We start from the raw sequence: 71,839 nt of genomic DNA, 5'->3' as shown, positions 1-71,839 counted from the left end.
GATGACTTATTAGTACTAGGATTTGAAGAGTTGCCCACTAAAGTGTGCGTGGACAGATTTTGGAGGGTAGTAATAGGTGGTGTAGGAGTAGAATTAGATGGCAAAGATGATGCAGATGAGCCTACAGGAAAAACTAAAGATGTATGAGGAAATTGGTTTGAAGATTTGGGTGCACTATCAGTAGAAAAAATTTCATGGTATGGGAACCTATGCTCATCAAATATAACGTGTCTGATGATGATAATCTTGCCAGTTTTCCTTAGACACTTAATAGCCCTTGTGGTGTGGGGCATAACCTAAAAAGATAGAGAGCTGAGACTTGTAATCAAGTTTATTTTGAGAATATGGTTTCAGGCCAGGGTAACATGCACAACCAAACACTCTCAAAAAAGAATAATCTGGTTGTCCACCATGCACGAGCTCAAAAGGAGTGGAAGAATGAGTTTTGGGGGAGGGAAGCCGATTAATGATATAAGTGGCTGAAAGAAAGGCATCATCCCAATGTACAAAGGGAAGATGTGCAGTATATATATATGAGTCCTCTGTTCACCACACACACTCAACGTACATAGCACTAAAGAATAAAGAAGAGAAATCTTGCTAACTGATTTAACTTCACGGGAACAACAAAAACCACCATCTCGCTTTTTCCTTTCTTCGGTGCTACCTTTTTATTTCCAAGGGATAGAGTTGGGATGTATAATCCCATTATTTTGGAGGATGCCCTGGAAAAACTCCTAGACAAATTAAGGATCAAATGTTGGAACCTCATGGGATTGATAGAGAAATTCATACTGATAGAGAAATTCATAGACCTAGGTAGGATAGGAGAATAGATAAAGGGAATAGAGATGATGATAGAGATCATACTGAGAAACAGAAGAATTCCGTACGGGTACAACTATTATTGGAACCAAGTTATAAAAAAGCGATCTTTGTTGTCTAATAGAACAAACCCTAATACCTTAATTGAGTCGGTCAAGATCAAATCTGTTTATCAAAGTGCTTCTTTGATTGCTCCAGACATCTCTTTTCAACTGAGAAAGAAAACAAGATCATTTCGTTCCATTTTTAGTAGAATAGTAAAGGATATTCTATTAGTAATGAGAAAAGGGGTAGAGGGGATAACATCTTGATTCTCTTGTATATGAACGACTTCTCTAACAATCTCATTGTCATTAGACCAAGTATATTGTATGAAACAAAATGTTGGCCAACAACGGGTGAATATGAAATTAAATTCAGCATGACCAAAATATGGATGATTTGATGAATGAGTGATCATATGCATGTGGACAAAATAAAAAATAAGGATATGAGAGATGAAATTGGAGTAGTAATGTAGCGCCCATTATTCAAAAATTGATGCAATCTTGTCTTAAGTGGTTTGGTTATACAGGGAGAATGCCAGTAAAGTATCTAGAAGAGTGAATGAAATGGAAAATGGACCAATAGTTAGAAGTAGAAAAAGACCTTAAAAGGACTTTATATGAAGTGACCAAACGAGATCTCTTTGTGAACGATAAAACGCAATAATTTTGTTGTTTTTGCTTGTTTCATAGTTGGCAAATATGATTAAATCATCTGAGTAGTTTCCTGATAGAGAAAAAAGAGTAAAGGAATAAAAGAGACACAGTAGAAACAATAAGATAAAGATAAGGGAATGGATAAATATTTTCTTACCGAGCCACTAAAAAACTTACTTTTAGCAACTTAGGTCATTGGAATAATTTTTCCTACTAAACTTTCAAAGAATTTGTCCTTCAAAAACCTAGATCGAAGGGGTAAATTGAAAGAACTAACATTTAAGAATTATCTTAAATTGAATCATTCAATTTTTTCATGCAACAAGCAAAGCACCGATCTCTGCTTCATAAAGAAACAAGAAAATTCATATATAAAAAAGCTGCATAAAATGTCTTACAAAATTGTTTAAATAGACCTCTTAATTAATTAGTCTTAATGTAAGCCAGATCTCCCTAGAATAAAGGATAAAAATTTGAAATTAAACTAAAGATATAGTTTTGGACTCGATTCTAACTATTTTAAATTAGATTTGATCTTATTAGACTAGATCATATTTGATTTAAATATTAAACTCCTAGAGATATGCTAATTAATTTAATTAGATTTGATCTTAATATATTAGATCAAATTTGCTTTAAATTTTAAAATCTAAAGATACACTAATTATTTTAAACCAAATTTGATCTTAGATGAGATCATATTTGATTTAAACTTTAAGGTAGTGTTTGTTTTCAGAGATTGAGACTGAGACTAAGACTAAGGGACTGTGACTTAATATTGTGTTTAATGGTGAGAGACTAGAACTAAAATTTCAGTCATGGGACACAAAATTTTAGTTTCTTCAATACTTTGAGAAAGTGGGGGAAACAGGCTGAAATTTTGGGGGGTAGAGACTGAAATTTTAATGATATTACTTTTCAAAAATACCCTCATTTAACTTTTCAAATTCCAAATCTACCTCTCAATCTTCATGATTATCTTAAACTAAATATAATATTGAAACATAACTCAATCCAATATATTTTATACCAAACACAATATAAAGATTTAATTTACTCTCAGTCTTTTAGTCTCAATTTCCTTTCCAAACGCAGCCTAAAATCCTAAAGATATGCTAAACAAAGGGAAAAAAAAAAACTAAATCAAATCTTTTGACAAAACCAACAAGTCAAATTTAAATCTAAACTATCCTACTTGAAATTTTTTTAGAAAGATAAGAAGTCCAATCAGAATCAACTTGAACTTTAAGTTATTCCTAAATCTGAACTAAATTGAATCAACTTGGTTAGATGAAGTTTAGATTTAGAAAATTCCTCATGATTTCTTGCCCTGCACTACAAGTAACTTGAGGAAAGACATATTCATTGCGCCCTAAGCCAATGCAATTGCGCTTGAAATGAATTCTTAGTCTCCTTGATTTTCAAAGCTGGTATAATGTGATTCTTCTAGTAATCTGATTCTTGACCTTGATATAATTACTATTCTGCCCCTTTGTGTTAGAACTACGAAAATAGCTTATTGAGCTCATATCATTTTCTCACATTATTGGCAAGTTATGCTTGTTTTGGGGTGAAAGGAAGGATGCCAAATTTTTGTGGTTGTGTCATATACACCATTGTTCGATACATTTTGTTGAACTATAATTCTCGCATTTTCAAACATTGTCTAATGAAACTAGTTTTGTGGGGGATTAGATGCTTAAGTTTCACTTAGTCTTGGAGCAACAATCGAGTTGTCCCCAAGTGTCTTTAAGGTCACGTATTGAAGTTGCGGAATCAGCCAGTGATACAATTATTTGGTAAGTCTGTCTACATTACTCCTTCTTGGCGTGGCCTTCCTCCAATCTTGTGTATGCCAAATGTTTGTGTATTGGGCTGCCTTTTAGGTGCTTAAACTTCGCTTGATACAAAACAGTGTATTCTTAAAGGAACTTTGCTCTTACCGTTGTTAAGATGTCGGAAAGCTTCCCCGACCAAAAAAAAAAGATGTCGGAAAGCTTTATTACATAGCTAGTCTTTCTGCTGTTTATTACAATACCAAGGTTAACATATAACTGTCCACATTAGTGTTACACTAACGAATATGAGACAAAAGTTTGTCAGATACTAATAGAAGTCACGTTTCTAAGGTGAAGGAATTAATTGGTCATTTTAAAAAAATCTCATCCAACCAATTTCAAAGAGCAAAATGCCATTATCTCTAAACTATTCTATTAAATATAACGAGATAATCAGAGTTCAGATTATAGTCCTACCATTATATACCATTTTTGTATTAAATAATGGATTTATCAACGTTAGCTCTTTACTCTTACTTGTTGTTTACAAGTAATTTAAACGGAAGCAAGCACTTATCAACTCCCGTGTCGATCATTGTTTGAATCTTCCATTCTGAACTGGAAATGGGTGCCCTTCTCCCTCGCTCTACCCCGCCCTGCCCCATGGCGCTTTCAGGGGGTTTCCTTTTTCTCAGATGATCTCGTCCCCTTATATATCCAGCGGCTTGTAGAGGTTAATTTTTGAGGAAGTTGGGTTTGGTTCCCATTTTTATAAGCAGCAGCCCATAACAATTGAATGTATTGTATATAACGAAACCAGCTATCAGATAGGATTATGTTTTCAGCTTCTCGATATCATTGTTCTTACGACTGTTTAAAGCAAGTTCCTATTTCTAGTATATATAGAGGCTGGGTATTGCTACTGCATTCTTGATATCCTTTATGTTTCCTGCTGTACCTTCAAAAACTACTTCATTGCAGAGGTTATGTTAATCCTCCAACTTGTGGCACTTCACTCCTTCATACAATAAAATTATTTTTTCTTATCAAAATGGTTCCAATGATACAGTCTTACGGGATCTACTGGTGTATGTTTTGGAGGTGAATGGTTTCAAACTCACATCCCTCTTACCATCTTCCGACAACTTTGTCAATCAACAAAAAGTTTCAACATTTAAGGCTTGAATTTGGCATCCAAACACTTCTTAATAGCTTCATTTAGAAAAAAATTTTGAGCTCAATCATGAAATATAACTATTATTCTTGTGATAAGCTGTTTAATAATTACATTTATTTACTGAAGTGTATTACTTGTAATTGTATAACAATTAGGTACAGTACAAAGTGATGCATTAATGTGAAAAGTTTTAACCATGATATTGATATGCATGATGCAAATTTCCAATCCACGGGGTTGATTTTATGAGAAAAAGCATACTCTATGTAAAGTATTCATTGGTGTAGGATGGATTTTGATCCACCCTAGTCTCAATAAATACCCTCCCATCTCTCTCTGTGCCACGAAACATCTCTATGTACTGTTGTGTCTGTGATTAAAGGAATGCTATCTTGATGCATAGAAGACACACAGTTTGTGATATTCTTCTCATGAATATGGCATGGTTGCTTTTCTCTTAATGTGTTTGTCATTCTGTTAGAATTTTGGGGATCCCAATGTTCTTTTAACTTTTTCAACTGAGACATTTTGCCCATTCGGTAGGAATACAGATTGGAATTAAATAAATTTGTGGTGTTGTTTATTGCATATTACAGTGGCTTCTATTACCGATGCTAATTGGCAATCGCTTGTCCTTGAATCTGAATCTCCTGTGTTGGTTGAATTCTGGGCACCATGGTGTGGTCCTTGCCGAATGATCCACCCTATAATTGATGAGCTGGCGAAAGAATTCGCTGGGAAGTTAAAGTGCTACAAACTGAACACTGACGAGAGCCCTTCAACCGCCACTCGGTATGGGATTCGGAGTATCCCCACGGTGATGATCTTCAAGAATGGCGAGAAGAAAGACACAGTTATTGGTGCTGTGCCCAAGTCAACATTAACCACGAGCATAGAAAAATTCTTATGAGGTGTAAGTAAAACAAGGCCTCTGAAGAATTCCTGCTATGGCCTTCTCTTTGAAATCCATGTCTCAAGTTTCGAAAGTTTGCTTCTTTAAATGCACTCACTTACCCTGCTGTATAGTTATCGGATGCAACTTATTTTCCTTGCCCTTTTATTCTCCTAGTTGTCAAAGCGCCTAAAATTTTCCGACAAAACTTTATTTTTTATTTGATAGAACCACGAATATCTTTTTAGAAAAATGCTAGAGCCATTAGAATTTATTGTTTCTAGCCATCAATAACCATTAATGTTTAAAAATATAGAATAAAGTATGTTGTTGAATTACTAGACTAAAAAAATTGAACTGATGGTTAAGTGATAGGCAAAAATAATAAATTCTAATAATCTCTTAGCATTTTTGATCTTGTTATTATATTATTGGGAGAAACAATTGTATTATATGGACACAATCATGAAGGGATATAGATTTAGATATAAAATCACCACATATTCACATTTGTAAAATTTTAAAAATAACAGGATCAAATTTGATTCACTTATAATTAAACTCTACAAATAATATAATCAAATAGATTTATATTTATAATTAAAATATAAATAAAAATATAGAAGTACAATAGTGATTAAATTTTGGTGTTTATTATTATATTATTATTATAAAATATTTGATTATTCTATTATAAAAAAATTATTTTATTGTGAAAAATTTGATTATTTTAGTGGTTGATTAGTTTGTTAAAAAAATATGTAAACAATATATATTATCAATCATATTAGTCATAAACAAAAAATTAATCACTATTCAATTACTTAAATAAAATATATGTTAAAATATAAAATATACATTAAAAATATGACTACATATAAATATACTAGCATTTGACCATTGCAAATGCATGGGACTACATTATTTACTTTCACTACAAAAAGTTTTGTTTTTGATAATACTTTTAACTTTTTGTTATATCAAAATTCCATAAATACATGCGTACAATTTTAAAATCTGAGTTTGTTTCATGTTAAAAATATAGAGAAATGTTAGGGAGTTATTATAATTTAGAATTTATTATTTTTTATTATTATTTAGTTATTAATTCAAATTTTTAGTATAATTTCTTTAGTTTAGTAATTAAATAATATATTTTATCTTATACTTTTAAACAATAATAGCTAATTGATGACTAAAAATAACAAATTCTGATAGTCCTCTAATAGTCTTCAATAATATATATTCTATTGTGCTAAAGATTCTCAACGTTGGTCTAAATATATATTAAGTACAAAATAAGAAATAGTTAAATGTGTTATAAACTTTTTATTCATAAAAAATAGAATTAAATTGCACTTAAAGTTTAAATCACCTTTTTATTCAAGTAAAGTACCAATCCGGTTCCTGTCCATTTCCCCGAAGGACAACACGACCCTTAACCAAAAACACGATCTATTTCGGTTCCTGACCCTGTGTTCCATCTACCAACGCGGTCTTTCTGTCACTTTCACGACGAAAATTTGGCGAAAATTGCTGACCTGTGTAAGCAAGTGGATGATATGGATGGCTTGGGTGGTTACGTGGAAGATGGAAGGCCACGTTGCTAGGTGAAATGGACAGGGCCTATCTTTCCTCGTCCACAACACACAAACGCCATCGTTTTTAGGTTTTCAGGCGTCGTTTGGTTTCGTGCCTTATATGTTCTCCCGTAAAGACCCTTGACCCTCTAACACAATTACCTTCTAAACCCTAGCAGAGAACCTTCTCCATCAAGGCAGTGGTGAGTGGTGACAAGCTTGCTGACAAGGTTGCTGACGAAGCTTTTGACGGTGACGTAGACGGTGGGTGGATGGTGCTGTTGACGGAACTTGGACGGTTCTGTACACAACACAGATTGCTGAGGTTGGTGTTGCTGTTGTCCCTTTCTTTATTTTTTTTTTTGTGTGTGCGTTATCCTCATTTAACAATTGTTGTTTGCATTCAGTCGTGGTGGGGTATAGAGAGGATAATATATTGTTTCTGTTGCCATATCCTAAGATTTTTATGTATATAAATAAGATGAAAGTGTAGAGATGTGTTAAAAAATTAATGAAAGTTGGAACAGATTATTAGGATTGGGTGTTTATATTGATGTAAGATTAAAGAAACTGTGTGACATATTTAAATTTTTAAATTAGGAGTTAACAAAATTTTTTTGTACTTTTTCAGGTGGCTGAATATCTGGTTACCCCTGTGTTTCACCATGGGGTGAATTTCAAGAAGGACAGTGAAGGAATTCTTAGCTATTTGCATGGAAAAGTTCATAGGAGGCCACCAATGAATGTTGACCTGATTAATTATTTTGATTTGATTACTTTGTTTAAAGAGTTAGGCTACTTGGTGATGGGGTTGGAGAGGAAGTTTTGATTTCCAGTTACTGCTCATCCCCTAAGTCATCATCCTCCTCCTCTGATCATGGATATGAAAGCGCTGAGGATGAGGCTTATAAGCCGCCTCCTCCTGGTTATGAGTCTGATGACAGTAGCAGTATGACAGTTTGAAGAAGAAGAAGAAGAACAAGCAGAAGACTTGGCTTAAGGAGAGGATGTCACCTAAAGGAAGCAATAAGACTGGTGTAGCTAAGAAGAAAGGGCTTAAGTCAGTAGGAGATGGGCCAAAGCTGTCACAGGTATGGCATCTTTAGGAATTGATTTGTCATATAATCTAAATGGTTAAGGGTTTAAGTGTGACATTATAGGTTGGCCAGGGTTTTAATTGTCATTAAAAAAATGATGAAGCATTTAATTGTCATCTCTGTATAAAGATCCACACAGAATCAGGTTGGTGAGGATCACAATCTGAATGCCAGTGTTGCAGGAACTCCTCTGAATCCTGTGGTAAGTAGTTTGTAGGGCTACTTAGTTGAAATGTGTTCATGAAATTGTTGTTGACTAGCCATAAGTTGTATACTGTTTATAATTGTAGATAAAGACAAAAAAACAAAAAAAAGAAGCTACCTAAATCAACACCAAAAAGAGGTATAGCAGTAGGACAAGGAGATGAAATTCCTCTTTCACAATTTGCTCTCCAACCAGAGGTTGTAATCTAAATCACAATTGTATTATAAATAGCAATGTCTTAATTTTACTTTTTGTTTCACATAATAAATTACTGTTTATTTATAGGGAGCATCTGAGACTCCCAACTTGAATAACCCACCTCCACCTCCACAAAGGATGAAGCAACCAATTGTTAGACCACCAACCACGTCCACCTTTATTCCAACTTCTATGGTGAATCAGAATCCGCCAATCATTGGACCATACTTCAGGCCTCCCACTCCAATCAACACACAGCTTCCATTCAACAATGAGATTAATGCTCCTACTGGATCAAAGGTGCCTAAACCAAGTCAACAAGATGGACTTAGTGCCGAGACAATGGCCGTAGCAACTTCCTGTGTGAATTAAGGACCTATAATACTCTATTTATCTTTGTGTTTCTAATGTTGGCCTAGGGCTATATGTTGCCCACTTTAGGAGTCACCTTGTGCACAAGCTTTTGATAATTTGGTAACTGTATGAAATTGTTAATGTTACATATTATTGTTAGTTACTATTGGATTGGTTTCCATGGATTGCAAGAATTGGAGTTTAACACATTTTATTGTTTGACACCGTCAATCTTTTTCAGACAACTAACACAACTATTTCATTCAATAAAATCATATTTACACTGTTAGGTAATAGAAATTTCAGCAACAGACACTTCAAAAATAAAAACAACATCATAGACTTACTATCTGCTATCTAATTTATCGGAGATAACTTGCAAATACAAGTTTAAAGACAAACATAAGAGCCATCAATGGATAACTAAAATCCCTAATACACTTAACATGCCTAGAATTTTTTATCTGCAACTCTAAGCCAGAAACTCTGTCCTCTAGCTTAGTCACTTTCTCCTCCATGGAAACAGTTGCCACCAACAAATGATTTTGTTTTGGATTCCGACCATAAAGACTGTAATCATTTATTTGCTCCTCTTCAAACAGTGAAACATATGCATCCAGCCATAGAAAATATTTGCAATGAGATTCTGCAGTCTGCACAGTAAAAAATGGAAAAATTAGAATTGCAATGAAGAGATGCTTACTACAGATATAAAAAAGAATAAGAACATAACTCCTTGAAATATGGGCATCCAAAGGATAGTCTATTAGGGTTCGACTGTGTTGATGACATGAATAGAATTACATGAATCCCACAATTGCATTTTGGGGTAACGAATCTTTTCTTCTTCCTCACTCCAACACTGCTAACGGAGCTTACAGAAATACTCCTACCCTGATCGATCGACGCATCTCTTCCACTCCCACGCTCTCTGCTATTGCTCATGGTGGTATGGGTTCCATACATGAAAGAAAAGAGAGAGACGACCAGACTCGTCTAATAAAGACATCTGAAAACCTAAAAACGACGGCATTCGTGTATTGTGGACGAGGACAGATAGACCCTGTCTGTTTCACCTAGCCACGTGGCCTTCCATCTTCCACGTAACCACCCAAGTCATCCATGTCATCCACTTGCCTACACACGTCAGCAATTTTTGTCAAGTTTTCACCGTAAAAGTGACAGAACTGCGTAGGCAGACGGAGCACAGAATCAGAAACCGAAATGGATCGTGTTTTTGGTTAAGGGTCATGTTGTCATTCGAAAAAATAGACAAAGACCGAGTTGATACTTTACTCTTTTTCTTCCTAGTTATAACCATTACAATGAATTGTTCTTCCATGAAAAAGATTTTTAAATTCAAATCTCCTTTCTTTATCCTACCCATTTTGTAATTTTTTTTTCCATCAGAACCAAATTTATATTCGTTTCTATTTATGATTTTCAAAACAATGAAATTAAATTCATTCACGTTATTTGATAATGGTATCACGATATTTTAATTAGAACTGCTAAAATAGGTTGCATTAGTTGGCTGACTCGTTTAACGAATTTTTTATTTTAAAAAAAATATCTTGAAAATGAGTTGTATATTTTAGGTTTAATTATTCTGTTGGTCCTTATAATTTTGTAAAATTTTCAATTAGGTCCCTATACTTTTTTTTCTTTTAATTGGATCATTGCACCAATTTTTTTTTCAATTAGGTCCCTTTTAGTAGTAATCGGCTTAATTTTATAAGGATCCAACTAAAAAAAAAATTGGTGCAGGAACCTAAATAAAAGGAAAAAAAAGTGTACGGACCCAACTAAAAAAAAAATTTGGTGCAAGGACTCAATTAAAAAGAAAAAAAAAATATAGGGACCTAATTGAAAATTTCGTGAAACTATAGGGACCAACAGAGTAATTAAACCTATGTTTTACATGTTTGACTCAATTATTGGTTCGTGAAATAAATAGGCTGACCTATATATCTCATTAAAATTTTTTCTTATTCTTGTTTCTTATTTTTATGAATCAAGTAGCTTTTGTTTTCAATATTTGGGATAAGTTTTAAAGTTGTCTCGCTCTAACGTTTAAGTCATCTTATTTAAGTTCTTAACGTTTCAAAATCGTCTCAATATTGTCCTGCTGTTAGTGATTTGTTAATAGAATCGACGGTAGGACAAAATCGAAACATTTTTAAAACGTTAGGGACAAAAACGATACATTACTCTTGGAAGAATTACCAAATCAAGTAAAATGATAGTGAATATTAACGGAATGAATTGTATTACGAATCCAAGAATTTTAATCGTATATACAATAAATTATTCAAGATTTTTACTCGTATATACAATAATAAAGAGCATGTACATATATAATAAAGTATAAATTATATCTTTTTATCTCTAATATACCGAATTTTTTTAATGTTTAATTTAATTAAATTTTATTTTTAATTTTAAAATAAATTTTAATTTTTTCTTCAATAATTTCAATTTGTTTTATGACAGATAATTGTTTAATTTATTTTTTAATTTTTCTCTTAGTGAACAATAAATTTACTTAGAATAAAAATAATGTGATTAAGAGTAATTTATTTAGATGCAATTAAAAAAATAATTGAATAATTATCTACCATAAAAAATTGATATTATTGAAGGATAAATTTAAATTTATTTTAAAATTAAAAATAAAGTTTAACTACATTAAACATTAAATGATTAAAGAATTTCGGTACATTAGAGAGAAAAGATATAATTTATACTTTATTATATATGTACCATGCTTTTTTTTTTCTTTTTCGCAAATTAATGTACTAGTCATTCTACAAATATTTCATGACGAGTAAAACTAAAAAAAAAATCAATTTACTTATAATAGAAGTAATGTGATTAAGAGTAATTTACTTAGATGTGATTAAAAAATAATTGAATAACTACGTACAGTAAAAAAATTGATATTATTGAAGGATAAAATTAAAATTTATTTCTAAGTTAAAAATAAAATTTATTTAAATTAAACATTAAAGAAGTTTGGTACTTTAGAAACAAAAATGTATAATTTATATTTTATATATATATATATATATATATATATATATATATATATATATATATATATATATATATATATATATATATATATATATATATATATCATCGTCATTAATACCACATCTTCCTCCGCTACCTCTTCCTCATTCTTTTTTGGGATAAGTATTGTTTTGGTCCCTAACGTTGAAGGTCAGAATCGAACCCATCTCCAATGTAATTCTTGATTTATAATCATTCTTAATATTTTTTTCATATTTAAATCGTCCTTTTTAATAAAATTTTTAACTTTATTTCTAAAATACCCTTACTCCCACTTTAATTAAAAAAATTATAAAACTAAAAAGAAAAAGAAAAGAAGGCGTTTTGGGGTGGGGGGGAAGGGAATTGGAAACCCGTTTTGGGGGGGGGGGGGAAAGGAAACACGAAGGGGGGAGGAGAGGGAGAGAGAGGGGGAAAGGGGAAAGGAAGAGGGGGAAGGGGAAGGGGGACGGCGCCGGCGAAGCTTGGAGCTGCCGTCGCCGTCGCCGAAAGAAAGAAGAAAGGAGAGGGGCTGCGCTGCGACAGGAGAGAAGAGAAGAGGAAGGATCTGCTTCTGCTCGAACTTCTGCTCTTCTGTGACAGAGGGTTGGCCGCCGCCGTCGCGTCGTCATCGGGAGGAGGGATCCCGCCGGCGCTGCTTGTTCTTCTGTGACTGCCTCTCTGATTCTTCTTCTGCCTCTTCTTCTTCTGCTTTTGCTTGAACTTCTGCTTTTGCCTGAGCTTCTGCTTCTTCTTCTGTGACTGAGGGTTCGCCGCCGCTGTCACATCGTCATCGGGAGGGGGACCCCGCTGGCGCTGCTCCTCGCCACCTCGCCGCTTCTGCTTCTTGCTTCAATCTCTGTTTTTGCTTTGTCTTCTGATTCTTCTGGGTCTGCTTGAGTACTTCTGCTTCTGCATCTTCTGCTTTGTCTTCTACCTTCTGCTTCTGCATGAGTGCTTCTGCTTTTACATCTTCTGGGTCTGCTTCTGTTTCTGCTTTTATTATGATTTTAATTTGTTATTTTCTGATTTTATCATTGTTGTGTGTTGATTTGTTGAATCTGGATTTGAATAATGGATTGGTTCATCATTGTTGTGCTGTTGCTTTTTTTTTATTATTTTGGATTTATTGTTGATTTGTTTTTGGATTTCTTGAATTTCTGATTTCGAGTTGTGTGTATTTTTTTTCGATTGAATCTGTATTTTTTAATTTGTTAATGGAAGAAGAATTTGTTCTTCTGGAAGAAGAAGAACAAGAAAATTTCTTCTCCTGGAAGAAAAAGAAGAAAAAAGGGTATTTTTGTCATTTAGAAAAAAATTATTAGAAAGGACGATTTTAAAATAAAATGCAACATTAAGGACGCTTTTAAATCAAAAATTACACCAGGGACGGTTTCGATTCTGACCCTCAACGTTAGAGACCAAAGCAATACTTATCCCTTCTTTTTTCATTTGAATTTCTTCTCCTCCTTTCCTTTTCTCTTTATCCTTCATCATCAATTATCTCGTTGTTGAAGATAATGAATAATTCAGGTTCAGATTGTCAATTAAACCAGAACGAAATTGATTATTGTTTTGAATCCAATCAAGTGGCTGAGGTGTGGTTCAATTCAGAAGAAAAAAATGTAGCATTAGAGAAAACATTTTTCTGTATTTGCAGCAAATTTGGGTGTATTTTTATTCTGATAAGTTCTGCATATTCAAAACTCTTCCTCCTCCTCCTTTCTCATCTTCTGCTACTTTTTTTCTTATTCATCTTTTCTTTTTTGTTTTACCTTCTCAAGTTTTTTCTTGTTTTACTCTCTTAACAAGAATAAAAACAAAAAAATCAAACAGAGAAGAAGATGAAACACATAATGCTACAAAATTACTTGAAAGATGATGAACTTACATTCATTTAACTAAAAGAAAGAAAGAAAAAAAAGAAAAAATGCAGCATTAGAAGAAACATTTTTCTATATTTGCAGCAAATTTGGGTGTAAAACGAAGATATTTGGGTGTATTTTTATTCTGATAAGTTCTGCATAATTCAAAACTCTTCCTCTTCCTCCTCCTCACCTTCTGCTGCTTCTTCTTTTTTTTCATCATCATCACAATCTTCTTCTTCTTTTTTTCTTATTCATCTTTTCTTTTTTGTTTTACCTTCTCAAGTTTCATCTTGTTTTACTCTCTTAATAAGACTAAAAATAAAAAAATCAAATAAAGAAGAAGAAGAAACGCATAATGCTGCAAAATTACTTGGAAGAGGATGAACTTACATTCATTTAACTAAAAGAAAGAAATAAGAAAAAAAAGAAGAAAAAAATGCAGCATTAGAGGAAATATTTTTCTGTATTTGCAGTAAATTTGAGTGTAACACGAAGATATTTGAGTGCAACACGAAGATATTTGGGTGTATTTTTATTCTGATAAGTTTTACATAATTCAAAACTCTTCCTCTTTCTCATCTTCTGCTGCTTCTTCTTCTTCTTCATCTTTTTATTTCATATTATGATAATTCTTCTTGAGAGGAAAAAATCAAACAAAAAAGAAAAAAATACATAATATTGCAAAATCAATAGAAAGAGAAGGAGGGAAAAAAATGCAACAACAACAACAATAGTAAAAAAACGACGATGAATATGAAACACGTGAAGAAAAAGGAGGAGAAACGCAAAGAAGAAGGAAAAGAAGAAGAAGAAGGAAGAGGAGGAGGAGTAACGCAAAGCGCGCTATGGAAACCATTGAGTAGCGCGCGTGTTGACACGCTCGTATGGGTGAGCATTCTTTTTGTTGGGTTTGGCCCAACTTGTATGACTTGTAAACCAAAATGACTTGTATGTGTAGCACTTATTATATATATATATATATATATATATATATATATATATATATATATATATATATATATTATCATACTCATTTTTTTTCTTTTTCCAGAAGTTTATCTACTTGTCATTTTAGAAGTGTTCTATGATGAATAAAAATGTTGAATTTGTAATGCAATTCATTCTGTTAAAATTTATTTTTATTTTGCTTGATTTGGTCATTCTTTTTTTTTTTTGGTAATAATATGGGGCACTAGCCCAAAAACAAAAAGACTGCACAAAAATAATACGAGAGATAGAGACTCCGGTTAAGTCATCAATAAGCAAGCTCTGAAGATCTGAAGGAGACAAATCTATAAAACTGTAACCTGGTAATTGACTCTGAATACTTCTAGCTAACCAGTCTGCACACCGATTTGCCTCCCTATAAACATGTCTAAATATAATCTCCCAAGGTCGCTTCATCCACTCTGCTATCTTTTGGATTATATGGCTATGGCCATGGCTGTCACTGGGGTTTCTCTTAATATACATGATTGCATTTAGAGAATCTAACTCTACTATAACTCTTCTCATCCCTAGACTCCATGCTGTCTGTAAACCATAATGAACTCCCCATAGCTCTGCTTGGGTGGCTTGGCAATAGTCTAGGTTCGCCCTGAAGCCTCCGACCCATTCTCCCTCACTAGTTCTGATTAGCCCACCACAACTTGCTTGCCTGCTAATTTCTCGAACTGAGCCATCAATATTTAGTTTCACCAATCCCGGGTGGGGGGGAACCCACGCTATAGTTGAGATGACTGGATCTCGCTTCACTTCTATAAGTTTGCTCTTTTTAAAGGCCTCCTCTATCCTCCTTGTACTCTCCATAATAATCAGAATGCATCTATCATTTGTAGGTCTACTGAAGGCAGGTTCATGTATTTCTTTGTTTCTCCATTTCCAAAGCCACCAGCAAGTCGTCATGAAAATATCAGTCCAAGCAGTCGAACTACCATGACCTATGGCATTTGTGAGATTCAAGTTTAGCCGGCTCTTAAAATCAGCTGTAAAGAAGGTAGCAAGAATACTCGATTGTACTAACTTATTTCATACAAGAGCTGCACACGGGCAGTCCCTCAGCACATGTAAGGTGGATTCTTCTTGATTAGGACATCTGTGACAGTATGGAGGAGTTCCCATCAGCCTAGCTCTTCTCTTGGCCGTGAATATTCTATCATGAGCAACCTGCCATAAGAAGACTTTAGTTCTTTCTGGACCCCTCCATTTCCATATTTCCTTCCAATTCTCCGTGGTTTCCCTACTTTCTCGAGTTAGGTGCTTATAAGCCAAGGCTACTGTAAATATACCATCAGCAGAGTGTTTCCAACTAAGCACACCCTCTTCATTGTTTGGTTGGGGGGAGGGGAGAGGGATATTCTGAATATTATTTAACATTGTATCTGCTAAGTATGGTTGCATAGCTTGAAGGTTCCACTCACCAGATTCAGTTACATACGCACTGACCGCTTTGTACTCTAATTCCTCAGGGATTGGTCTTGTTAGCACATCATGAAGGCTCTTTAAATCGTTGTGCCAGTTGTCATGCCAAAATCGAGCACTTTTACCATCACCTAAAATCCAAGAACAACAGTCCTTCATATTTGGCCAAAGCTTGGAGAGCTCCTTCCAAATAGGAGAGCTTTTTTGCTTGTAATCACACCTTCCCAAATTAAATTCATTGCCTTTGTTAATGCTAGTTAGGACTTGCACCCATAAAGCTTGTGGTTCTGTATAGATCCTCCATATCAGCTTCAGCAGGAAAGCATCGTTCATAGCAACTAGCTTTCAGAATCCAAGACCTCCTTGTCTTTTTGGGAGGCAGAAGGTGTTCCAGCTTACATGGTGGATTTTTTTCTGATTCTGCATGTCGCCCCAAATGAACTGTCTTTTCTTTTTTCTATTAAATTACAAATCCCTATCGGAATTCTGGAGTGTTGCATTTCATAATTGGCCATAGGTGTAATAACACTCTTGGCCAGGGTAATTCTACCAGCAAGAGTTAAGCATTTAGCCTTCCAGCCTTTTAATTTGTCATTGACTCTTTGTAGGACATGCTTAAATTTATCTTTTCCTGATCTGTGATTGGATATAAGAGCACCAAGATACTTACCTAGACAAGGTTGTTCTTGGAAATGACTCATCTCCACAAACCTTCTCCTATCTTGTTGTGGAACATTCTTTGAGCAAATCAGGGAAGTTTTGGCATTGCTTATTTTAAGTCCCGAAGCTAAACAGAAGGCATTCAAGATAGAGATAGCATTATTCAATTGATCAAAATCAGCCTCCATAAAGATGAGTAAGTCGTCTGCGAATAGAAGATGAGAGATTGTCGGCCCAAACCTTCCAACTCGCATTGGTTTCCAAACATTAGCCTCCACACTTTCCTCAATGATCTGTGAAAGCTTATCCATCGCTATTCCGAAGAGATACGAGGAGATTGGGTCACCTTGCCTGATTCCTCTCTCAGGATTGAACTCCTTTGTCTTTCCACTGTTCCAAAGCACATTGTAGGTAACAGAAGTCACCCTCATCATAATAATACTAACTAGTTTCTCAGGGACCCCAAACTCCACCAGGCAAGAACTGAGAAAAGACCAATTAAGTCTATCATACGCCTTCTCAAAATCCACTTTAATTTCCATATAACCCTTTCGCCCTTTCATCCTCCTCAACACATGAGATAATTCTTTAGCAATTAAAATGTTATCTTGTATCTTTCGTCCTGGAACAAAACTTGACTGATGGGGAGCGATTCTATCAATTAAGGCAGGTTTAAGTCTATTCACCAAAATCTTGGACAAGCCTTTATAGCTAACATTGCATAATGCAATTGGGCGAAATTGAGTGATGAATTCTGGCCTTGTAACCTTCGGAAAGGGTGATTAAGGTTTTATTGTGATTTTTAATATTACTTGGCTCTTCCCAGCAGCTCTTAACATGACTAATGATGCTCTCCCCTATTACATCCCAATTTTCTTTGTAGAAAATGGCTGGGAAGCCATCCAACCCGGGTGCTTTGAGGGACCCAATCCTGAAAAAAGCATCTTTAATCTCTTCCCCAATGGGTATCACATCCATATTCCATTTTACATCCTCTTAAATCTTTGGATAGGATTTGGATGATTGGAGTTGTATTGTATCACCTTGTTCTTGGTACAAGCGTGTGAAAAAATTAATGGCTAGGTTTGCCAACTCCTCTTGGTCTTCCACCCAAGTCCCTTCATTATTCCACAACTTAAGGATCTTGTTCTTCCTCCTACGAATAATGGTTCTTGTATGATAGTAGCGGGTATTACGGTCTCCATCAATAATCCACTTCTCCCGGGACTTTTGCAGCCACAAAATTTCTTCTCTATCAAGGATATCTGCCAGCTCTTTATGAAGTTGAAATTCTAACCTTTCAAGAAAAGGGTTCTTACCATTTGCCTGAGCCCTATGTATGCCTCCAATTCGATTAATAAGTCTTCTCTTCATCCTTCCAACATGGCCAAAAACTTCCTTGTTCCACCTAGAGAGATTGCTAGATAGGGCTATGAGACTATTGTCCAGACTCTCCTCGTAATTCCAGTTCTGTCTGACAGTTTCTTTGTACTCAGGGTGTGTAATCCACATCGCTTCATATCGGAAGGGTCTTTCATACCTACTGGCTAACTGAGGATTTAGAGTGACAAAGAGGGGATGGTGATCCGAGCGCATTCGGGTTAACACATCAACTTTTGCCTCCGCAAACTTAGTTCTCCAGTCAGCATTACACAGCGCCCTATCTAACCTTTTGAAAACACGTTCCATCCCTTCCCGTACAGAGCCCTTCAAAGTAAATTTGGACCCAATGTATCCTAAATCTATCAAACAGCAATCATCTATCCATTTTTTAAATTTTGCGCAAGCATGTAAGTCTGTTCGTCCCCCACCCTTCTTTTATGAGGCACACATAATTTCATTGAAATCCCCTACAAGGAGCCAAGCTTTGGATATACTTGTTGCTATAGTTCTCAACTCTGACCATAAACTCCTTCTAGTTCTTTCTTGTGGGCTCGCATAGATTTCCATTAGCATCCAGCTATGGTTGTTTTCATGAGTTACCTCCATATGTATGAATTGCACACAAGATCTAACCACTTTAACAGAGATATTTGGGTCATTCCAAAGAATTCAAATTCCTCCACTAAAACCGTTGGCATCCTGCACATGACTAAAAGCAAACCCACTTCTATCAATAGTGCGGCGTGCAGTTTCTCCGCTACACCTCGTTTCCTGTAGGATTACCAAATCAGGTTTATGCATTCTCAGATATTCCTTAAGGGTGCGAGTGAAGGACTGACTCGCTGCCCCTCTACAATTCCATGAGAGAATAATCATCAGATCAGATCTAAAGAAAAGAAAGGATGGCCTCATTGCTCCATAACTGCATCATCCTCCCCACGGGGCACTTCCACTTCCATGGTTCTCTCGCCCTCCTCTCCTTCCTTTATCGGGCCGCTTTCCTTCCCATTCTCTAACCAGTGGTTTTGGTTCTCCTCCACCATGCCAGCTCTCACACCCTTGGCTTCGTAAAGAAGAGCAGCCTCAACCATTATCTCTGTATCAATTGTGTTCATGTCTGGTGGCTCTGGCTCAGGACTCTCATCCATTGCTTCATCAATTTGTCCTGTTTCCGGAACAAATGACTCTTCCATTTGTGAATCTTGTGAATTAAAGGTGGGTTCTGAGTTTTGTGACTCCGGTGCATTATTGGGGTCAAGGTTTAGGTTATTATTTGCCGGATTTTTCATATATGGGACATTGGTGTGGCTGTGGGGTGTTTGGTCTATTTTTCTAATTTGGGTCAGGATTTTTCCTTTTTGTGGGTGCTTAGTTTGATCTGGTGGGTTGCTGGGGTTAAAAACTGGTTGGGTTGCTTGGCCTACCTTGCCATTGGACTTTGGTTGGGCTGAAATGGTTATTATTGGACTTTTTTTGTTATAGGCTTTCTCATTAATTTTGGATGCTTGGTTCTCTTTCCTTTTGCTCATTGTGGGTGCTAAAGCCAGGGTGCTTGTCGTATTGTTGGGGACATTCCCTGTGCCCTCATGATTGGCTTTGGGGTCATTATTGTTCTCATCATCGAGGACAACAAACCTCGTACTAGCAATTGCTACCTTTTCTTTCCTTACCTCTCCTCTATTCACCCCACTACTTGTACCTGTGTCTACCCCTTTTTTCGCATTTCTGCCACGCGTCCCTCTTTGTACAACTATCCATGGTCCAAAGAGCTCTTCTGGTCCGTCAATGACGCTTTTGCCCTTGTCAAGATTGGCATTTCCCGTAATATCCCTTCCATTTGTGTTTCCTCCACTTCCATTCACCTGAATTTCTCCTTCTCTCTGTGCCTCTTTTGTGACTTTCTGGCCACCGTTCTCCCCAGTTTTTCTCCCTGGACAGTTTTCTTTTTCATGGCCCACAATCCCACAAGAGAAGCATATATTGTGTATGCCCTCGTACTCCACCAAGTAGCGGACTCCATTAATGGAGCATTGGGAGATCAATGGTTGTGACAGGTCTAGCTCAACGCACAGCCTCGCAAACCTTCCTCGACACTTGTCTGCTGTGTTAGTGTCCACTTTCAGTGTTCTTCCTATTACATTGCCAATCTTCTTCAGCATTTCATCTTTATAATATTCGATAGCAAGGCCAGGCAACCTTATCCACACCGCCACCATGTCAATGGTAGCCTCCGTTGGGTTGAAGTCTGGCTTTCAAAATCTCAGAGTGAGATAGTGGTCAAATATCTTCCATGGCCCCCAGTGAGAGCGTAGTCAAGATCCTCTTGAGAGAAGAATTTGACGATGAAAAACTCATTCCCTATATCAATGACTTCAATACTTTCCTGTTTTCCCCATATTGCTTCAAGTCTCCTGGTAAGCACCGGCAAGGATATCTTCCTTCCCATAAGCTTAACAATGAGTGTTTCCCACCAAGGCTTTCTTAAGCTCTTCATTGCAGCTTCATTAACTACAAAATTAAAGATACCATTTACCTTCTCAACACGGATCTCAGGCTGCAAGCATTCCCCCTCCTCGTTATCAGACTCGTCTGATGATTCTGAACTCTCCTTTTTTTCTATGGCTACAGGCTTCTTGCCACCTTTCACCGCCTCACTGAAGGATCGTCTGGTTGGCTGCTCTTCATTAGGACAACCTTCTCTTTTTTCCACCATCCAATCTTCTTCTCTTGGAACTAGTGACATGTCTCCAGAAAAGTCAACACCTTCCCCCCCCCCCTTTTCTTATCTTCTTAGCTGAGCGTTGTTCTCGATTGCGTCTCGACGATTCTGGGGGCTCATGGGAACGGGAGTGTCCTCCCCTAACATAACCACCTCTCATTGGTGGCTCGCAATGGTAATTGAGGAAGCTTGTGATTGGGAGTGCTAACGAAAGAAGAGAAACAAATGATGGCAGCTCTGACTGAGACACGTTTTGTGAGAGTTGATTTGGTAATTCTTCTAAGGGTAATGCATCACTTTTATATCTAAGGTTTTCGTTCTATTTAAGTTCCTAATGTCTTAAAATTGTCTCAATTTTGTCCTGCCGTCAATTTTGTTAATAGATCCTAATAGCAGGACAACATTAAAACAATTTTGAAATGTTATGGATTTAAATAGAACGATTTAAACATTAGGGATAACTTTAAAACTTACCCAAAACATTGGAGATAAAATAATTATTTACTCTGTTTTTATTAATGTGTTTTAATAATCCAATCCAAATATTTTGAGTTCTAATAAAACTATCTCAAATTCCAACCTACTTGTTAAAAGGCAAAATAATTCACTAAAAGTTGATATTTTAGTCCAAAACATGATTTTTTAATAAAAAATTAATTTAGAAAAAAAATAAAAAAACTAAACACGTTGGCTAGTTTTGTTGGTTGGCTTTTTCTTAAATGATCCAAGCTCCCTGCTGGGGCGCATATATATTTGATACATAATTGTTCTATCTATGATCCTAAATCTGCAGGCCTAAATTACTAAGTCAACCAAAAAGACACTCTGCTTCAAAATATATTGCGCTGGAGGTGAAGGAAGTTATAACAAAATTCCAAAACTAGCTCTGCACACACACTAACAAACTATATATTTCAAAATTAAGCTAGGACTCAGACTTCTCAATTTTAGCTCTATTACCAATATCCATCCTTAAACTGAGATTTGGTCTGTGAACAACTCCCAGTTTGCACCTAAACCTTTCGAAAGCCACAACTGACAATGGCTTAGTCAAAACATTAGCAATTTACTCATTCTCAGCTTTATGCACCACTTGAAGTGCTTGCTTCCTGACTTTGTCCCTGATGAATTGAATATCAATTTGAAAATGCTTAGTTTTGGCATGCAAGACTGGATTTGCTATCAGTAGAACGGTGCTAAGATTGTCACAAAATATTGTAGGAGAAGTTGCCAAAGCCACTTTCAATAATTCTGCCAGCATGTTGTTAAACCAAACAATTTCACTTTCACAATCTGCTAAGCTCATGAATTCAGCTTCCGTTGAGGATCTGCTAATGGTGGTTTGCTTCCTACAAGACCAAGAAAGAAGATTAGTTCCAAGAAAAATGCAAAACCAAGACACAGACCTTCGATCCTCAAGATCCGAAGTCTAGTCTGAGTCTGAGAATCCATATAGCCGAAAATCTTGACACTTATGAAAGACTAATCCATATTCTTTTGTCCCTTGAAGATATCTCAAAATGCGTTTCACTGTCTTCTAATGAGACAGCCTGGGATCATGCATGTATTGGCTCACTTGAGACACTGAAAAAGCTAAATCAAGGCGAGTTATTGTTGCACAATGAAGAGAGCGGACAACAGATTGTATATAACTTGGAATCTTCAAAAGATTCTGAGCCACTACTAGTTAGTTAAAGTGATAAGAGCATAGGAGTTGGCATTGGTGCAGCATCTTGCATGCCTATTTCTGAGAGAAGATAATTAATGTATTTAGTTTGTGTTAAATGTAGCTCACCACTACTTGTTCTCAACACTTCAATAGCAAGAAAATATCTCAATTCACCTAAGTCTTTTAATGCAAATTTTTTATCAAGATTCTTTATCATCATATCAATCTCAATTGAATCATTTCCTATAATTATTATGTCATCAACATAGCATAAGACAAAAATAACAGAATTAACACCACACTTAATAAAGAGAGACATGTCATATTTGGAACTTTGAAATCCAAAAGATTGAAGAGTGATGCTCAGTTTGAGAAACTACTCTCTCGGTGTTTGTTTAAGTCCATAAAGAGATTTGTTCAACCTACAAACTTGAGTATCTGAGTTAGTTTCAAATCCGATAGGCTGTATCATAAAGATAGTCTCATGCAAGTCTCCATTGAGAAAAGCATTGTTAAAGCTGAATTGTCTTACCACCCAAACTCTAGAAAGAGCAATGCTAAGTATTAACCTCACAGTAGCTGGCCTAATCACAGGAGTAAATACCTTATCAAAATCAAAACCTGCACTTTGATAAAAGTCTTGTACCACCAATCTTGCTTTGAATTTCTGAATCTCACCATTTGGCAATTTCTTGACAGCAAACACCCACTTGCAACTTATGATTTTAGCATCTTTTGGTGGTTGCACCAATGTCCAAGTCTGATTCTTCATCAAAGCCCTATATTCTTCCTCCATTGCCTATTTCCAATTAAGGATAGTGAGAGCTATAACTGTTGTTTTAGGCAATTTTGGCTCAATTTTGTTGTTTGACTTAATTGTAACTAGAGCTTTTGGCTTAATTATGCCATCCTTTGCTCTACTAACCATAGGATGCTGATTTCTTGGTAAAGGATTAGTAAAAGTAGGGGGAGGGGGAGTTGTGTTTCAATTCCAGAAATTGGATAGGATTTGGAGAGACTGAGTTGGATATGGCCTCAGAAGATATGTTATTATTGTTAGTATTGGAATGAAGGTCTGAGGCGTGTGTGAGGCTTTGTCAGAATTAATTGTAGGGTGAGGGCTATTTGAAACTGAATCTCTATTAACAGAAGACATAGAGTTAGTAAAAGAGGGGTAAGTGACATATTCATGAACATTTTGTTAAGATATTTGAGAGTTAGCATTAGTGCAAAGTTTAGGAACGTAACAGCCTAGTTTTCGGTGAAATAAAATTTTTTAGAGATCTTGCAAAGTGGGAACTTCTACGGCATAGGCATTTCGCCATCAAGCACCTTGCCATGTTACTATCAGTTATTAAACTAGCGAAAAACTGCGTTTTCGACCTACTACAGCTAAAAATTTTAAAAATTCAAGTGACACAGTTAGATTTCGTTTAATGAACTAATTTTAAATAATATTTTATTATATTAATATTATATTATATTAATATTTTATTAATTAATTTTGATTAATCACACTTTATAACTTTCACGGCCTTTCTTTGAAAGCCACCTCCTACTTGCTTTCTTTTCTTCATACAAGATCTTGAAAGCCACCTCCTACTTCCTTCTTTCTCTTCATATGTGACTTCGAGAGAGGAGGACAAGAGAGAAAAAGTTGAAAACGCCATAACCTCCAAGTTTCAAAAGTTCGGTCTCTTGATTCTAAAACTCCAATGAAGATTCTAAATCGATTAAATTGTTCATGTATTCTTCCTTTTCACAACCATATTAGATTTGTCAAGGTGAAAAATTCCTTCCTGAATTTACAATGAGAATTTGGTTATCATATATGGATAGGTCTTTGGTGGCCAAAGTTATAGTGGCTAAAAGTGATTAAGTTTTGACTGACTAATAAACACGACCAAAATAATGTGTATATCATGTGGGTTTTTTTTGAAGAAAAAAATCTGTTAGTATTTTTTTGAGTAGATAATTCCAAAACCGTAATAGTTGGGTCTTAGTGTGAAAATCTATTATAATATTAGATTAATAAAAGATCATTAACTATTAATGATAAGAGTAATCTAAAAAAAATAAGAACTAAATCATGTAATATTTATGTGAGCTCTTACTATTAATATATTTGTGACATGAATTATATGAGAATATAAATTTATAAAATATTAAAATTTTATAATAAAATATTTTTATTTTGAATAAAAATAACTATTAAATAGTATTGTTGATTTTATCATAGTTATTATTATTTTTTATTATTATTATTATTATTATTATTATTAAAAGAGAAATAATAATTTTACTAATGCTATGGCCTAATATTTTTAGAATCACACTGTATAAATTTGGTTAGACTTTTATAAATTTTTTTTATTATAATTATTTGTTATTTTAAAATTTTTAAAATATAAAAAATTTATACTGAAATACCACATTAGAAGGTTATATATAGGTTACCTTTTTCGAAAACAAAATTTATGGTTTAAATTTATATGTTTGTAGATATGCAATTTTATTTGAGTTCCAGTCAAATACAAAATATGAATTTCAGTTTTTATTCATTTTTATTCTGTTTTTATCTTTTATTGTAATATGTAGGAAACAGTTGTAGCCTTGGCCATCCAAAAATTTGAAAGAACTATGTCTACATATGAGATATATGTCTAAGAAAATAAAAAATATTATGTAATTTAGTAACTTTATATGTATTAATTTTTTATTATATAATAGATTTATATCTTAATTATTTAGCTCTCTAATATTTTTTACTTAACCAATTTAATATTATACACTCAAGTTTTTATACTTATCAAATTAGTTTTTATATATTTCTCTCTATATCTATTTTTAAGAAAAATTGTTTGTTCTTTTAATAATAACATATTTAATATTTATATTATTATATAAAATATTAGTAATGACTTACAGAATTATGTTCTGATAAATTATATTGTGTATCTTAGATGTTATTTTTTGCAAAAAAGATACTCAATTTTTCGTTTAATTTTACATTCTTAAAAAAAAAATTACCAAACCTTTTTTATCATAACTTATTTAATTCTAGCTATCATTTTGTTTTGATATTCGTATCTTATATTTAATAACAGTATTATACCTTTAAGTAATTAATAATTTAAGATTTTTTCAAGTAATTTTAATTAATAATTTTTGTAACTAAATACACTATAAATGTTTGGTCCATTATAATTTTATAATATATTATCGATATGTTGTCTCTTTTATGTAATTGTCATATAAAAAATGATATTATAAAAAATAATTTATAAGATTTTTTCTTTATATTTGAATAAAATCAATTCAATAACTATATATTATTCCTAAATTACTTTTATGTAATGAAAAAATCTAAAAAAAAAGTTAAAAAATTTGTCTATACTTCGACCCGTCCATATTAAAAATCCTAGATCCGTCCTTGGTAATCTAATACAAAAATATTTTATACACTATTATGATTAAAATATTTTTTACCGTAATTTTATACGAATATCCTAAAAAAACACGAGTGACTCTTTTTGTTTTATATTTTTACGTTTTCTGCTTTTCAATGCCATTTCTTCCTTAGTTTTAAAACTTATATCATGGAATTAACAAATAACATGTATAATCATAGATATACAAATTAAAAAATAAAGAATTTGTAGTTAAATAAAAATTAATAAATTAATATCTTAAAAAAACATAAACGTTAATAAAAACTAACAAATTTACTTCACAAATCGTGGCGGTTTTGTAGATTTTATATTTGTTTCTTTAAAATTTTATACAAAGACCACGCTTTATATAAATATTAAGAGAAAAAATAAAATTAACAGTGAATTCAGTTTTAAGACAATCTGGTATAATTGATTTTTCACTAGTTTATTTAAGTAAATTATAGAAGGTATGACATTATGAATTCAAAATTTACGGATGTCAGTTTTAGTGGATTCACAAAGTAAAAAAGCAAATCTTATTAATAAAACTATTATGAAGATTTTTAATAAGAGCAGTGTTATATGACTAACAAGTATTATCATTTTTTGTCAGCACTTAGTCGTAGAGGCCGAACTAGATGAAATATTAGAGGGGGTCAAAAATATTTACACAATAAAATAAGACTAAAATAAAAATTTTAAGGGGGTCTAAACTGAAATTTACATATAATTTACATGTAAAAAAATTAAAATTAGGGGGGTCATTGCCCCTTTCCTCCTACCTGGCTCCGTCCCTGCTTAGTCGGTAATAATTTGTACTCATATTTATAGAGATTTTGTACACAATAAACATACATTTTACACATATGTTTATTAAAGTTTTGCACATACACATGAATCATTACCATTTGCACTCAAAAATTTTAGAGTTTGAACATATAAATTAATAAAATTTATCTATTAAAAATAATTTAGTATTTATATTCACCAAAATATAAACAAAACTACTAAAAATTACTAATTTTCAAAAATTTATCTTTTATTAATAATAATAATAATAATAATAATAATAATAATAATAATAATAATAACCATGAATATCAACAATACTGTTTAATAGTTATTTTTATTCAAAAAAAATATTTTCTTATAAAATTTTAACACTTTATAAATTTATACTCTCATATAATTTATGCCACAAATACATTAATAATAAAAGTTCACATAAATATTACATAATTTAATTCTTTTTTTTATTACTTTCATTATTAATAGTTCATGATCTTTTATTAATCTAACATTATAATAGATTTTCATACTAAAGCCCAACCATTAAAGTTTTGGATAGGAATTATCCACTTAAAAAATACTAACAGATTTTTTTTCCTTCAAAACAAAGGCTCATATAATTTTGGTCAGTCTATTTACTCTTTTGCTCTGCTACTCACTAACAATAAGGTCTATTACTCTAACTAACAACCTTCACCCAACTCTCCACATGTCATGTGTTCATTCGTCAGTCAAAATTTAGCCATTCTTAGTCACTATAACCTTGGCCACCAAAGAATTACCCATCATATATATCATAGTTCATAAGTTGGTTTTGATTGAAAATTAGAAAAAAAAAATAGCCAAACATCATCGAGAGAAAACCGGTAAAGTAAGCAAAAACAAAGAGATAAGGTTCAGTAAATTAATTATGAATTGATTGTATTTTGATGCTTGATAGATGGTTGATTATTGAACACTTGAAACTAGGTGTTTATGTGATATTTTGATGGATACTGGATGGTTAAAATACCCTGAGATATCATGGGAGCTGGGCGCCTAATTATGTGAATACCATGGGTGATGGACGCCCTCCCCTGGGACATCATGGGCGCTGGGTGCCCAACTATTTAAACTCCTTGAGTGCTGGGGGCCCAACCATGCAAATTTCATGGGCGCTAGGCGCCTTGTTATTTAAAACTCTGGGCGATGGGTGCTCAGTGTTGGGCACTAGGCACCTATGTTTTACGACAATTTTCACGCTTCAAAGGTGCTAAGCACTGGTTTGGGTACTAGGCACCAAGGTACAATACAACGAGGTTTCGTAAATAACTAAAGAAAAATATAACTTGGTGAAATTCAACGTTGAAAGTGTAATTAGTTCAATAACTGAAAAGTTAAAATATAATTAACTAAAATTTAGGGACTAGAATATAAATAACTAAAGTATTATGATCAAAGATTAATATTTAAAAGTTAAAGGTGGTAACAAAATTAAAATAAGAGATGAAAATATGAAAGGTAAATAATGTAAAAGTTAAGAAATATAACAGTAATTATAGTAAAAGATGTAAAAAGACAATTTTAAAGCTGAGGATTTAGAGGTTTTCTTCGTAAAAGACCTAGGACATGGTAAGAGACAATGACAAAGATTAATTAAGATATTAAGAGTAAACAGAAAAAGAGTAAAGGCATATGAAAAGCATAGAATAGAAAATGAATACCGAAAGAATTGTTTTAGAAAGAGGGACAATAAAGTGAATTAAGAGAAGTTACAGAGAAAGAACATAAAATTTAAGGGCTGAAGTATGAAAATGAAAGAGATGAATGAAAGACTGAATAATGAAAGTGAAGGATTACCATGTGTTCATAACACACGCAGCGGAAGAAAATAAAGTAATCCTTAAAGATCTATTTTGTGCTTAAACTTTATTCCAATAATATATAGATAGTAGATCAGATCTAAAATACCTGAGTACGCTAGTAAAAATCACTTTCTCCTTCGATGGTACGAAGGCGCTATGCGTATCCACACCGAGACCAACCTTTGCTGTCAACTCCTTGACTAATGGACATCTGATCTAAATTGAGAAACCTCTTGCAACTCTTTGCACACCATAAAATTCTTCTCCAAGAATTAGACTCACATACATTTATGTGCATAGAGGTAAAGGAATAACAACCCTTGTTATTCTCTTTGTCTTTTTTCACATTCCTCTACTCTTGGCATACATATATATAGTATGAAATTTGTTACTGATTTTAAATTTGATTCTCAATTCAAATTTAAATCATATCTTGTTATTTTAAACTTGAATCTTTCAAATTTATGAATCATATCATAACTCAATTTGAAATAGAATCAGTTAGGATCTCATCCAAATTTAGAATTCAAGTTTAGAAATAGAATAACTAATTATTCTCAAATCTCATATAATATTCTCAATTATCATACTATTATTATATTCTTGGTGCTAGCAAAAAATATAATAATATTCCATTTGAATTAATATAATTATTTATTTGATCAAATCAAATTAATAATTAAATAATTCTACAGCAAAGATTAGAACACTCGTTAGTGTGTGACCCCATAGGTTCAATACTAAGCGGGTAGTAAATTAGTCATACTAAATTTACTAATCAAGGTTGGCGTCTAGCAACACTCCTCAACGACCCGATAGTATGAAGTAATATATTTTTACTAAGAACCTTAGAAGAACAAAGTATAATTCCTTCCATCTTTCCAGCTCTTGGTTAACCTTTAGAGTATGGTTTAATTGTCAAACTCTAACTTGTTACCATTGTTATAATGAACTGTGAATGACCTAAGAAACTCATTTCTTCATTCATTCAATTCCCTTGGCCAAGGTTTTATTCATCTCAATCATTATAATTATAGAGCTCAAACTCTTTACCGAGAGTTGACGGATTCCTTATTGACTAATAATTAATTCTACAAGTATTTAAATCATACTCAATATCCATTCAACTAGCACCCTAAGGTATTAGGTGTTCGGAATCAAAGTATAATAAATACATTGTTAATTACTATGACAGTCGCAGGTCAAAGGAAACTCTATTACCATGTTCATCTTGAGAATATCCTATTGACAAATATACGGTAATTATAACCATTAGGAATTCTCAAAGTGAGTCAGTTCAATGGTCATATCTCTATATGCACCATATATATATATATATATAATTTAATAAATGAGATCTACTAATCTTCATCCAATGAAGACCATTATATATATATTGATCTTTTCGGATTATTAATGTCCTTTTTAATAATCCTATGACCAAGAACAATTTAGATTAAATTATAAAAGATTTATCTCTCAATATTATGATCACTATCACAATGATAAATCTCTAAATTTAATCAAGGACCTTATTATATTAACATTTTAATATAATAACAACAACAAATTATTTGACACGTGATTGATTGGATTGTGGTCATACTACTTATTCCCAACAATCTCCCACTTGCACGAGAGCCAATCATGATAGATTGGATATTGGGCATATTATTATCACAATAATCTCCCACTTGCACTAGAGCCAATCAATCATGTGTATAATTTTTCAATGCACATTTGTGTTTATCAAAACTCTTTTGACCTTAAACACCTTTGCTCTTGAGCATATGTGCTCGATTTTTTTTTTTGTGCAAAATATACCTAATGTATAATAAATATCACATTTTCTCAAAACATGAAATCTCCCACTACAATAGTGCGTAATTTTATTTTAAGGACAATACTTATTGAACATGATTATAAAAAAATCTAAGTAACCATTAGATCTATCTTTATAGAATTGTATCATTATACAAATAGGATATATTTTTTTTTTTTGAAAAGTTAGTTTGACGATCAAACTTTTTATACTCTCAGAAAGTATATCCTCTATTGAGTGGTATATAATTCTAATAAAAGTAATTGCACTCCCACTCTTTCTTTAAGATGGAATCCCTTTCCTAAAAAGGAGTTTAACCTCTTATCACATACACTTTATCATAAGAAGAGTGATAAAAATAATATCATTATTTCTTTAGGGTAACCAATAAATCTCATTTATCGGACCTAATATCAATTTTATTGTTGTGCAATCTCTTAACACATATAAGACATCTCTAAACTTTAATATTCTTGAGTTTGAGCGTATGCCTTTTCCATATCTCATATGGATAAAAAAATTTATTTAGTAAAAAATTTGTTAATTTAGCAATATTTTTAAAACGTAGTCCAAATATTTAACAAATATTGATCCTCAACTAAATAAAATTTCATGTTTCTTTAAACATGATGGAGTACATAGAGTACTAGTATTTGTGCGTTAAGAGAATCTCATTCTCTATTCAATAAAATATCAATTAGATATTAGAGATTTTACTTTAAAACTCTTATAATAAAAATACTCAATATTTTTATTATTGGTCAAACCAACCCTTAAGAACAATTTTGATTCGCATCCTCAATACTCATGTTGAATTTTTCTAAAAAGATCACAAACCTTAATCATATTAAGGAAAATTTTGTTTGTAACAAAATAAATATCTAAAAATGCTTGCAAGAACAATTCTCGCTAAAGCCATTTGCCTAATAGCATTCCAACTTCTAAAGTTGTTTAATTCAAAATATATTGTCCAATACTCCCACTAGTTTAAATAAAATCTTTGATAGTCATACTATCTTACTTTGGGCACTATACATCTTCTCAAGATGTTCAGTAATAAATAGTGGGTATATGCTTTTGAAATTAGAATTCATGATTGTCAAAATAACCTATATTGCAATAAAACAATAATCCAAATACTTCACAAGTACTAACTATTCCGTCCCCAATCTTATTGGAAGATATCATTTGAGTAGGATTATCATCTCAATAATAACCGTACCCTTTGAAAAAATAATTCTAAATTATAGCCAATATATTACTTTCAAGTATGCCATACGAAAAATTGACATATTTAAAAATTTAAAATATGAAAGTAAATCAAGAAATCTATATTTCTAGCAAAAAATTATTTAGAATCGTAAATGAGTACCTTGGTTGTCAAGTTGTTACTCATACCTATTCCAAATAAATATGATTAAATTGTATCACATACAATTATAATCCCAAATAATTATCTGGTTGTCAGACAATTATTTAACTGAATTATATTTTATACCCCTAGGTTGTCTAGGTTCAAGTATAAAATTAATTCTCCTTATACATCATCATATGCATAAATAAATTCTATCTTTGCGTACAAGTCTCCTGGTTGTCAGGTTGCTCCTTGTAAACAAGAGATAAATTTATTTTTGGCAAACTCCTAACTTTTAGGATGTATCTCAATTGTTAGAGAATTTCTACCAGTATTCATGGATTAAATTTTATACTCCTAGATTGTCTAGGTAAAATATAAAATTAAATTCCTAATACATCAAATGTATATACTGATTATTATCTTGAAATAAAACTCCTGGTTGTCAGGTCGCTTTTTATAATCAAGAACATTAGAAAACTAATTTCTAAAATTATAGTGTTCAAAACACATCAATCAAATCAAAATTTGATTTTTCATGTACTAACATTTAGCCTTAAAAATTATCAAATCAAATTTGACCTTTATATATACACTTATATATATAAGAAACAAACAAAAGATATTTTGTATCTTATTCCTTTTATTGTGATCAAAATCACAATAAAATTTAATAAATAAATAAAATCAAACAAAATATTTGATTATAAATATAACTTTTATATTAAAAGAATGATAATTTAATCACAATTAAATAATTAAAATAAATTAACTATTAATTTATTAGAAAACCATCTCAATAGAAATAACTGCATCAGATGCTTAAAAAAAGTTTGAATTAATCCTATTAATTCACAAACTTTAAGAAAATAGGAATAAAAATTTAAACACAAAAAAAGCCAAAGCTCTGATACCACTGTAGGATTACTATATGTTCATAACACGCAGCGGAAGAAAAGAAAGTAATCCTAAAGATCTATTTTGTGCTTAAATTTTATTTCAATAATTTAATATATAGATCAGATCTAAAATACCTGAGTACGCTAGTAAAAATCACTTTCTCCTTCGATGGTACGAAGGCGCTATGCGTATCCACACCGAGACCAACCTTTGCTGTCAACTCCTTGACCAATGGACATCTGATCTAAATTGAGAAACCTCTTGCAACTCTTTGCACACCATAAAATTCTTCTCCAAGAATTAGACTCACATACATTTATGTGCATAGAGGTAAAGGAATAACAACCCTTGTTATTCTCTTTGTCTTTTTTCACATTCCTCTACTCTTGGCATACATATATATAGTATGAGATTTGTTACTGATTTTAAATTTGATTCTCAATTCAAATTTAAATCATATCTTGTTATTTTAAACTTGAATCTTTCAAATTTATGAATCATATCATAACTCAATTTGAAATAGAATCAGTTAGGATCTCATCCAAATTTAGAATTCAAGTTTAGAAATAGAATAACTAATTATTCTCAAATCTCATATAATATTCTCAATTATCATACTATTATTATATTCTTGGTGCTAGCAAAAAATATAATAATATTCCATTTGAATTAATATAATTATTTATTTGATCAAATCAAATTAATAATTAAATAATTCTACAGCAAAGATTAGAACACTCGTTAGTGTGTGACCCCTAGGGGTGGCAAACGGGCCTAAACCCACCGGGCCGGCCCGCGTAACCCGCCAAAAAAGGCGGGCCGGGCTGGAAAATTGGGACCGCCAAATAGCAAAAGCCCGCTTAACCCGCACCGCTTAAACCGCTGGTTTTGGCGGGCTTTGGCGGGGCGGGGCGGGCTTCTCCGCCGGGCTTAGTCTTTTTTTAGCAAGGGGTATTTTTATAATTTTTTTTACCAAAACCCAACTTCCCCAACCCAACTTACAAGAGAATGAAGATGAAAATTGGGTGTTTTAGATTATGTTTGTTTTGTTTTAGAGACAATATTGTTAATTATGTGTTTGGATTATGTTTATTTTGCTTTGGAAACAATATTTATAATTACAAAGACTTTAATGTTTGTGAATATAAAAATTATAATTTGTTTATACTTTTAGAAATTATAATAGTTAAAAGTAAAAAACAAAAGAGATTTTTTTATATCTTTATATATATTATTTAATAGTTAAAAGTAAAAAAAAAAAAAAAAAGAGGATATTTGGCGGGCTTAGCCCGCCGGCCCGCCAGCCCGCCGTTAGGCGGGGCGGGCTAGGATTCTGGGACCGCCTCACTAGGCGGGGCGGGGCGGGCCAGCCCGCCAAATGGCGGGCTTCTGGCGGGGCGGGGCAGGGCGGGCTTCCCCGCTTGCCACCCCTAGTGACCCCATAGGTTCAATACTAAGCGGGTAGTAAATTAGTCATACTAAATTTACTAATCAAGGTTGGCGTCTAGCAACACTCCTCAACGACCCGATAGTATGAAGTAATATATTTTTACTAAGAACCTTAGAAGAACAAAGTATAATTCCTTCCATCTTTCCAGCTCTTGGTTAACCTTTAGAGTATGGTTTAATTGTCAAACTCTAACTTGTTACCATTGTTATAATGAACTGTGAATGACCTAAGAAACTCATTTCTTCATTCATTCAATCCCCTTGGCCAAGGTTTTATTCATCTCAATCATTATAATTATAGAGCTCAAACTCTTTACCGAGAGTTGACGGATTCCTTATTGACTAATCATTAATTCTAAAGTATTTAAATCATACTCAATATCCATTCAACTAGCACCCTAAGGTATTAGGTGTCCGGAATCAAAGTATAATAAATACATTGTTAATTACTATGACAGTCGCAGGTCAAAGGAAACTCTATTACCATGTTCATCTTGAGAATATCCTATTGACAAATATACGGTAATTATAACCATTAGGAATTCTCAAAGTGAGTCAGTTCAATGGTCATATCTCTATATGCACCATATATATATATAATTTAATAAATGAGATCTACTAATCTTCATCCAATGAAGACCATTATATATATATTGATCTTTTCGGATTATTAATGTCCTTTTTAATAATCCTATGACCAAGAACAATTTAGATTAAATTATAAAAGATTTATCTCTCAATATTATGATCACTATCACAATGATAAATCTCTAAATTTAATCAAAGACCTTATTATATTAACATTTTAATATAATAACAACAACAAATTATTTGACACGTGATTGATTGGATTGTGGTCATACTACTTATTCCCAAATGAAAGGAATGACTGAGAATGTTAAACGAGTTACAGATTGCTTGGCAAGGTCGAGAGGGTTCCGTCCCGGTTGCTCAGTGCTTGAATGTATTGATACCATCTTGCAAGGCCTTGCGGGTCCCATGAGGGCTGGCAAGGATCTACTTTTATAGCCTTGCTTTTGGGTACCATCTTCGCGAGAGTGGTATTTAAAGACTGGAAATGTACATGAACAAAAAAACAAAGTAGTGCAACACGAAATTTTTTTAGAAGGTCACCCATCCAAGTACTATGTCTCCTAAGCACGCTTAACTGCAGAGCCTAATGGGATTTGGTGCATTACAGTTGGCATTATTGAACCTACCAATCTATGTGCACACAACTATCATAAACATACTGTCCGACATTGAGTAATTTGGCGAAGATCTGACCACAAAGCCCCGCTTTTTGGTATCCTTCTTGTAGGGGGTGTTTAAAGATTAAGGGTGTAAATGACCAAAAAAAGGAAAAGGAAGTGCAACATAAGGAATTTGCAGGAGGTCACCCATCCTAGTACTACTCTCGTCCAATCATGCTTAACGATTGAGTTCTTATGGGATATGATGCGTTAGTACAAGTATGGTCGCACCAACCATTGAACACACACACAATTGTCATAAGAATGTGGTCCGGCATCGAAATATTCGATTTGTGAGGACCTGCAAGCTCATGAGGATATTATAGGAGGTCACTCGTCCTAGTACTATTCTTTTTCAAGTAAGCATAACTAAAGAGTTCTAATGGGATCCAGTCATTACTGCCAATATTATCGTACCTCTCAATGTACGCGCATATAATTGTCATAAGGATGAGGCCCAACATCTGAGTAATTCAATTTGTGAGGCCTTGCGGGGCATATGGAGGCCTGTGGATGATCTGGCTATGGAACCTCACTTTGGGGTATCCTTCTTGCATAGAATGGTATTTAAAGACCAATGGTACACATGACAAAACAAAAAAAAAGTGGTACAACAAAATTTCATAAGAGGTCATTCATCCTAGTATTACACTCACTCAAGCACGCTTAATTATAGAGTTCTAATGGGATCTGGGATATTACTGCTGGGATTATCGCACCTGCCAATATATGCATACACAATTGCCATAAGCATGTGGCCCATCATCGAATAATTCAATCTTCGAGGTCTTGCGAGGCCCATGGGAGCTTAGCGAGGATCTGGCTATGAAGTTCTGCTTTTGGGGATCCTCCTCACGAGAGTGGTGTCTAAAGATTGAGAGTATGCATCACCAAAAAAATGGTGCAACATGAGGACTTCCTAGAAGATCATCCATCCAAGTAATACTCTCGACCAAGCCTGCTTAACTGCAGAGTTCTTATATGATCTAGTGCATTACTGCTAGTATTATCGAACCTGCCAATCCATGTGCACACAATTGTTATAAGCATGCGATCCGACATCAAGTAATTCAATCAGCAAGGCATTGTGGCCCCCAGAGAGCCTGGTGAGGATCTGGCCATGGAACCCCGATTTTCGATATCCTCCTCTTCGGAGGGGTGTTTAAAGACTAAGATTGTTCATGACCAAAAAGAAAAACAGGTGCAACACAAGGATTTTATATGAGGTCACCCATTCAAGTACTACTCTCATCCAAACACGCTTAATTATGGAATTTTTTTTTTAACAAACAAGGTCAATACAATAAATTGATTTAATTGCGGGGTTTTGATGACATCTAATGCATTAGTGTTGGTAAGATCACGCATACCAATTTACACTACAAGAAAAATACCCATTCAGCCACACTTTTTTTAAGCTACATTTGAAAAGCGTAGCCTATTCATAGAATAGGCTACGCTTTTCTCCGTGTTGCCTTTTTATAAGAGAAAAGGATACACAAATGTGGCATCATTTAAAAAGCGTAGCCTTAGGTATTATAGAAATCACTTATAAAGCGTAGCCTTATGTTGATATCTATAAATACAATTTTCATACCAAAGGAAACACTTTTAAAGAGTAGCATATTTGTTAAGTTTTGGATACGCTTTAAAAGCGCTGCCTAATGTAAAAATGCCAAATACACATGTACAGGACACTTAGTGAATTTTTTTTGTTTCTTTTTATTTCTTCTCATCATCGAAGCCCTGCACTCTATCTTCGTCATTCCTTCCTTCCTACCAGAGCACCAAATAACAAAACCCTAGCCGCTTCTTCAATCTCCCCGTCATTGTGCCCTCCTTCATCGTGCGCCACTGTCACCGTCTCACTCGTCTGCTCATCGTTCTTAGTCGTGCTCTGCCGCCGTTCATCCATCTCGCAGCTCTTCCTTGTAAGGTTGTGAAAACCCTAGCCTCCACCGCGCCGCCATAAATCTCACCGTCGCCGCTCGTCGCGCTCAAGATCGCCACTAGGTTCATCGTTCTCGAGGTCCCTCGATCCCTCGTTCGCCAATGTTTTCTTTCCAGTCCCGTTTCGCAGTTCTTCGCCGTCGTCCTTTGTAGTGTTTGTCGCCAGCTCGCCGTCTTCGAAGGTCCATGCTCTGTTCGTGGCTCACTGTAATAGTGTAATGACATTGTTCGGTTTTTTGCTCTGTTCCTAAGGGTTATTGATCTTTGAATTATTCTTGAATGTTTTATGTTTTCAATTTTTCATTCATTGATTAATTGATTGTTGATTAGCTCTTACTGCTGTTTGTGATTATTAATTGTAAATATGCTGCTGTGCTGCTGTTCTTTGTGCTTTTGTGACTTAATTGTGATTATATTGTGCTGTTTGTGATTATTTCATCCTATATTATTGTTAGTTAACTGGTTTTAATTTTGTTCCTGGGGTTTGAGTTTCTTCTCCAAACTCCCCGGTTGCCTTTGCTCCCTCTGTCTTGGTCCAGAGATTCCGTCTCCACAGGTCGTTTTATTACTATTTTATTTTAATTAACGAGATTGAAGTGGATGTACTATAATTGCTTGAGGTGTGTGATATATTTGATTAATGTGAATGAAGAACACTAGGTTGAGTTGAATTGAATTGAATCATGGATAAGAGCATGTTAACTGGTTTGGAATCACTTCCAGAAGTTGATCAGCAAAGAATGGTGTCCATGATGTAACAGGTTCAAATTTATGATAGGTACTTCCTCTTCACTCTATCTGTTAACTAATTCCATGTGTTTTAATTTGATTTGTGTGTAAATTAATTTAATTTGTTTTGGATTATGATTGGATGAGAAGCTAAAGGATGGTGCATGGTCTTATGTAGAGCTTGCTAGAGAGTGAGTGATATGAGGACATATGTTTTAATAGTTTCAATTATTCAATGGTCTTATATCTATACATATATTTTCTTGCCTTTTAATAGTAATACATAAAAAAATTAAACTAAAAAGTAATAAAAAGTAATAAGTGTATGCTTTTTTAATAGTTTGGCATACAAATGCACTTAATTCTCTTCTGTTTTATAACTAGTAATTAAATATGTCATATAAGAAACTGAGTTAAGTGTATTTAGAATATTATTTGTGCACTTCTTTAGCTGTACATCCGTTCCAAATATGGATGCCAGTAGTTCTATCATTCTCAATTCTTCTTGGCAAATTTTGTGCACATAGATATCCAAATCAGTTAGATATATCTATGTTAATGAGTTACAAAATATAAATCTGATTAACTTGTTTCTAAATTATTGTTAACAAGTATAGACTTTTCTGACCTGTCCTTCTCTTGTGGTTTTTCTGCTGATATATAATTCAGATTCAGATTTTATCTCAGTTGAAGTAAGTAACCAAACAAGAAATTAGTCTTATTAGCCTTATTCTATTTAGTTGCAGGTAGTTCCTTCATTCTTGTTAATGCTTTGTTTTCCCCTTTCTGCAATCAAGAAGTGCTCTCATTAAGCGATTCCTGTGTAGGTTCGGATATATATTAGGAGACTCTTGCCAAGGCACTTGCAAAGCATTTTGGTGCAAGGCTACTAATTGTGGATTCCCTTTCACTACCTGGTGTACGTTTTCTCAGATATTCTTTTGCTACTTCTTATTATCTGTTTGTATTGTTGAGATGATTTCTTCCTAAATCGCTGTTAATATAAACAGAATAATAATAATTTTTGTTATGTGATTGATATTTCAGGGAACTCCATCAAAGGAAGTTGATTCTGCTAAAGAAAGTTCAAAGCCTGAACGACCATCTGTGTTGGCCAAGAGAAGTACACATGCTGCTTCTTTAAAACATAGTAAACCAGCTTCTAGTGTTGATGCTGAAATTGTGGGTGGATCCACAATAAGTTCTCAGGCTATGCTGAAGCAGGAGGTTTCTACTGCTTCATCAAAAGGCACTACTATTAAAACAGGTGTGCTGTTTTGTTGTTAAAAATTGAGCAACTATCTCCAAATTTACTTCCTATTGTACATATTGCATAGCACCTAAAGGTTAACATGAGGCTTAAATAATTTGCAGGTGATCGAGTAAAATTTGTTGGTAACTTCCCTTCTGCTGTCTCATCAATACAAAATCATCCTTCAAGGTACTTTGTCTGATGGAAGAATTATTCTGAATACAATTCAGTCAATCTGCATTTGATCTGAACTTGTGGAGAAGAGAGATCTTTTTTATCCTTTTTGTTGAGGAGGCTATAACCATTGAAAATCATTCAAAAGAAGATTAAAGGAAGAATATTGAATTTCTGATTGACAGCAATTTGTTTTGAGTGGCATGAGTGTACTTTTCTCTTTTGTGAATATTATTGCTTATGAATTTGAAATCACTTTGAAGTGGTATCTTTCAGTTCAGTTGCAGCTTTGATATATATGCAGACTTTTATTGTGATCTTTGTGAATATTCCTACCTGCTGATATATATGCAGACTTTTATTCTGTTTCTTCTGAACTTCCAGCTTTGGTTAATAAGGCTAATTTCTTGTTATTAACTTATATTTTTCTGGGCTTGATCAGAACTATACCTTTAGTTTATGGCTTGTTCATTATTTCAGATACGGCACTTATTTAATTGATCTGCATTGATTTATTTAATTGCTTTATAGAGATAACCAATGTGCATTGACACTTTTGCTTTAGTTTTTCTACCTTATTCCTAATTTTTCTATATGCATATCTTCCCACCAGACTTCAATTGATGCTGCAAACTATGACAGGGTGATGTTACTGGGTGGAAGAGCGCCAGAGTATCTTGCTCATGATCCTCTTGTGGCACTGGTGATCAAGCTTTTCAGTTCTGGAAAAGCACTTACTTCCATTTGCCTCAGACAGTTGATTCTGGCGGCTGCAGGTGTAGCTAAAGATCACAAGTTTACCGCTTTTCCTCCTGTTAAACCAGCACCGGTTGCCTCTGGTGCTTATTGGGTTGAACCAGACACTAGCAACAGTGGTGGATGGTAATCTCATTACTGCCGCCACTTATGAAGGGCACTCTGAATTTATTCAGCACTTTGTAAAGGCACTAGCAGGCAACATAAGTGGCTCCAACAAAAAAATCCTCTTTCTTTGTGGGGTATGTTCAAATGATTTTCAGGCACATACAACTGATAGGAACTTAGTACTCAGGGCACTAAAGTCTTTGTTTATTCTCTTTTCTTTTATTTATTTTAATTTTAGACTTAATTTGTAATCCTCTTTATATTCATTGATACATGGAAATTAGTAGTTTAGACTTTAGACATGTTTCATTTTTTTCTCTATTGTTGAATGATTGTTCAATTGGATAGTTGGATCCATTGTTTTATGTACTAATATACTATATCATTATAATGCTTGTGAATCTTTAGAATGTATTTACTATGCTTTGCTAGAATATTTTTTAATTTAGTATAATTGTGTATTTATTTTTATTTTTATTTTATAAGATTTAACTCATTTAATTAAAAATACAGAATTATATATGTAATCATATTATTAAATATTATATTGTACAAAATTATTAGAATATTATATATATATATATAGAAAATAAAAAAAACAATGAGGGATCTAAGGCTACACTTATAAAAAGTAGCCATGGTATACAATGTGGCTACGCTTTATAGGTGATGCAGTAGTGTTGAAAAGCGTAGCCTATTCTGGCAAAAATGAAAGCTGAAAAGCGTAGCCTTTGGTCTTGGACAACATCACTTAAAAAGCGTACCCTATTCCCAAACGCCAAAAGCGTAGCCCTTGGTGCAGAAAAGCGTAGCCTTTGAGAATAGGCAACGGCCGAATAGGAATCACCATAAAAAGCGTAGCCGTAGCCCAGAAAGCGTAGCCGTAGTCTAAGGCATCATTTTTTTTTTACTTTTGGCTACACTTTTTAAGTGTACCTGAATGGGTGTTTTTCTTGTAGTGTTACATACATACAATTGTCATATGCATGCGGCTTGATATCGAGTGATTCGTTCTGCGAGGCCTATTCGTTCTGCGAGGCCTTGCGGGGTCCATGGGAGCCTGATGAGGATCTGGCCTGAAGTTCCCTTTTTAGGTATCCTTCTCACAGGAGTGGTGTTTGAAGACAAGAGTGCACATGACCAAAAAAAATATGTGTGATATAAATTAATAACTGTTTGAAGGAACAAATTTTAGCACTAACGGAAGAATTATTATCAAGGAATACATGGACACCAAAAAAAAACAAAAAATATAGAAGCAGAAATGGTACCACGAAGGGCAGGGATTGGTGAAGAGGACGACAACACCACATAACTCAGAGAAGAAGACGGTGTGTCAGTCACAAACAAATGAAGGCGACAATGCTGGAGGAGAAGGAAGATCAAAGACATGAGACTTGATGGTTGTAGAACTCACGAGACGAGATGACAATAGAGCTTAAGGCACAGTAAATCACAGACGGCGGAGCTTGAGGTGCAGTGAAATGCAGACAACAAAACTCCAAGCGCAGAAAATCACAGACAGCAGAGTAAGAGCTTGAGGTACTGTGAATGGTGGACATTGTGTTAGACTTGAGTGTGTGAGAGAAGAGAAAAGTGATGAGTGATGGTTGATGTAAATAGAGAATGGAGGCACTATAAATAATGAATGGTGAATGAGAGAGTGATTTAGGATTTGTGGAGTGTGACTGCTGTAATGCTGTGTATAGTGACAGGGATTAGAGGTAGGAGTAGTAAGTTAAGTGGAGATTGGGGTTGTGGTATTGGTCGTGGAAGTGGAGGTGGGGGTGACAAAGGAGGTGGACTTAGATATAGGTATAGTGTTGAAGGGGTGGAAAAAATGATGATGGATAATAGCGATAAGAGAATGAGGGGATAAATAAGTAATTTCATAGAAGGTAAGAATAAATTAGTACTTTTATAAAAAAAAATTAACAATGACTAGATAAATTAACTATATAAATTTTTAGGTCATTTTATTAAACAAAAAATATTTTTTAAGAGTTATTTTGTTATTATCATGTTTTGAGTATCGTTTTGTCAAAATCAAAATCTTTGAAGTGCCACAATAACTATTTACTCAGAAATTATTATTTTCGGGGTGCGAGAATAATGGAAGCAAAGGAGAGAGTGAACAATGAGAAAATTATTTTGGATTAAAGGTGAGAAAATAAATTTACATAATTATAGAAACTAAATATTTATAATTGACAATTGGCTAATTAATTGCCTTTTCATTGGCATAATGGCTCAACCCGTATATTATTATAGAGTGATGCTACACATTTAATTATTTTTGGCAACTAAGTCCAACCAAATTGGTTCAAGTCCAATAAAAACGAATTTTAGCGCATATGAACATGCTACCTTGCATATGAACATGTTACATTTTCATATCCTGTGCTTCTTTTTATTTTTCTTTGTGCTCTTCTTCTTTTCGTTCTTTTTCTTCTTCTTCTTCACATATTTGTTTGTCATCATAGTTCTTTTATTATTTATTGCTGTATTTTTTCTTTTTTTTTTCCCTCTTTTTAGTGATTTTTGTGCATTATATATGTCTTCTTTTTTTTGTTTGATTTTTTCTTCTCTTTTTCTTATTTTTATTCTTGTTACTAGGAAAAAACAAAAAAATTATGAGAAGTTGAAATTAAAAAAAAAAAGAAAATAATGATAATAACAAAGAAGAAAAAAGGGAGGATGAGTTTTGAGTGATGCAAAATTTATCAGAAAATAATACAGAAATTTTTATAACGTGACATAGAAATTTTTTGAATTACACTTATTTGATTGAATTCTTACCATAAATAAAAATAGCACCGAAATTTCATAATTTTAACATCGAAATTTTGTTTAAAAACACATAAATCTCTTCGTTATTGCGGTATTTTTTTTGCTTCTTATTCTTCTTTTTTTCTTTTTTTTTTCTTGTGCTCTTATATCTTCTTTTAGGAATATTATTTCTCATATTAGACTTGAATAAACATGTACTGCAATCTTATTTAGTTAAATGAATGTAGATTTACTCTTATTGGATTGAATTCTTACAGGAAACAAAAATAACACTGAAATGTGTTTAAAGTTTCGATGTCAAAACTAAGATATCTATATGTTATTGTTAAAAAATTTTAGTGTTATTTTTTTAATAAATTTTACATAATTTAAAATTCTTCTTCTTTCTCTTCTTCATCTTTTCTTTTTTTTTTTATCTTTTTTTTTTAATTTTAATTTTTCATAATTTTTTTTGTTTCACTTTCTAACAATAACGATAATGAAAAGGAAGAAAGTAAAGAAATTCAAATGAAAAGAAAAGAAAAAGAAGAGGAGGAGGAAGAAGCGGCAACACCGACGGTGATGACAACCACGATCGCAAAAGAAAACGACAAGAAAAATTACTTGATTTGACTTGCATAAATCCCTTGGTTGTGGATCATTTTTCATTATTATAAGCTTTTACATTTATTTTTCTAAAGGTAAGTGAATTGTGAAACACAATAATACTATATATTATCGCATTTATTTGTAAACAGAGACATACACACACTATTAATACTATGGGTTCTATAACTTCCTGAGCTTACTCCGGATTCGAACCTTTGTGCAACTCTCTGAGGCAGTTGATAATGCCACTGGACCCAGCCTCGGCTGCCTGTATTGTTCTCTGTCACTAACAACCTTTGTGTGTTTTGTATGGGTCACCAACAACCTTTTGAATCCCCTACTCTCCATTATTCTGCAGGTTTGGGACTTCAGATTTCTGATTAAAGTGAGATCTGAGGCCAATCCAGCACTGGTAATAATCATGATCCAAGAATGGTGATTGTAGAGCCCATGGAGTGATGCGGGGTATCAAACACGATTCAAACATAAAAGCCATTGTTTCTGTGATCTTTGAAGGTCCTACATTATTCCCACGTGCAATCGTAGCCTGTAAGTGCACCAATACATGTTATTATTATTCATTTCTCTTTTGGTTGTTATCATAGGTATCAAAGGTCATTGACCTAGACGTGATACTAGTTCATGATAATTAATAAATATATGAAAATATAAAATATTAAAATGTAAATAATATCATTAGATGCCAAAAATAATTAGCAATTAACAGATTATGATGTTCAAAACTGAATGATAAGGGTTTGGTTGAATGTCAAAGAGGTGAGATAAAAGCAAAAAACAGATACGAAGTTCTTTCTAAGAAGAAAGAAAAAATTAACATGGCCCGGAAGAGTCACACCAGATTGGGCGACTTGAGTTTTGCACTTGAACTGGGTTTCATAACAACTAGATTTAGATTCGCAAAATGTATGAAAAACTACTATAAATTTTTGGTAAAAATTTTTTAGATAATTAAAATGATAATAGAGGAATTTTGAGTTTTATAATCAGGTTATAAAACAATATATATATATATAGTTCTTAAAAAACAAATGTAATAAAATTTATAGTATATTACACTGATAATAATATAATAAAAACTAATTCGATCAATCTATATATATATATATATATATATATATATATATATTGAAGTATTTGCTTAAGTAGTATTTTTAACTCTTAAAATAAAGAATTATATCATAGTAAATTCTGTAGTATAATAAAATCTAGTTCTACCAATCTATAATGTTTGTTTATATATATATATATATATATATTAAAGTATTTGTTTAAGTATAATTTTTTATAAAATATAAAAAAAAGGCAATTATTTTTCTATTTGGTTTTGATAAATCTAAGTATTTTTGCAACAATTCCTCTTAACATCATTGAATACCAATTAACTTCAAAATTTATGATTTTATCTTAAAAATTCAAAAATTTATATGAAAATATAATATATAGATGATTTGATCTATAATGCAAGATATATAAGAATAGAGTAATATTTTAATAAATAGAATTATTTAATGACAACTAAATAATAAAAAAATAAATTTAAAATTTGGCAAAAGAGTTTATGTGGCAATAATAGAATAAGTAAAAGAGATGTCATTCTCTAATTGCAAGAAAATATAGGTATCAGCCAATGAATAATAGCTCAAATGGCATAATCTCCCCATACTCATCTAAGAGGTTGCGGGTTCGAGTCTTCATATATTTGGTAAAAGAAAATATAGGTATTAACTTTTATGTAGATAAGATAGATAGATAAGATAGATAGAAGGATAGATGGTTGGCATACTTATGCTACTCGATCTTATACCTTGTTAAAAGATTCAATACTCAAAATAAATCAATAAATAAATAAATATCAGGACAATGTATAATAAGTACAGCTAGTATCTTGGTACAAGAAAACGACATATATATACCTCATACGACTTCGTATCAGGACCATGCGGAGTCATGCAATTATGAAGACTTGCACCGCCTGGAAGAAATCCATCGACCTTAGCCTTAAAAAACAAATTCGTATAATGTATTAGTCACAGACAAAGACAAAATTTTGCCTCATGATCACCAGATGTAAAGCCCGGTGATTCAGAATGCTGGGAAAAAAAAAATAAAAAATAAAACAGATTTTTTAATATTCTAATAATTTAAAAAAAATACAGAAATGTATGAAAATAGATTATTTTAGACTAAACACTTAACTCTTGTCTTTTTTTAGGGAAAATTCAATCCCTAACCAAAATAAATTAACGTGCAGTTCTAAATACTAAAAAAGATGAAACATATTAGTCCTTTTGGTATCCCAGCCTATGGAGTATCGATTAATGCTTCTCCCATTTTCTGTGGTTGGGGACTGACCATTTACTCTTCTTTAAAAGTGGTAGTTTCTATGATATCAACCGATGGCTCTCTAAAGTTAAATTAGATCTTAATTTACCTCATAGCCACCATAAACGAGGCCCATAAATTCACTCATGCAATTGCGATGATAGTATGGAGGACGGAAGGTGTGCTCAGCAACCAGCCATCTTGGTGGGAAAATTACAAAATCAAGCAATGCCACCCCAGGTTTATCCGATGGTGCCGTCAGTACTGCATATACAACACAATTGTCACAACAAAGAAAAAAGAAAGAAAAGGAGGGGGGAGGAGCCGGCAGAAGAAAAAGAGACAAGTGGTTTAAGGGAAAGTCTAAAACTTGGGGAAAAAAATAGTAAAGAGATTGTACCAGTGTTTATTGAGGGATCACTATGATCGAATAGAACAGTATTGTAAGGGCAGAATTTGTTTAGATCATACTACAAAGCAAAAACAAGATTTCCCAAATTATTATTACCCATAAAAAATTGGAAATAACATGTTGAAGATTGAAATGATAACATTCTCTTGAAACAATGTTGCTACAAGAGCAACCCACCTTATATGGAACATAATTACCATGCCAAGCAACAACATTGAAGGGAGAGAAATCCTGGACTGCAACAAATAGTTCACCACCAAACTTCTGCACTATAGTGTACCCAGGATTGAATTTATCTTCATACCATGCTGTAGGAACAAGGAAATCCCTTGGAGATGCAAGACCATTAGCACCTAAAAAAAACAAAAACAGCAGATCAATTTTTAATTTTGTGTATTATGAATTTGTAAGCAATTGATATGTTAACTTAAATTTCTTAATGGCACAATAGATGATTTTACCTATTGGTCCCAGATCCGGAAGTCGAAAATGAGTACCGAAAATTTCACCTACATAGCCACGGGATGGGCCATCGGGCAGATTCACAGTGAAACGAAAGCCTTGAGGTAATATAGCAATTTCACCGGGCGAAACTTTTAATCTTCCGCACTCAGTAGTGATCACGAGGCCTACAAAACCAGCCAAAGGTCATTAGAAACATATACTACAAAAGAAGTGACATTAATAAAGGACTATTTAAAGAATACTCTAGCTGTCATGGAACCTGTATTATTTAGCCAAGACTCCAAATAAGATATTGATGAATTCAGGAATATGGTGACACTGAGAACTTTGGTTCCTTCTAATAATAAGATTCTACATAAAGTATCATAAAGAAAATATAGACGAAATAATTCAGGAATAATATACATTGTAAAGAACCATAAAGATGATATTTGCACCATCCCTTTAAAGAGCAGTACTTTTCATCCAAATTTACTCTTGAATTAGATATTTTCTTTTATAGATTCAAATTGCAGAGCCGCACAACCAGGACACTACTACTGCAACTACAGCAGCCCCCAATTATGGAATGATACCGATTCATGTAATTTGACCAAAACAAAACTGCATCAGGATTGCAACAGGCCACATTAGCCACAATAGAATCAAATTCATGTTGGAAATAAAGAAAAATATTCATACTGCCATGGCCAGAATGCCCAGAATCATAGTAACGAAATCTAAATAATTTAAACCTAGCAGTCAAGTATGAAGACTTAAAAGAGTACAGAGAACAATGTTTCTTCTGTTGTATGAAAGGGAAAGATCAATCCTAGGTTTCTAAAGCACTGATCAACTAGGAAATCGTATGGCCCTAAAAGCATGATAATGAAAGCACATCATCACAACAGAAGTAGCTGAAAACAAACTTCCATAGCTAAAACAACCAAGATGTGTATAATTGTCACTTACTTCCTTGTTGGGGAACAATTAAGAAGTCTCCATCAGCATTGCAAAAGGCACATTTGTCCATGGATTTGTTAGCAGTGTACCTGTAAATGAGATATATATTGCACTCAACATAATTAGTGTGAATAATACCTTCAAAATTTGAATAATTCACAAATATGACAACTTGCACCAATATCTACTATATCAAACATTATTCATGTTTTGCATAGGCTACAATAAAATTACATAAGTGGAGAAAAATTGCAGGATAATTGTTCAGGGCAACAATCCATGGCAGCATAACTAACGACAAAGGAAAAATAGCACATTACTTAAGAACTCATTTGGCTCAATACATAAACTGAACATAGAACCAGTTTCTTGACTACTCTTCAGTCATTCTTACCAAAACAGAATTTCATATACCAATTCAATGAATACAACAAAGTTGAAAGAGTTTATGAACAGAGAAAGTACACTAACTATTCAACTAAAGCAGTAACTGATTATGTTAACAAGAAATAACTAAATGATTTTGTTTACTCGTTCCACTAACATTTAATGAAACAAGTATAAATGTGGACCCTCTAAACATGTTATCTGGTTCTGACAGTAGCTCCACATTCAGAAAACTAAATGAAAGGCAGAGAAAATTAACATAAGGGTATTGACATTTGAGTTTCGGCATACACACTATCCACTTATCACATCAATCAATTTTGTTTTAGAGTAAACCACTAATCTGGGTCTCCAAAGATTTTGTTTCCGACAAAATGAAACAAAGAAAGAAAAAACACCGCCGAATAGCATTAAGATATCAATTTGATACATTACATATGAATAGCATATCCATGGCGCATGAAGGAGCTGCCGGAACCACAAACAGTGAACAAACCATCAATGAAATCGGTGGGCGAATCAGGAATTTCCACAGGCTTCCATCGAAGTTGAGTTGGGTTAGTAGTGCTGTTGGATTGGCTGAACTCGCTCAAAAGTCTCTCGTTAGAAGGAACACGAGCCTTGAACGGTTCGTGAGTCACCGAAGGCTTGATCCGATAAAACCAACTACATCAACCCAAAAATAAACAAACAAATTAAAACTGGGAAAAAAAGCAAAGAAAATCAACAAAACGGCTAAATGGGGAAGGAATTTGGATCTTCTAAATTTTAAATTTTTACTTTAGAACATAAAGCTTCATCTCTCACCCTTGAATAGTCTTTCTTTCGTATTTTTTTCTTGATCCCACTTATAAAATAAATTACGAGAGATCACACTTTTCATTAAAGTAAAATTCAAAAGTTAGAAGATCCAAATCCAAACAGAAGAGGCCTCGAATGTTCAATCTGATTTCTCAAATTTCAAGCATGAGTCAAATTAGTCTCCAACTTAATCTGAGGAAAAATTTGCAGTAGTGGACCTATGTTGATGTACCTTCGTTAATTTGAAGGACTACGGCTAAAAGTGGGACCAATTTGACTCATGCACAAAATTAATTTTGAAGACCAGTATGACAGTTTACTAGAAGAAGAAAAAAAGAAAAACGAAAAATAAAGAGAGGGGGGGGGGGTGTTTGAATTGAAGAAGATAATAAACTGAAAGATGTGAAGTGCGTATTAATTAATTAATGAACCTGAAGAGGTTGTGGCTGCGAGGGGTGGTGAAAGAGGTGCCGGAGATTTGCTCGGCGTAGAGACCATAGGGGCAGATAAGGGGGCTATTCTGGTCGGCCGGCAGAGCTCCGACGAGGGCCTCCGACGACAAGTGGTTGCCGAAGCCGGAGAGGTACTGGAAGTCGCCGCTGGCCTTGGATTCTTCCATGATTCACGGAAACTGATATACTTAATATGTATGTATACTTAAAAGCTTATAAGTAGAAATAGCCTATGGCAGTCACAGAGAAAAGGAAGGATATTCAAGTTATTAAGGATCATAGCAAGTGAGCCAAGATGTAAAATCTTCGTGATTACAAACAAGAACCGTAAAAGAAATAAGAGAGAAGCTAGTTTGGAACTTCGGTCACCTGGGTCCCTCATAGACAGAAGATAAAATGATCACGAAATTTGACAAGTCACATCCCATACTCATTAGAGATAATGATAACTATAAACTAACAAACGAAGAAAAGAGGTAAATACTAATTTTGATATTCTGATGTTGATATTTGATTTTTATTATTGGTAAAATAATTTTTAAAAGACTTTAAAAATTGATAAGCAGTATTTTTGAACTCGTCAAAGCACATTTTTTATAAAAAAAAATGTTGAAATGACCATCAAATTTTAATGATATGACATGTTTTTTTAATTAATTATTAAATTATTTTTTATAATTAATTAAATAATTATAAATTAAAATTTTTTTTAAATTTTTTATTTTAAAATATCTTTCATTAGGTCAACCTCTGTAAAAAAGTGTCTGTACTTTTCACAGTCACTCCTTACTCTTCTATTGTTGTTCTAGACATACCACCATCACCGATCTGAAAACCAAAACCACATCCTTCCCAATTTATGATTCTTGCAATGAATGTGTTTTTATTATACAATTTGATCAGCTAAACAATAAAACAAAAAAGTTCACAAAAGAGAATCAAAAACATCAATTGAAGAACAATAAAAAAATATGTTCAGCAGCAACTCCAAGAATACAAATTCTGTTTACAGCATTTTGCAACCCCATAAATAAAAAGGTTATGGAAGATGGAGTTCTAACCGAAAAAAAGTCGACGTATTGATTATGATATGAATGAGAACTAAAATGATGTTGATTAATTGAGAATGATAAAATATAATTAATGAATGAGTTAATGTGAATTGTTTGGGGAGTGCAAAAATGTTATATATGAATGAACAATATAAATTTGAATGATTATTTGGCTTACGTATTTTTTTTTATCTGAGATACGAGTTTTTTTTTTATAGATGCAGTGGTTAGCCATCATTCGTTTTAGGTTGAGACTCGATACTCTATTGATCCTAAGTCACAAGATGTGGCCGGGTACTTTAATTTTCTGGAAATTTTTCCAATGAGATAAAAATTAAATGATTGAGAATTATATGCATAGACTCTTGGAGATGTGCACACGAAGGGATTGTTCAGGGTTAGCTACCGGACATGTCGGGATTTGGCTATATAACCGACAAATGAAACTCATCAGCCATAGGATAGGCATACATCATATGCATTTGTCTGTTTTGATTGAGTGTGCATTACTTGGGTTTGACTATTTGCTATATACTATATGATATATGTTCTACCTGTTATACTTGCAGTTTATCTGTGTTTTTTTTGTCTATATTGTATGTCTATGCAATTGAGAGATTTCTTGTCTAGCGGATGAGTGACGAGGATAGATCCACCGGTGTTTTGGAGGGTTGGAGGAGGCAAAAGTGAAGTGTTGAGTTAGGGTTAGATTCAGGACTTGAAAACCTTAGATAGTTTACCTAATATCTAGTTTAATTTATTCCTTAAGTTTAAATTCTGAGTACCAGAGTTTTAGGATTGTCTCTGGCTTTTCCAAAATCTTATATATTATGTATATTGGCACCTTTATCATGTTGAGAACTCCCGATTCTCATTCCATACCTATATTGTTGTTTTCAAATGCAGATCGAAAGGTATCTTGCTAGGCGTCTGGAGTTTCCTGCTGCAAGTGAAGTTGGGATTGTTATTTATTTTGTTATTATGTTATGTATATGTATATAGACTATTCTCCATATATGTTTTATCTTTGATCCTCCCAAAGGCTCTTGTGGAAAAATAGGAGCTTACTTTATATATATATATATATATATATATACTGGCTGACCTTGGTTTTGCAGGTCAAGTTTGGAGATTGATATGCTGTATTTTTTATGCTCTGCTCTTTATGTATATATATCTTTACTTTTCTTCTTATCCAAGTAACCATTTACTCGAGCGATGCGCTTTTTTCACTTTGCGACTTTTGCTTAAACTTTTTTTTAAGATTCCTCGATATGATTTTCCTTCTTATGTATATACGTATATCTTTTATTTTAGAGATCGTAATATCTCACCACCTATGTTTTATGACTTAAGTACAAAATTCTGTATGGTAGAGTGTTACAAATTTTACCTAATTATTCTAAATTTTCGCTATTATACCATATCTCATTGTTGGTCACATTGAAGCAATCTGTTGGATCTAGTTCAGAATGAAAAAAAATTATCCCTTTTGTATTTTATGCATTTGCATTACTCATTACATCACTTCACTTGATAATTGATAGTTTTGGCAAAGGGAGAAAGAGTCGCTGATGTGGAGAAAGCTTCATGTTTGTCTTAGTAGTAATAACTCTAAATTGTTATGTTATATTTAGACTAATTCACACTTTGAATTAAGTGTGAAATTGCTAAAGAGATAATATTTTGTAATAGTTGAAATGATGAACACGGTTAGAAGTGGATTTGGTTGGAATGACAAAGATAAAATGATTGTAGTGGAATGACAAATTTTCAATGAATGAAAGAGTGTAAATTCTAAACAACTTTTTTAATACAAGTTTATTTATCTTAACTTTTTAATATTTATTGCTTACTTATTTTTCTTTTAATTTTAGTCCCATCCTAATGCTAATGACCTCTACAATAAATCATTTCCACATTTTAAAGAGTTGGAAATAGCATTTGGTAGAGATAAAGCTCAAGGAGACAATGCAGAAAATGTAACTCAAGCAGTTGCTACTATGAAAGTTGAGTGCAAAACAAACTTGAGTTATCAGCAAGTAAATGAAAATATCTAAGTAAATTTGGAAAAAATTGAAATTGAATATGAAGCTGACAAGTACGTAAGCAATTGAATCTAGTTCATGTACATAAATTCATTTATTGTTGACCCTACTGTTGTGTATATAAATAGATAGTCTTTTATTGAATTATTTATTATATTTTAGGAGCCTCGAACTCCTGGTTCCTGCTGCTCCTGGTATTTCTGCTGCTCCTAGTACTTCGTCTACTAGAGAAAGGAATAAAAAAAGAGAGAGAACAAAAGTGAAAAAGTGCTTGACATAGTATCAGAATCTATTAAAACAATAAAAGATGCTTATCAAGAACACACAACTATTCTAATTGATATGGTTTCTTATTTTAAGTATGAGAAAAAAGGAGCTGAGCGCAAAATGAAGCTAATGGTACTGTTGAGGGATGTTCCTTATTTGGACATTGAAGATAAAATGAAGGTTGTCCTTACCATTGTAAGGGACAATAATCTAATCGACATGGTATTTTAACTTCAATCGAAAATTTTTTTGCCATTTCTAAAAAAAATTGATTTAAATCTTGTTATTTTTTAATTTTTATGAATGGTATTAGATTGTCGTTTTTAAATTTTTAGTATATGTGTTTAAAAATGTTGAGATTTGTTTGTATAAATTCAATTATGAATTATGAGACGAATTATGGATTATGTGATTTTTAGAAATTTAGATAAGTATTTTATGTTAATTTTATTGTGATGTTTGTTATCGATATTTTTAGTAAATTTAATTATGATAATGTTAATTTTAATTAAACATATTTGTTATTAAAGGTATTTTTGTAAATTTATTATTAGAGATATTTTTGTAAATTCAAAAAAAATTAATGTAAAAAAGTAATAATATTTAATTAGATTTATATTTAATTTTAAAAAATTAAAAAATTTAATATTAGGAATATTTTAAAAAAATAAACATTTTTATCTAAAATTGATTATATTAAATTTATCTTAAATTATATTTATATATAATTTTTTTTATGTATTTATTAAATTTAGTTATTAACTTTTTAATTTAAATAAATAAAGATAATATTAATATATTATATAATATGAGTAAAAAATTTAGATTCAATCAAATAAAAAATTATTTATTTTAAAAATATTATACAAAATTTTAAAATATTACATTTTGTAAATTAAATATTAAAATATTATATATCAAGTAATATCATTTGTAGACATTGTATTTTTAAAAATGATATTATTAAAAATAAAAATTAATATTTTGATACCTAAGTTTTTTTGGCTAAATTCTTAAAGTGGTCTTTCAAATTGGATTTGGATTCTCTAAATTTTAAATTTTATTTTAAAAAATAAAATATAATCTATCACTATTTATTTCATAGATGAGACAAAAAAAATATAAAAAAAATATTTAATAATAATAGATCTTATTTTATCATCTAAAATAAAAATTTAAAATTTAAAAAATTCAAATTTTTTCAAATTCACAAATTTTATTATTTTAATCATTTAAATTTAAAATTATTTATACTAATCTCCGAAATTTAGTTCGAAATATCATATTAATCTCACCCTTTCTAATATCGAATTAGCGAATTAAATGCTGAATACCACGCTGGACACATACCTAAACAACATGGTTTCTACTTTCTATTTTGGGTGGCATTTACGTTGGTCCCTCCTAATGTTTGTCTAACACAATTATATATTTTTTTTTGTAAAAACACTCTTAGTCAATTATTATAACATTAGTACTATATCTCTTATTTATTACAAGAATAACCCAATATTAATCATTTACCATTATATCCCTATTTTTTTATTGGACCAATTAAAATTATATTAATGACTAATTTAACAAAACACTAGAAAATCTGAAACTTCTTAGGGTTCATATGGAGAACGCACCTGATAATGGAGGCAGCAATGGCAGTTTTGACAGTGGCACAAGAGAAGTGCGACCACCGGTAAGTCCTCTCTATTGCATGAATATTGTATTTTATCACATAATTTCTTCTTCCTTCCACATTAATGGTTCCCTGTTCATTTTTTCATAAATTTAAATCCGTTTCTTGTACATAGTTGTCGATATTTCCTGCTTGGCCATTGATGTTTTTTCTTCCTTTTGTTTGTTTAATCGATATTGAGTTTGATAGCATAAGGGAGATTGTTTTCTACATTTTCAACGCTTTCTTCTATTTACTTATTTTAGAATTTAATAAGTTAAAAAAAATATAGAACCAGAACAGTGCTATTATTTTCATGTTAGTGGTCTCTGCACTTTGATTTATTAGAATACTATTTGTTTTATGTTTTTCCGGTTGCAAATAAAATTGCTAAGTAGGATCTTGAAGTGGATGATAAAATGGAAGAAAGAGTCTTCTTTGATGAGATGATAGAAGAGTTAGATGATACAGAGAAATTTCAAGGAATGTATCAAGATAAAATTGAGCAGGAAGCTATGAATTCTGAGGATTTAGGGGAACAAGAATTTCAAGCAATGTTTGATGGGAACGATTTTTCACATGAGGTGGATGAATTATATCGAATAGAAGATATTGAAAATATTGCCATGGTTGATTTTCTGAACATAGGTGCTCATGAGATGGAATGTTTTCATTTTTCTAATCTTTAGATAGCATTTGATTTCTATAACCATTATGCAAAATCTGTTGGTTTTGGTGCTAGAAAAAGTAAGACTTGGAAAAATAGCAAAGGAGAATATGTGAAGCAATTGTTTGTGTGCTCTCGTGAGGGATTTAGACCAGAGAAATATTATAATATGGAAAACAGAAAAAGGGAGCCAAAATCTGAGACTCGTTGTGGTTGCTTGGCTAGGTTTGTAGTTTGTTTTGTGGCTTACACTGGAAGATGGCATGTGGCTTTGTTTGTTGAATCGCACAATCATGATTGCCTTGATCCTAGGTTAGTTGGTTTCCTTCCTACACATAGAAAAATGGCAGAAGCTGATGCTAGTCAAATGAACAACATGAAGGATGCAGGCATTAGCACACCCCATATATATGCTATGTTAGCTAATCAAGCAGGTGGTTATGAAAATGTTAATTATACCTTAAGGGATATGTATAATGAGATTGCTAGGCGAAGGCGTCATGTCCTGGGTGATGCTAGAGCGGCATTGCGATACCTCAAAAACCAGAAAGCTGAAGATACAAACCTCTATTATGAGCACATAGTTGATGCTAAAGGGGTATTGCGAGCTTTATTTTGGTGTGATGGAAGAAGCCAATTAGATTATAAAGTATTTGGAGATGTGCTTGCCTTTGATGCGACATACAAGAAGAACAAGTACTTGTGTCCGGTAGTAGTGTTTTCCGGTGTGAATCATCACAACCAAACAGTGGTATTTGGAAGTGCTCTAGTTATCGATGAGAGTAAGGAGGTCTACGTGTGGTTATTACAGCAATTATTGGCAGCCATGAAGGGAAAAGCACCTGTATCTGTGATTACAGATGGTGCTCCATCAATGAGGTTTGCAATTTAGACGGTATTCCCAAATGCCCATCATAGATTATGTGCTTGGCACCTCATTCGGAACGCCACAAGTAATGTTGGAAACCCAAAATTTACATCTATGTTTAAGAAGTGCATGCTAGGAGATTATGAAATTAGTGTATTTGAGCAGAAGTGGTTTGGAATGGTTGAGGAGTTTGGTGTAGCTGAAAAGAATTGGATTATTGACATGTACGAGAAAAGGCATATGTGGGCCACTGCACATATTCGAGGCAAGTTTTTTGCAGGATTTAGGACAACTTCTCGATGCAAAGGTTTGCACTCTATTATTGAAAAATATGTTAAATATCAATACAATTTGGTTGATTTCATAAAGCATTTTAAGCGGTGTCTTACCTACCTAAGATATAAGGAGGTTGAAGCTGACTATGTTTCCATATCTGGTCTTCCGGTACTTAAAACAGCATTAGAACCTCTGGAAAGGTCTGCATCAAATTTCTATACACGAGAGATATTTTTTATATTTTGAGGCATGCTTGTTAGGGCTGCAAGAATGAAGGTTGTGCAAGATGTGGCATTTGATTCATTTGTACTTTATACAATATCTAAATATGGAAGTCTAAATAGTTCATGGGAGGTGTCTGTAGATAATGAAAGGACGAAATTTAATTGTTCATGCTTAAGGATGGATTCTTTTGGAATTTTGTGTGAGCATATAGTTTGTGTGCTGGTGTTTCTTAACATCCTTGAGCTGCCAAAGTCTCTTGTGTTGACAAGATGGTCGAAGAATGCCAAGACAAGCACTTTCGATTCAAGTGGCATTACTTGGGAGTCTATAATATTGAGTCAATATGGATGCTTGGTGGATTGGTGTCGGCAGTTGTCCTATGTCGCTAGTCGAAGGCAGGAGAGATTCCACCTTGTTCGAGATACTGTTATAAGCCTAATCGAAGATTTCAAGATTGAAGATGAACAAGAAAAGCAAGTTGGTGCTGAAGCTGATGATTCAGATGGTATTTTTCCTAAGAATCCACAAAATTGTAGGTCCAAGTGTCGTCCTGGTGAGAAGGTAAAACGAAAACCACAACGATGTAGTATTTGTCGCATGGAAGGGCACAATAAAAAATCTTGTCCATTGGCAAAGGACATTCAGCAGCAGACCAATGCAACTTCTTATGGTATAAATAGGAACCATGTTGAGGAAGGTTTAGATGCAGATGCAGAAATGGTAATATTTGCTTTAATGATTTAGGTACCACAACATATTAGTTATATAATTTTCATTAATAAGAGTGGAAATTGATCAATATTTTATTTGATATTGCAAGGATTTTGGGCATCTGATCTTGAAGAAGATTATGAAGAACAAGAGTTTTGGGCAGGAGATTCTGATGCAAGTGCCGACATGGAACTTAGTGAAGAGTTCTCGATGTAGTAATATAAATTATTACTATGTGATATTTGAATAAAACTTGAGTAATTGAACTTTGTGTATGAATTTTCATGATGAACTTGGTGTTATTTGGTTAATTGCTATGAAAAAAGTGAGATTTGAGACAAGATTGGTATATTTACAATAATGAGTACATTTTGAGTTATGGCTTACAAGAGACAGTTTTGTGATCCTGTAATTGTAAGATGCAGAACTCAGCAAGAAGAGTCTTATTATGATTAGTTAAAGCGTGAAAGATTGTAAAAGAAGTGCAGTTGGGTTAATTGTGAAGAAGGTTCAATACGGTTTGAGGACCCTTCAGAAAGGTTGTTGCTTGCGCTTTTGTATACTGACATTACTCTCTATTCTTCTTAGCTTTTGTATGAATTTTATTGAGGAATATGTGCATGAAAGTAGATAGATTATATTTAATGTATGGTTGCAGTAAAAGTTAGACCAAGATTTCGGGGGAATATAAGCTTGATGCATGAAAGGCATCCTTTCTATGGCATGATAGTGTGGTTATGTATTTGTTGAGACATGTTCTGAACCTGGAATAAAAAAAATCATGTGTGAATCTTTAACTAATCATTTTCAATTTAGAATGACAAAGAACACATGATGAATATAGGTGAGCATAACGTTCCAACAAACTCCTAAAATAAAAATAGCAAAATATTATTGATCTTTGTATTTATTATGAATATAATAATGTAACAAAATTCAGACCAGACAAACTTTCTCCTTTAAAATAATAATTCAACAAATAAATTATAAATGTCACTAATCTCGTTCACAATTGAGGATTAAAGCAAATTTTGAAAATAATAACTGAATATGCAAAAATGTTGCTCTCCATGCTGTTCACGCTAAAGCGTAGCCCAGAACTCATTGCTCTTCTTCTGAAACTCGTATTTGCGGTCATTGAACACCCCCAACAAAAGATCTACCACAACGGATGTACGGATATATTGCTCATTTAGCTGCAAATATGGATTGATCAGTTAAATAATATGCTCAGCATGCATATAATTAATCAATATGTCTTTGGCTAACTTACAATGCCCGACACTGTGGGATTAAACTTCTCTCTCATAGACAACCATTGAAGAACTCAGAGACCAGAGTCGCGACTAAAAGTTTAGTGGCAATATTAAATAGTTAGTGTCAATAAAAGATCGCTTTAATTAAAGATGAATATAAAAGATTCATTGCAATTATGTGTACCTTTGAGGACATTTGGGCACCCCCTAGCCTCTTTCACATCAAAGTTCATGAAATCTTTTCTTTCAGGAATGTCACCTTTTAGGTAATGACCAAAAGTTACCATATCTGATAATTTTAAAGCCTGAAAATTATATTCATGACAAGACTGTTAAGGTTCATGTATTATTTTACATGTGTATAAAGAAATGGATTAAGGACACATCACCAAGGATTTCATAATTTCTTGTCTTGGCTCAACTTGATCGTCATTTAGATTAGAATCAAACTGATATAATTTTCCATCCAATAAGCTAATGACCATAAGATACCAGTGGTCACCTTCTTCCTTAATTGGCACATAAATCTACAGAGCAGCGGATAGTTAAGTGTGGGTCATTTCACATTAAACTCGTAAATTTAGATTTAATGAGGTTTTGCATAAATTAATCCATTAAAGAATTCACATGCACTCACAAATTTAAGATCCGGTGCGACAGGCATAAAGCGATATATATAGGTAGCAATCATTTTATCCAGTGAATGTCCCATAAAATGTTCCACCTAAAAGGATTAAAGAGATCTCATTCTAATGAATTACGCATAATTCAAAGAAAAGTGATATAAGTTAACATGATATTTACCGCAAAAGATGGCGGAAGCATCCAAAAAGTCTTATTTGCTTGGTCCCATGTGGCCTTCATTACCACAAGCTTGATTATCTACAAATGAGAGTAAAGCAATTTATGGTTGGAGACAAATATTCATAGCCAACAACAAAAAAAAAATACATGCAAAAAACAGCTTGTGTAGCCGTGTAGGTACCTTGTCTGAGATTGGTCTTTCGGGAGCTAGACAAGCAAGTTCTTCCCTAGTTACTATCGTGTCATCCACATTAATCATGGTCTCACTGAAATTCAGATGTTTCATATAAGATAGTTCAACAACACTAATCCTACAAGTGTGAGCTGAAAAAGGGGAACTCACCTTGGATCTTCAATGCTTGCACAAAATGCATATGCTAATCCTTCAAGTTGAACAGACTTTAGCTGCATTTTAGCACATGGTCTGAATTTGCACCTAAAAGCCTAAAAAAAGGAGACTTCTTCATTTTAGGGTTTATTAAGTCAAAGTGGCATATTATGACCATTCAAAACCAGTAATCAATGATTGTCACCTTAATAATTGCATTATAGTAACGTGATTTCTCCATTTGGTTAGAGTTAGAGCCTTGTGGCAGTGACCTCTCACCTTGGAGGCAAGGCACACCAGCAGATTGAGCAGGAAGTCGACGTGGAACAGAAAATAATGTGGCATCCCCTGTCTTTGTCATCTTAGCAACTCGCATATTAGGAGAAGGAGAGGTGAGCAATTTTCCTCGAGTCAATGAGGATTCAACCTGTGAAATAACCATTAGAATATGAAATCCATCCAATTTTTAGGTAAAAATAATGCAATGAGGTTTGAGGTTAAGCTGGCAAGTAAAAAATAGTTGAAGACAAAGTTTCAATAACCAAGGTTCCATTACCTTAGTCGGCAATGTCCTGCAGTAATTGCTGGCAAGGAAAGCTGTAGACTTAGCCTTGGTTCTAAGTTGAGGGTTGACAATGCACTTTCCTTTAATGCTGTCAAGTCCGAAGATTGTGATGCCCGAGACAACCCCGATTCATGCTTATCTGATATAGTGACATCATCTTCGGCATCAGAGATATCAATGGTGACATCATTGTCGAGTTGTGCGGGGCTGCATCTCAACCTCTTTCTCAATGGTGGATTAGCGACTGGTGTCATCATTGGGTTCCTGTCTACACTTTGCTGAGTAAAATCAACGTTGCTGACTGAATCTTTGGGAGGTAGGTTTGTGTTGTACTTATCATGGTCTTTGCACTTATCTTCATTATGGTACAGCTTAAACTCCATCACCTTGAGTGATCTCTCTATGTTGCCAGAAGAATTGGTTAGTTATTCCATAGACTTCTTTAGCTCTCCTAGCTCCTTCACATCTCTCCTCAAGTCCTGTAAATAAACAGCACCAAGGTCTATGTTAATGGCTAATCAAGTCGGAAGTGGAGACTTATTTAAATGATTTTATTCCTTTGGATTATTGGATTAATATAATCTAATGGCTAACATACTTCAATTGCACGAAATAACTCATCTATAGAAACATTCTGCAGTTGCGGCGATGTCGGGTCTTGCGTAGGGGTTGCACTTGTTGCAACAAATTCCACACCATTTATACGCATAAAAGGGTCAGTTTCAAACCTGCAACCAAATATTAGAAACATTTACTATCACGTAAATATTGAAATTGATGAAAAGTAAATTTATTTACTTGGAATTTGAGACCGAATCAGGTGCAACTGCAGTGACATTCTCTGTAGTGGCCATTGAAATTGTAAAACATACTGCCGACAAGGTTAGGTTGGTTGACAACAAACAGGGTTTACAACTGGCTGGCCGTTATGGATTTTATAAAGGAACAATTACAGGAAACAAATCAAGTGAAATTAATTGAGATATCCCGAGATTTTATTACATTTAATTTAGAAAACATTTAATTCAATATCAAATACAGAAACTTGCTATCACATTAATGAGCATTCAATTTTTTAAAATACCTGGACGTTACTCTAATTGTTAAATTTTATACTTTAAATTTCAAATTTTAATATGTCCAATTTCAAAATTCAAATTTAGAAAACTGAAAAAAAAAAAGGTGGTTACGGAAGTTGCGGTATAAATTCAAATCACATATATAAAAAAAATTTACTTTAATTTCAAGTAAAAATTCAACGGTTGTGGCAGCGTTTTCCAAGGTAGGAGAAGAGCAACAGAAGGCAGCAGAAGAAGCTTGAGAGAATCTGAAGAGGCTTGAAGTTGGACTTGAGGGAAAACGCTTCTTTGGAGGTGATAACATTGGCTTTGCGGACATTGCTATGGCTGACTTCCATACTAGATTGGAATAGCTGAGGAAGTTGTGGCCATCAACCTTATTGATGCAGAGTCAATGCCTAAGCTTAACTCATGGTTCCATGCTTTTATTGACATTCCAATTATCAAAGAATTCATGCCTCCTTGGCATAAATTGCTCCATCTCACACCAAGGCATCACATATATAAAAAAATTCTCAAGTATAAATTCAACACAACACACTAAATTTATGAATATTGTAACTTCTTTTTTCTACTTTAATCTCAAGTATAAATTTAACTCACATATGTAAAAAATATTTTACTCTACTATAAAATATAAAACTACTTTAACACATTTATTCTAACAAGTTTGTCTAACTCATAAGTTTAATTTAATGGAACTGCCTCCGTGAGCTCCTTTGAGCTAAACTCATTAATAGTTCAAGAAATTGGATCCATATATTAGTAAGTGGAATTTGAATAAATACTGATTTAACCAGTTGGCTCATAACTTGACTTAATGTATATATGCATGTGTATTACTTATTTGAGCTAATATATGTTATCTTCATCATATTTGAGCCATTTCTTATGTTTAAACCAACTCTATATTTTTTATAAGCTAAATTTTAAAAAAATCAGGGATATTTCTAGGACTTTTCATGAAGACATGAATTAACTATTAAAATCAACCCAGTTACCATATAAGAAAACACCCTTCACTCATAAATAAAGAGATTTGATTCTTCTCATTAATGAACTCTTTAGAAAGAACTCTGACAGTTTCCTTATTATACAAGCACATGTTATATTTATCACAACTATCTCCAGAGACATTCAAATTTTTAATACAAATTTTCTCACTCAATTCTAGTAAAACCAATTCTAGTAAAATCACTTTTTCTTTATTGTTGTCCTAACCATAGTGCTAACATTATTTTCTATGTGGGATGAACATATTTTGAGCTATAAATAGTCTTCCTAGAATTTTATTTGCTTGATTTTTCCTATTAGTTTCACAATCATTTTCTCCGCAAGCATACAAACAATATCTATGAGTGAATACAAGCTATTCGATGCATAAAATAGGACAATATATGCCATACTTGACATTAAATTGAGTAAAAATTGACATCATACATATTTACCCTATTAAATAAGTTCAATTATTATCATTAAGTAACTCTTTTTAAAGAGATATGAGTATTTTCATGAATGTATTTTTAACACCAATTAGCTATTAAAAAAACACCATCAACAATCCTTCACTCACTCCCTCCAATTAACAAAGTTCAATTATGTCCTGCTCAACCATAAGTTTCAACAACGTTAAAAAAAATGCAAGATTATTTACTGACCTTTTTTATTCTATGGCTAGATTTATTCTATTAGCTTATAGTTGGTCTCCTGCATATCTTTTCATTGATCTTTTGTGCGGCACACCATCAATTTCAGATTTCTAAGCATCTTATGAACCCAAACAGCCACAGCTATAAATCTGTTGTTGAAGAAGGTTAAAAAATTAAAGAAATTACAATAAAATATTTTTTTATGTTATTCTAAAAAATATAAAAATAAAAACGTTGTAAGAAAAAAAGAAAAAAAAATGAAAACCTTATTTGGGGAAGTAAGGAACAACTCTGATGCTTGACAAATGGTTGGAAGTCGTGGGTCTCCTTTGAGGCCATTCTCTTCAGCAAACACTTTTTTCCCTTTTTTTTCCATGTTTCTTCTTTTTTGGGTCTCTGTGTATGTATGTATGTGAGGCACCTTCGATGAAAAATACCTCCTCCTCGGAAAACACCACACGACGTCGATGACCATACAGACAAGAAGAACATCACAAATTTTAGTGGCGGGGTGAGTAGGGATGCGGAATAATGTCAATCCAGGATATGACACTTGCATGCGTTCATGGGTAGTCTCGATCCAGACCCTGGTAGTTGCTGTTAGTGCCGGGGTTCATTGCAGTGGTGAAGAAGGGTTCATTGCAACGGTGAATAGAAAGAAGAAGAAGAAAATCAGAAGAGGAAGAGACCCCATCTGCAAAATAAATAATAAGAGGAAGACAAATCCAGACCCTGGTAGTTGCTGTTAATGCCGGGGTTCATTGCAGTGGTGAAGAAGGGTTCATTGCAATGGTGAATAAGAAGAAGAAGAAGAAGAAAATCAGAAGAAGAAGAAGAGACCCATCTGCAAAAAAAATAATAAGAAAAAAATAAAAAGGTTTATTTGTAAAAACATTAAATATTATGGAGTATTTAATAAAATTAAATATATAAATTTATATTTAATCTACACCATTAGATATAATATTAAAATGATCTAACAGTTTAAATTAAAAATTAGGCTAAAGGACTAACGTTAGTCCTAAAGATGGTTGGGACCAACAAATCAGCCCCTTCTATTTTGCATTTAAACAAGTTTTTCTCTACCCGAATCTCTGGGCCTTGCTTCTTTTCAGTTGGTTTGTCTATGTTCCTCTCTTCCTCCATTACTTCTATTTCGACTTCCTCATCTTCAGACAGCGAGAGCTCATCCCCTTCCTCCACCCTGACCGGTGTCTTTCCTCCTTTTACGGCATAACAAAATAACTTCTTAGCTTGACCTCCTTGCTGGCTTCTCTCCTCCCCTTCGATCATCCATTCTTCTTCTCTAGGAACGAGTGAAACCTCTCCCGAAAAGCTCTGTCCACCTTCACCTTTTCTCACCTTCTTCGCATTCCTAAACCCATGCTCCTCTCTATGAGGTTCATGTGATCGTGAATGTCCACTGCGGACGTAGCCACCTCTCATGATGGAGGTTCAGTCCTGGGGTAGCTTGGATTGCAGACTGAGAGATCACAGAAAAAACAAACAATTGTCGTTATAGTTTGGTTTTTTAATCCAAACCATTTAAACAATTTTAAATCTGGATCCGGATCCAGATACAAATTAAAATCCAAAAAAAAAAAAAAACCCTAATTTCAGATATGAGACTCTGTTCTCGCTCTCTTCCTTCTTGATCTCGCTCTCTTCCTTCTTCAACCTGCGTCTCCGTCGCCGGCGTTTGTTGTTTCCGCCGCATCCGGCACCGGAGCAGGAAGCTTGAAGCTGCGACGATGCGTTCCCTTCCTCATCTCCCACGGCGCGTCCCCTTCCTCTCCCGGAGCTTGAAGCTGCGAGTTCCTCTGTCCGCCACTCTGCGTCTGCGAGCTCTGCCATCACCTTGTCGTCGTCTTCTACCTCTCGTCGCCGTCGATTTCAGCGCTGCTCGCCTCCAGCTCCATCCCTTCCGGCGTTCAGGTATAGTGCGCGACTCTGTTAGACTGTTACTCGATTCAGTTCTTCAGCGTCTCGTCACTGATTCAGCTGTTACTCTATTCATTTCGTTGTGCTAATTGCTAAAGATTAAACGGTGTTAGTATTTTCTACCTAATTGGCAAAAAGCCTTCTTCTTTCAGCTCAATTATTTTTCTTTCTGAAAAAGGAAACACTAATATTCGTTTGGTTATTTGATGAATCCATTCATTCATATTATTTGTGTATGGTGTTATTGGCCTGCTATTGAGAATCTTACTTGCTGTTAAGTTTTTTGCGTTTCATGATGAATGCTTTGGTAGTTTGGTTTGTTATTGATGGCAATTTGACATGAGTGATTTCATGTTTGTGTGTTGAATATTGAGGTAGGAATGGTGCGAGAGAAGGAAGTTTCTCTTATCTGCTGTTAAGATTGATTGATATCATATTGTAAACTTTTATGATCATTTGGACCATTTTATCATATCTATGAACACTCATTTAAACCCTTGCATTTTCATTTAAGGATACAGAAGATCAGGGTGCTGGAAATACTTTTGGTATTCCCTTAGTTTGACTAACTGTTGTTCCTGTTCATTCATCATGCTAATGTTGGTTCTAAATATGTTGTTGGGTGAATTTATTTTGAATTTATTCAAGATAATGTCATGAGAAAGTGAGCTAGTATTTGCAAATTATAATATAATGAAGTTAGTTGTGAGTTAGGATATTGACACTGAATCTGTTTTTTTATGTGAATTGCAATATTAACACACCAATCTGTTTATCTAAATGTTGGCTTATTGCATCATTGTGGACTTGTGGTAGATAGTAGAGTATGATTTAACTTTTAAACTTCAACCCTGTTAAAATTCAACTCCTCTTCAGAGTTATGCTTCTGCAGCTTTTTGTTCTATAAGCGTAGGAAAAAGTTCAGGTCATCTATTTTGGGTGTTTCCTTATTTTGTCTACTTGTTATTGTTGGATCACAGATCACTTCAATTTTGGGTGTTTCCTCATTTTGTTCTGTAATTTTTGAAGTAATATTATTTGTTAATTTGCACGCAGATCACTTCAATTTTGAGTAAAACTTTTTATAACATGTGCACAAAATACTAAAAGTTTATTAATTTTTTACCACTAGTTTTTTATCACTTAAAGTTTGTGACTAGGTATGCTTGGTATTCACATCTAGTTTTATACTTTCATTCAAAAATTTGTCTCAAAATGACAAAAATATATTTTGGTTAAAAAATCTGGTTTGGAAATTAGATTTTTTAAAACTGGTTTTAAAATTGGATTTTTGGATAAAAAATCTGGTCTTGAGGTTAAAAAATCTGGTTTTGAAACTGGATTTCCAAAAAAAACAAAACAGGATTTTAAATTTGGATATTAAAAAAATCGAATTTAAAACCGGTTTGTATATAAAATCGGATTTGAATATTAAAACCGATTTGAAACTGGCTTTTATTTTTTTCAAACCGGTTTAGAATCGGTTTCCCTTTTTAATTTGGATCCAGTTTGTTTTTATGAACCACAAAACTGGTTCTAAAGTGGATGCAATTTAGATTTTTAAAAATCCAAACCATATCCATCCATGATAATATTAGAAACTATCATGTTCTAAGTCAAGTTAAACCGGATATCTTGAAAAAAAAAAAAAGCTTCCATCTCATGCTCTTGAATCTATTGAAACCATTCTTCATGATATAAAACAACACATAATCTTTGAAATCACACGAGCAGAGTCTTTATTTCTTTGCATTCTACCAATCAAGTGGTAGAACTGCTCTCTTCATAGACGAGATGCTCAGCATTGGACTCAACCTCGTTAGATTCAACGCTCTCTTTCCCGGCAACCGAGCTCGAGAGCACCATCATTGATGGCTCGGTCAAGAGCTCAAGCTTCTAAAATAATTTCTTTGCACGGATCATGGCGGTGGAATCATGTTAGGCACAACATGCCAGGCAATATTGGCAACACTTATGACTGAGACAGAATGTTAAATCAGATAAGAAGAGACAAGATCGGAAAGCTCATTTTGTGCGGCTCAAATCAAACCCATTATTGCATGGTTCAAAAAGTCGCTCGTATTGCGGTTTAATCCAAACAACTTCAAAGCCGTTTAAGATTTCGATTGTGGTAGCAACGAGAACAAACTCTAGATTATTATATCTATATTATTATTATTCAGATATTTAAAATTTAAAATAAAAATAAATTAATTTATAATTTTTTAAATGAAATGCGAGTTAATATAAATATATTACAAAGCGAATAACTTGAATATTTTTTTCTTCAAAAAATTATAAATTGATTTATTTTTATTTTAAATTTTAAATACTTGAATAATAATATGGATATAATAATTTAGAGTTCGTTTTCGTTGTTACCACTTACCAAAATTGAGTTGGTTATCGAAGTCTTAACGAACTTTGAAGGTGTTAATGAACTTTGAAGGCGTTTGGATCAAGCCCAGCATGAGTGGTTTTTTTAACCGCACAATGGATTTTCGATCTTGTCTCTTTCTATCTGATTTAGCATTTTGTCTCTCTAGCCACAAGTGTTGCCAATACTGCCTCGCATATTGTGCCTAACATGACGACACCACCATCACCCGTGAAGAGGAATTTGGCTTTTGGTCGAGTGACGGTGCTCTCGAGCTCGGTTGTCGCCGGAAAGAGAACGTTGAATCCAACGACGATGAGTCCAGTGCTGAGCATCTAGCCCATGAAACCAACAGGCACTTGATAGGATGAATGCAAAGAAATTAGGACTTTGCCAGTGTGATTCTGGGATTATGTGTTGTTTCACGTCATGAAGGATGGTTTCAATAGACAGGGCCAATAGGAGCAAGAGATGGACCCTGTTTTTCAAGATATTTGGGTTTAACTTGACTTAAAACGGGATAGTTTCTAACATTATCAAAATAATCGGCAAAAAAGTTAACTATCATGTGGCCTTGCCTCTTGAATTTTTCAACACCTAAAGGGTTGTTCATAGTGAATGAATTATAATTACTTTTGCCATCCATTTGAGTTGTTCTCATGTGTACTTTGTTTTGGAATGACTATGTAAGGTTTAGATGGGTTAGTTTTTTATTTTGGAATGGCTAAGTGAGGTTCGAAGGATATATAGATACTAATAAAAAAGAATATTTTATATATTTTTTTGTGACTGAATATTCTATATGTTAAACTCGCTCTGTGGTTGCTTTAATTTTTTTCTTATTTTTTTAGTTCCCTTTTTATATACAGGTTATCTTGTGCTACAGAAATTAAAAAGGCCAATCAATCTAGTCTCCGATTCTTTTATTAGAATCACCAAATCAATTCTCTAAATATGATTTTTGTTAGATTTTGAACATTTTTTTTTATCTTATAACCATTATTAAAATAACCTTTTTTGTTAATTTTAAAAAGACAAAAATACTCTTTTGAAGTCATTTATAAAAAGATTAAAATACTATTTTAAAAGTAAAGTTGTTTAATTTTTATTACAAATTAGATATTTTAATTTAATTTTAAAAATACTAATATATATATTTTTTTTATTTTAGATAAACAAAAATATCCTTTGTTTTTTAAATGTCTTACTATGGTTATAAATTTGAATTTTTAATTTACCAGAGTGTCCTCCATCAGATTCGTCCAAAATTTGGACAAATATTTAGAGGTGAACTTTAATCACTTTCGGGTGACACGTGCAACTTTCAATGATGATTTGGACAAAATTTGAGGAAGACTAGCTAGCTAGAAAGAGAATTTGCTTAATAAGGCCGGCATACTTTGTTTGCTTAATTCGGTAGTGAGTGCAATTCCTACTTATTGCATGCAAGTATCTCTATTCCCTAAAGGGGTAACTAATAAAATAGAATCCAAGATGCAGAATTTTCTATAGAAGGGTCAAGTTGATGGTAGAGACCTGAATTTAGTTAACTGGAAGGTGTTTGTCACCCTAAGAAGGTTGGAGGTCTGGGAATTAGAGAACTTTTTTGTGTTAATATTGCTCTTCTTGAAAAATTAGTTTGGCAATTTTTTCACCATCTTGACAAAAGATGGGTTCAACTGTTGACGGAGAAATACTATTTCTCTAAAGATGATTGCTTCAGTCAATCTCGAAATAAGGGATCTTATGTTTGGAAGAGTATATGTCGAGTTTGAGATATCCTGAAGGAATGTTTTATTTGGTGCATTTACTTTTGGTTTTCTAAATGGAGAAGAGAGGGACGATTGTGTCATGAGATGGATTATGTTCACATTTTTTATTTGGATCTCCGGATTTTGGACCTTTGGTCATCTGGAAAGTGGAACCTTGAGAATATTTATTCTCTTCTGAATCAGTCTCTACAAAGCAACATTAACTCTTACAACCCGTATGTTCAAGCTGATTCAGAACAAATATTTATGACGCTCGTAGTGGTTATTTGTGACTCAGTAGGAAGATGTTTAGTTAAGAGGATATGGAGAATTGGCTTTGGCGTCAACATATTCTAGAAAAGCACAAATTCTTGGCCTGGCTATATCTTTGGGAGGCTCTTCTTACTGCTGCATTTCGTTTTAGGATGGGCATTTCACACATGGATAGCTGTCCACGATGTTTCTCAGGTCAGGAATCGGTTTTACATTGCATTCAGAATTGTCCAAAAGTCCAGTTAGTTTGGCAAGCTTTGGGTATCTCCGGTCAACCAGTGGATTTGATGAGTTGGTTCTTACATAATAGCAAATAACGTCTTTTTAGATTATTTTCTGGTCTTTGGTGGATTTGGCGTTCGAGAAATAACAAAATCTTTCATCCCCACGAGCCTTGGACCACGGATAAGGTGACTGGTATAACTTTGTCCTTGGAAAAGGAGCTTTAGAATATTTTTGAGTTGTAACGAGTGTTTATCCCTTCCCTCCACCATTAGTGGCTCTTGGATTCTTTCTTGGTGGATACCTTTAAGATTAATTGTGATGCTAACTATCCTGACAATAGTGTCCGGGTTGGTTTTTCCTATGTTAGCAGGGATTGGAAGGGAAGGTGGCAACGAGGTTGTCTAGGAACAATTGAGAGTCATAGTATTTTGCAAGGAGAGTTGTTTGTGATTTGGAGAGGTTTTCTTTTAGCCTGAAACTTGGGCTAAAGAGATATTATATGTGAGACAGATTGTGTAGAGGTCTTTATTATTGTTAATAATTTACATGATTGCTGTGGTTTTATTGATCCTTTGGTGTTGAAAATTCGATATATCATGTCTTAGAAATGGCGTGCTAATCTCTGGTTGATATTGAGAGATGCAAACATAGTAGCAGATATCATGACAAAGGCTGCAATGATGACCCTTTCTCTCCAAGTGGAGCTTTTGTTGCCTTGAAAGGAGTTTGAATGAGACTGCCTTTCTTAAGCAATTTCTTGTTTGTTTTTTCTTGGGTTAAGTATATTTTTCGTTCCTAAAGTCTAAGGCCAAAATCAAAATCGTTCCCAACCTTTTTTTGTTATTAAAATCATCCTCAACGTTACAAAACGTTATAAAATCGTTCTTTTCTACTTTAACTATTATTTTTTTACCAAATTACCCTTAATAATTAATATAAATAATAAAAATGATATTAAAAAATAAAAACAAAACCTTTCCCCCTCCCTCCACATGCACCCCACTCTCGTATCTCTTCCCTTTCTTCTCTCCCCATCACCTTCCTCATACCCCCCGGCACCCCCATCCCCTTCCCCTTCCCCAATCCCTCAAAGCTCAGCCTCATCGTTGCTTCTCTTATAACGTTACAAATGACGCCTTCTACTATTTAGAGCTTAGTCTCACCTCATGCTGGCCAGGCCTCCACTATCCGACGACAACGACACAACCTTCACCACCGCTTGCCTTTACTTTTGACTCCACCTCTCTTCTCCATCCACCTCACATAACCTCTCTTCTCCACTCTCCTTTACTTTGCCATTTCCATTGCCTCCCTCCTTGTTGTCGAGATCTATGTTCTCTCTCCTTATTAATTGTTGTTGTTGTTGTTGTTGAGGTGAGGTGGCAATGGTGAAATATCATAATGAGAGTAGGTATAGTAGTGAGGTGAGGGAACAGGGGTGGTGTTGCGGTGGTGAAGTGAAGGATATGGAGGTGTTGTAGAAGCAGTGGTGAGATGTGGGTGGGATGATGAGTCCAGTGGTGGTGGGCGTGAGGAATATTGGTTGGGTCAGGGAGGTAAAGGTAAGGAATTAGTGGTGAGCTATGGTTAGGGTAGTATGATGAGTCCATTGGTGACATGCATAGAGAATGGAAAGAAAGGGAAGAGATACGGGAGTGGGGGGTGGGGGGTATGAGGAAGGGTATGGGGAGAGAAGGGAAGAGATATGGGAGTAGGGGGAGAGTTTTGTTTTTATTTTTTAATATTATTATTATTTATATTAATTATTAAGGATAATTTGGTAAAAAAAAATAAAATTAAAGTAGAAAAGGACGATTTTATAACATTTTGTAACGTTGATGATGATTTTAATAAAAAAAAAAGATCGGGGACGATTTTGATTTTGGCTTCAAACCTTAGGGATGAAAGAAGTATTTAACCTTTTTTTCTTTCTTTAGTTTGTGGTTTGTTTTCTTTCCGATCACAAAAAAAAATGATTAAACTTTTAGTTTAGTTAATCTTAAAAAGACTAAAGTATCCTTTTTAAATATTCATTTTAAAAGACTAAAATACCTTTTTAAGCAAATGTTTAAATGAATCAAAAAATAAAAATTTGAATATGATTTTAAAACACTAAATACTTTTGTAGTGAATTTTATTACAAGTTTAAATAAAATACACTAAAAAGTTGTTTTAGTCCTTTAGTAACCAAACTCTAGTATTTTGTTTCTAATACAATCAAAGATCCTTAATC

The 71,839-nt window shown here is 33.4% G+C and overlaps 6 protein-coding genes across 24 annotated transcripts in view; 3 read left to right on the top strand and 3 right to left on the bottom strand.

Annotated features, from left to right (window-relative positions):
- The window catches only part of LOC112737965 (uncharacterized), a 14,822-nt gene extending 9,196 nt beyond the window's left edge, over nucleotides 1–5,626 (top strand). Inside the window, exon 2 of the mRNA XM_025788150.3 lies at nucleotides 5,078–5,626. Within this exon, the coding sequence (XP_025643935.1) occupies nucleotides 5,078–5,391 (314 nt within the window). The 3' untranslated portion in view covers nucleotides 5,392–5,626. The remainder of the gene's footprint in view (nucleotides 1–5,077) is intronic.
- Nucleotides 5,627–17,806: 12,180 nt separating this feature from the next.
- Nucleotides 17,807–18,499, bottom strand: LOC140177539 (uncharacterized). The gene has a single exon (XM_072210660.1). It carries the CDS (start codon nucleotides 18,497–18,499, stop codon nucleotides 17,807–17,809), a length of 693 nt encoding a protein of 230 aa, XP_072066761.1.
- An 18,590-nt stretch (nucleotides 18,500–37,089) lies between these two features.
- On the top strand, nucleotides 37,090–40,809 carry LOC112737963 (protein DJ-1 homolog D). 18 transcript variants are annotated; one of them, XR_003169173.3, is made up of 7 exons: nucleotides 37,108–37,932; nucleotides 38,037–38,154; nucleotides 38,775–38,851; nucleotides 38,933–39,024; nucleotides 39,153–39,372; nucleotides 39,480–39,546; nucleotides 40,145–40,809. XR_003169173.3 is itself a non-coding variant. In XM_072211586.1 (7 exons), the coding sequence occupies exons 5-7, from the start codon at nucleotides 39,318–39,320 to the stop codon at nucleotides 40,415–40,417; spliced, it is 366 nt and encodes a 121-aa protein (XP_072067687.1). In that variant the 5' UTR covers nucleotides 37,177–37,932; nucleotides 38,037–38,154; nucleotides 38,775–38,851; nucleotides 38,933–39,024; nucleotides 39,153–39,317; the 3' UTR covers nucleotides 40,418–40,809. The 18 variants fall into 18 exon arrangements, 10 of the variants coding, with proteins under 10 accessions (XP_025643934.1, XP_072067689.1, XP_072067694.1 ...); XR_011869546.1 differs by having other exon boundaries at nucleotides 37,136–37,558; nucleotides 38,029–38,154; XR_003169172.3 differs by having other exon boundaries at nucleotides 37,177–37,932; nucleotides 38,029–38,154.
- Nucleotides 40,810–43,792: 2,983 nt separating this feature from the next.
- Nucleotides 43,793–50,002, bottom strand: LOC112737962 (homogentisate 1,2-dioxygenase). The gene is made up of 9 exons (XM_025788147.3): nucleotides 49,555–50,002; nucleotides 48,758–48,988; nucleotides 47,945–48,024; nucleotides 46,990–47,157; nucleotides 46,706–46,881; nucleotides 46,517–46,586; nucleotides 46,226–46,380; nucleotides 45,708–45,791; nucleotides 43,793–44,320 (listed from the first exon to the last, which is right to left on the bottom strand). Exons 1-9 carry the CDS (start codon nucleotides 49,740–49,742, stop codon nucleotides 44,111–44,113), a joined length of 1,362 nt encoding a protein of 453 aa, XP_025643932.1. The 5' UTR covers nucleotides 49,743–50,002; the 3' UTR covers nucleotides 43,793–44,110.
- Nucleotides 50,003–54,512: 4,510 nt separating this feature from the next.
- Nucleotides 54,513–57,861, top strand: LOC112737961 (uncharacterized). 2 transcript variants are annotated; one of them, XM_025788146.3, is made up of 3 exons: nucleotides 54,534–54,632; nucleotides 55,010–57,367; nucleotides 57,468–57,861. In XM_025788146.3, the coding sequence occupies exons 2-3, from the start codon at nucleotides 56,672–56,674 to the stop codon at nucleotides 57,606–57,608; spliced, it is 837 nt and encodes a 278-aa protein (XP_025643931.1). In that variant the 5' UTR covers nucleotides 54,534–54,632; nucleotides 55,010–56,671; the 3' UTR covers nucleotides 57,609–57,861. The 2 variants fall into 2 exon arrangements, 1 of the variants encoding a protein (XP_025643931.1); XR_003169169.3 differs by lacking the exon at nucleotides 55,010–57,367 and having other exon boundaries at nucleotides 54,513–54,632.
- A 378-nt stretch (nucleotides 57,862–58,239) lies between these two features.
- On the bottom strand, nucleotides 58,240–63,922 carry LOC112737960 (uncharacterized). The gene is made up of 12 exons (XM_025788145.3): nucleotides 63,305–63,922; nucleotides 60,910–63,188; nucleotides 60,303–60,790; nucleotides 59,952–60,173; nucleotides 59,762–59,862; nucleotides 59,600–59,684; nucleotides 59,419–59,496; nucleotides 59,252–59,338; nucleotides 59,004–59,141; nucleotides 58,799–58,919; nucleotides 58,632–58,704; nucleotides 58,240–58,554 (listed from the first exon to the last, which is right to left on the bottom strand). The coding sequence occupies exons 4-11, from the start codon at nucleotides 60,120–60,122 to the stop codon at nucleotides 58,664–58,666; spliced, it is 822 nt and encodes a 273-aa protein (XP_025643930.1). The 5' UTR covers nucleotides 60,123–60,173; nucleotides 60,303–60,790; nucleotides 60,910–63,188; nucleotides 63,305–63,922; the 3' UTR covers nucleotides 58,240–58,554; nucleotides 58,632–58,663.
- Nucleotides 63,923–71,839: the final 7,917 nt, after the last annotated feature.

Source organism: Arachis hypogaea, chromosome 13, assembly GCF_003086295.3.
Source record: "Arachis hypogaea cultivar Tifrunner chromosome 13, arahy.Tifrunner.gnm2.J5K5, whole genome shotgun sequence".
NCBI lineage: Eukaryota > Viridiplantae > Streptophyta > Magnoliopsida > Fabales > Fabaceae > Arachis > Arachis hypogaea.
The sequence above is the reverse complement of the archived record's forward strand: the minus strand, read 5'-3'. Positions and strand labels throughout refer to the sequence as shown.

Bases quoted from the DNA above. Each gene is read 5' to 3' on its own strand.
- LOC140177539 (XM_072210660.1), bottom strand. From the start codon at position 18,499: ATGGAACGTGTTTTCAAAAGGTTAGATAGGGCGCTGTGTAATGCTGAC.
- LOC112737963 (XM_025788149.3), top strand. From the start codon at position 39,318: ATGCTGAAGCAGGAGGTTTCTACTGCTTCATCAAAAGGCACTACTATT. The intron at 39,373-39,479 runs GTGTGCTGTTTT...AATAATTTGCAG, and splicing joins AGGCACTACTATTAAAACAG to GTGATCGAGTAAAATTTGTT. The intron at 39,547-40,173 runs GTACTTTGTCTG...AAACTATGACAG, and splicing joins ATACAAAATCATCCTTCAAG to GGTGATGTTACTGGGTGGAA.
- LOC112737962 (XM_025788147.3), bottom strand. From the start codon at position 49,742: ATGGAAGAATCCAAGGCCAGCGGCGACTTCCAGTACCTCTCCGGCTTC. The intron at 46,882-46,989 runs GTAAAATCATCT...TGTTTTTTTTAG, and splicing joins TCCGGATCTGGGACCAATAG to GTGCTAATGGTCTTGCATCT. The intron at 44,321-45,707 runs GTATATATATGT...GTGCACTTACAG, and splicing joins CTGATACGAAGTCGTATGAG to GCTACGATTGCACGTGGGAA.
- LOC112737961 (XM_025788146.3), top strand. From the start codon at position 56,672: ATGCTTGTTAGGGCTGCAAGAATGAAGGTTGTGCAAGATGTGGCATTT. The intron at 57,368-57,467 runs GTAATATTTGCT...TGATATTGCAAG, and splicing joins TAGATGCAGATGCAGAAATG to GATTTTGGGCATCTGATCTT.
- LOC112737960 (XM_025788145.3), bottom strand. From the start codon at position 60,122: ATGCGAGTTGCTAAGATGACAAAGACAGGGGATGCCACATTATTTTCT. The intron at 59,863-59,951 runs GTGACAATCATT...TCCTTTTTTTAG, and splicing joins ACTATAATGCAATTATTAAG to GCTTTTAGGTGCAAATTCAG. The intron at 59,497-59,599 runs GTACCTACACGG...TCTCATTTGTAG, and splicing joins AAAGACCAATCTCAGACAAG to ATAATCAAGCTTGTGGTAAT.